Here is a 72,089-nt window from a genome sequence, read left to right on the forward strand (position 1 = left end):
AATGGGGGGGGGATTCCAACTTAAAAAACTTTCAAAATCAGAGAAAATATAAATTTCTATTCTGTTTTAATATTTTTCAAGTATAGACAACAAGAAAGCCACCAAATCAGAATCAATCTAATTTTTTTTCCTGAGAGTGATTGAAAGGGAACATAAAAAGATGTCAGTCTGACAGACAGACTGATGGCTCCTTTTTCAGATTTGCAACCAGAAAACAAGGCAAGGCTGTGGCTCCTGGGGTGAAATTGCAAAGCTTCTATATATTCCGAGAGACCTTACTGGAACAACTTATTTTATTTCACAGTCATCCTCCACATCTCCCACATCCACAGTAACTACCACACCTGATGGGAGCCCGCCAAAAGCAGGGATGAAGTTATAAACCTACAAACTCTCCTTTTCCAAACATTTAAAAAAGGTAGAACCATTTTTTCAAACTCGAGAGATTTACTGCATTGTGGTTGCTTGAGGATGAGGAGGCAATTCGTAAGAGCAGAGTGCGTCGCGGATGGCAAACTACTGAATATTCTTCAGCCCTGCTTGGCTTCTCTCCCTCCGATCATCTTTCCTCTGCTGCGCTTACCTCCTACATCTCCACATTATTGTTAGTTATTGCTGCCTTGACTCTGTCCGCTGGCCTCAGGCATCCTTTCATTTTCTTGCTGTTTCTATGAGCCTCATCCCATTAAAATTTATCTTGTATATTTCCAGACACCAATAAAAAGAGAGATTTCATGTCCAAGTGCATACTGGGTTTAATATTTGAGAACCTGCTTTATGTATACCTATTTCGGAATTCTTTTCATTTAGTAGATGGCTTCAGAGACATATTGTCTTGATGTACTACAGTGCATGCAGAAGCAGGACTTGAGACAGTGCACTGAGACTACATGACTTTATCTCAAGCTACATCTCGAGAAGACTGTTAACCCTATGCATGATGAGACTAAGCTTTGATCTTCAAAAGTGGGAGCCACTGTTGTACTTCAGCTGAATCTTTAATTATTCAAAGGTCATCACTTGATATGATTTTTGTTGGACAGCCTGTTTTATCATTGGTGTCAACATTCAGATAATTCAAAAAATTAAATATCTTTACTTATAGTACAAGTTTTTTATATGGAACATTTCCAGTGTTTCTTCACAAAGCAATATATACATTTAATAGAAAATCCCCACATTCTGGTAATAAAACAGCTCCCAGCTTTTACAAAGCAATATCCTCTTCCTTTATTTTCCAAAGCTGATTAGTTTAGAAGCTACCAACAGTGGTATGAGATCTTAATGTTGGAGGCAATGAAGTGAGACTGTGACTTCATCCCTACACGGTCACCAACCAGTACCATGCTGTGGAAAGTGACAGCACTTCTCTTGGTTTCCAGACATGTTGAGTTCAAGCTAGGATTTCTGAAGCTTCTTATGCCATGCATTCTTCCAAGAATGATATGAACAGATTTATATAAAGTTATATAGCATCATTGGAGTGTCATTGTTAACAGAGCCAGTTTCGGCTTATGTTTGGCCTCTGTCTTTCACCATTTCATACTTCCACAGCCTTGAGAGAGTTACTAAGCTTCTCTAAGCTTCAACTCTTTACCTATTAAGAGGTAGATGGATGACCTACTTTCTAGAGCCATTGCCAATTCTAATCTATATAAAAAGATATAATTTAGTCTCCAGCACTTACCAGCTCTTAATAAACAACTGACTGAAAATTAATGAAACTACAAAGACACTGTATTTAACACAACAATCTATAATAGTGTTTCACTTCATGTCTGTGTTTATCAAGCAAACATTTAATAGGTTGTTTAAAATTTTTCTTTTGGGGAAGAGAATGAGGGTTCAGATGTAGGACATATTCTGTTAAATAAGTCGCGGAATTTCTAACTGCTGGATGCCCAGCTTGATAAAAGTTCAAATGAGTCCCAAAAGAAGATTCTATGCTGACCTAGTTTATCTCAGTGTTTCTCAGGCTTTGTGTCTTTGTTAATGTTCTGTTGCTTTAAAGAGATGCCATGACCATGGAAACTCTTCTAAAAGAAAACATTTAATTGCAGGTCTAGTCCATTATCATCATAGCAGGAAGCACGGAGGCACGCAGGCAGAAGTGGTGTTGGACAGGTAGCTGAGAGTTCTATATCCAGATCGGCAGGCCGCGGGGAGAGAGAGACCCAAAGCCCAGCCCCAGTGGCACACTTTCTTCAACAAGGCCACACCTACTCCCAAGGGTACACCTCCGAATACTGACACTCCTGGTGACCAAGCACTTACATCTATGAGCCTATGGGGGAGAGGGTATTCTTATGCGAAACACCATATCTGTCACTGTGACTTCTGTCACTGTGATTTCTGTCACTGTGATTTTTTCCTGCCCCCCCCCATTTTCTCCTTCTGTAGTCTACCTTCAAATCTCTTTAATTTATCTAATACTTGGTGTCCCTGGATACACTTTGAGACGTGATCATGTGGTTTATATTCCTTTTTCTTCTTTTAGGACTTGTTTCCTTAACTTATCAGTCATTGACTGTAGTGGACATCAATCAGTATTACTTGAATTTCCAAATATACATAAAAATAGCCTTGCAAGATGAGTGAACTTGGTCATATACTTTGCCTAAGCTGACAGAGTCTAAAACACAACCAATCAAATGAAGTATGCTCTGAGCACCAACAACTATCATTCTGCTTAGAGGAAGTGCCAAGACCACGTGACAGAAGCAGTGTCCACACTCTCACCGCAAGAATCCAACAGTATGTCTGTCACAAAGCCTTGCTTTCTTTGAGACAGGGGTGACTGAAACCCTTTAATCGTTTCATTAAAGGATTTAACATAGAGCTATGGAAAGCATTGGGAAACTTAAAAAGCCACAGAAGTGATGCATCAGAGACCATCACTCCTGTCAGAGAATGTTGGGCATAGGAATTTGTCTACCACAGGCCTGGGTTGGACACCTCCTGACACGATATCCTCATTGTGGGACTGACATCCCTGTAACACTCAGACAAAAGCTGAGCCTTTCTCTTCTGGGCAATCCAGAAGAAAATCAGATTGCTCAATTATTTCCTTTTTGTGTCCTTTTCTTGACAAACATAGAAATTTGGCCCCACTGACACTAATTATTACCAGAAACATAGACTACAGAGGCAGGAAATAAAATACAATCAAGAGAGAAATAAAGTGTTATAAAAAACTTGTGGAAAACTAAAACATAAGAACCAAACACAACTCAGATAGGGGAATGTTGGCTCTTGGCTAAAAATGCTGAGTTTCTTCCCAAAACATTAATGTTTCAATGTTTGTAGAAAAAATATACACATTTTATGGGAAAAACCCCTTGACTCAGAAAAAAACATCAGAAGTTTTCTCAAATACAAACAATATGCCTAAAGACAATGCACGTTTTAACTTAGGAAAATAATTGGGTGAAAGTTCCTGACTTGAAAAATTCTGAATGAACCACAAGGATAGTTTGCTTCCATAGATGGTTATATGTTATGGGTAATTTGGGGGATATTTTTCCAATCAATGATTTCTGCAGCTAGTATTTTCACATTTAAAATGCACTTTAAGGCAGAAACATCACTTTTATTTCCCTCTCCCCCACCAGTTGCTTAATGGGATTTTGTTTCACCAAAAAAGGCACACAAATAAAGACCAGTATTTGAAGCGACTCATACTGCTTCGTAGCCGGGAACAACAAAACACCGAAAAGGTCTTTTGTATAACATATTGCGAGCTACCAGCTGTTTTTCTGATCCATAGAGCAAAGCTCATGCTGAGAGATGGCTGCCCAGGAGGCAGGCTCTCATTCTGATTTCATCCAACAGTTCTTTCCCGGTGGATCAGATGGTATCTCAGCTCTGAAATCAGTATTGCTATCACATGCTCATCTGTCGCCTCACGGGACAAGAGCTGCAAGAAATACGGAGGGAAATTGTTCCCGTTAGGGGACAGCTAGATTTATTTCTGTTCTGAAAAAAAAAAAAAGCCACATGTACAATGGGAATGTTAAAATGATACCTAAAAAGAAAAAGTATCTATCCTGTTCTGCCCAAATAGTAACAAATTCACAGGGTAACACAGTGTTTCTTCTTTCCTGCCTTATTCATAGATAGCCTGTCTTGGGATGAGCTCGTTCTGTGTTTCAAGGGATGTGGAGGAGACACATTTTCTCAAAAACTCTCACCTAGAGATAGCTCAGAGAGGCCACCATTGTTGTCTCTGTGTCTAGGAACTGTGAGTTCACAAGAATCCTTTTCAATGTGGGGAATCAGATTCATGGACTTCTCCATGTTTTTATTTATTCTCCAATTACTTTAAATTGAAAGACCGCAACCATTTTGGGGAAAGCAATTTCAATTTTGAACTCATTTTCCAAGCCCTGAATAAAGTGCTTTCACTTACCAGAAAGCTACATCCTCCTCCTGAGAGGTCATTAGCCCTCTGCCCTTTGGCTTCTTCACGTGAACAGCAGGACACTGACTTCCAGAAAGTGTTTGTGAAGCTCACTGATGCAAAACGGCCTTTCTGAAGCCTGGGCTCATGGTAAAAGCCGGGACTCTAATCTCAATTCACACACTCTATCTATTCATTCATCCATCCGTCCATCCATCTATCCATCAATCCATCTATCCATTCCACTATCCATCTATCTTTATCCATCCAAATATTTATTGCATACCTATTAAGTATAGCCAGGAAAAAATGGACAAGCCCCACGATTCCATCACTTACCATGCAGAATAGAGGTTAGATTATTTGTATGCTATATTATCCCAACAACACTGTGAGTGGTTGCTGATCACTGGTTGTTATTAGTTTTAAAGGTTTAATAATGTTGAGCTTTGCTCAGAGTCTAGTCTGTGTCATGAAAATATTTCAGAGGCAGCTTTTCAGTTTAAGTACATAAACTATATTTCCAAAAGCAAACACGACACTTGGCTTCTAAGACACAGCCAGCCAGAGGCTCCTAAAGAGCAGAGTATCTCAACATGGGCAAAACCATAAATATATTTGATATATCATAGCACCAAATATAGGGATGGAAGTACAGAAAAAGATGTTGGTGAGATAAATCACTAACCAAGGATTGCATTCAGTATAAAAGTAAAACCAATCCTGGGGCTTAGAGCATAATGAGAGGTAATACTAGATGCAAAACCCAATTGGTGAAAAATAAATTCCAGAGACTCCGTGGCTTGAGCCACTTGGGAATAACAGGGCATTAGAAGATTTTAAGAGTCTCATAACAGATGATATTTTGGGGTTCCTTTCAATCCTCACTTGACCCTCATCATTCTCTTTCTTGGGCTGCCTTTTCAGGTGAGTAGGTTGCAGTATAATATATCTTGATATCATTACCTGAAATACCAGCTCAGTTCAATTGTTATGCAAGCAATGTGACTTTGCAAATGGCTGTGCTGTGCGTAGGGATGCTACTGAGCAAGGAGGAAAATTCGAGCCACGTCCACTGCCTGCTGCCAGCAGCTTAATCTGAAATAACATCTGTGTGGAAACATGTGACGCTCTGATCCAACAATGCATTTGATGGGCAAAGCATCTATAATGAAAATTTTAGTACAAGGGAATCAGGAGCTGGAGGAGCTAGCTCTGCCCAGCGACGCACCCAGCACCACACCTCTGTGTCCACACCCTCACCACCCAGCCTCTACCAACACTTTTTGAAAGGGGACATGGGGAGCCTGCATTTCACACTGTTTTTCCAAATCCGGAATCTAATCCCAGGGCTGTTTTGCTCCCGTGCGTGCACGATTACTTAAAGCCATTTGTAGCCTCCAGAAAGCTCACAAAATGTTCACCTCTGTGTAACCTTGACTCAGACAGCACTTAATTCAAAAAGGTGTTTTGTAATCAGTGCCGTGAATACACATGAGGAATAATCTCCTGTGTCTTTTCTTTCCCAAGTACAAACTGTATTTAAGGGGATTGCAGCTCATAAGAAATGCCGGTGTCGAGAGAGAACACTGATGAAAAGATGGCAGAGAGACAACCTCGGGAAGCATCTGATACACAAATGCGTAACATGCCTGTGTCTGCTTTCATGGACTTTCTTAGGATAAAAACAGAAAGAAATGTGCATGTGCACGCACACTCGCATTTGCGTGTGTGTGCATGTGTGTGTCCCTACTGTGCACATTCGGGCATCTATATTCATTTGAATGCAAAGATTCGGAGGAAATCCTTGGGAGTTTTGTGTTTCCTCCATTCCTTAGCAGGTGCGGCCACGCTGCCTTCAGGCTGATAATATACAGCCACTCCCTGCGTGTTGAGGAGATCCAGGCTGCCTCACTGTTGAGCCTGTATTAGTGACAGCATCATGCAAGCTCCCATCTTCATACTTATCACAGGAAAAGGTTTCAGAGCACCCGGTGCAAAGTGGGCTCTCGGTACAAATGACGATCATTTTGGAGGAGAAAGGGATAGCAAATGGATCCTAATGCACAGTGCTTTCTGTAGCAGCCAGCACAGGATCTACACCTAAAACACTGTAGGAGCACCAACTCTGTAGTGCCTCAAGGGGGTGTTGTAACAGTCATCAGCTCAATTAAAGGGGGACCTGTTTAACTCTCTGAGGAGTATCCTCAGATCTTGTTTCAGAACTGAAGTGCAAGACATTGAGTGAGTGAGTGAGTGAGTGAGTGAGTGAGTGAGTGAGTGAGTGAGTGATAATAAATAGCGTGTGGGTGGCTGGATCAGTCCTCATTTAACAGGTAAACGGTAGAGGAGTGTGACGGGGGATTTACATGCTATCATGCACCTTTGGTTCACATCCTCTGTGTCAGAATCAGGAATATGAAGATCATAAACCATGTGTCCAGGAGGAAATAAAGATAGGTCCGATTAACAGCTGGGCTGTCAGTCTCGGCCAGTGGAACGTCAGTCGCCCTAATGTCTGTCCGCACTATGGCTCTCCTTCATTTCTGGACCAGATCCCGTTGCCGCCTTCACCCACAACCATAGCATGTGTACCCAGTCCTGTCTCTGAAGGAGAGCGTATGAGCGACCCAGCAGCACTCGGGTGCATCACCCCAGCTGGTACTCACCCACCTAACCCATTTCCTCTCAAGGCCAACGAAGCCTTGCTTGGATTGATTTCCTGCTTCTAGAGCCTCACTATAATTTCCATTTCCTGGTCATGTGTAAATCCAGACATAACTTCCTGTCCAGTACCCTGAGGTAAAGTCTGGTCAGGAAGGGGCTCATTAAGAAACATAAAGCATATTCGAAGTGAGTAATGTAAGTTCATCACACAGACTATGGATGAAGGTCTGGAGAAAGTATAAGAAACAGTGGAAGGACCAGGGAAAAAGAAACCCTGAGAATCCGGTTTATGGTTTACAGAAGAGTGAGGGCCGCATCTAGCTCCTAGTACTCTCATACTTCACGCATCTTCCTCTTCAGACTTCTTACAGGTGCTTCTGGGTTTCAAAAACCAACAGCAGGTCAGAGGGAGAGGAGGTTAAAGAAGCCTGAAGAACATGTCTGAAGGAACAAATAGTCAGAGCCTCAAGTTGTAACCCTGTCCCCAAGTTGATTTTGCCACTCGTCAACCTCCAGATTTTGGGACAGACTGCTGTAAGCTACTGAGGACCTTCAGTAGGTGCTTCTGAATGCCCTTCCCTAAGACGACCTCACCTGGGACTCCTATTTCCTGGTGAGAAGAAGATTGCTGCAAGAACTTAAATGAAGCACAATATGTTGCAAAGTTCCGGGCTCTGGGCTAAGAAGACCTGGTTCCAAGTTCACTTTATACTTTGTGCTGTTTGAGATTGGTCAGGTGACTCTCAGAACCTATAAAGCAGGGTACTGTGGTTTGAGTAGGTTTGCCCCCATAGACTCACGTGTTTGAATGCTTGGCTCACATGGGGTGGCACTGTTAGGAGGTGTGGCCTTGCTGGAGGAGGTATGTCACAGTGTAGGTGGGCTTTGAGGTCTCCTCCTATGCTCAGGCTCCACCCAGTGTGGGTGTTAATCTCCTCCTGGCCACCTGCAGAAGACAGTTCCCTTCTGCTGCCCGAAGATCAAGATGTAGAACTCTTACCTCCTCCAGTACCAAGTCTGCCTGCCATGCTGCCATGCTTTCCACCATGATCAAAATGGACTGAACCTCTGAAACCGTAAGCCAGCCCCAGGAGATGTCCTCTGAAGGACTCTATCCAGCAGGGGATCGAGGCAGATACTCATAGTCAAACTTTGGGCAGAGTGTAGGAGTCTTTTGGAAGAGTGGGGGATGGGATAGAAGAACTGGGAGGGGACAGTAGCTCCACAAGGAGATTAACAAAGCCAACAAATCTGGACCCAGGGGTCCTGCAGAGACTGATGCACCAAAGAACAAGGACCATGTATGGAGAGGACCTAGACCCTCTGCTCAAATGTAGCCCATAGGCTGCTCAGTTTCCATGTGGGTTCCCGAGTAAGGGGAGCAGAGGCTCTCTCTGACATGGACTCTGTTACCCACTCTTTGATCACTTCCTGCTGGTGGGGCTGCCTTGCCAGAGCACAGAGGAAGAGGATCTGGGCAGTCATGATGAGACTTTATAAACTAAGATCAGATGGTAGGGAAGGAGGGCTCCTCTTTTCTGTGGTCTAGGGGAGGGAGATTGGGAAAAGTGGTAGGGAAGGTGGAACTGCGAGAAGATGAAGGAGAGGGCTACAGTTGGGATATAAATTGAACAAATTATAAAAAATTAAAAAGTGTAAATAGTGTTTTCCTTTATAAGAGTTGTATTGGTCATGGCACCCCTCACAGCAATAAAACCCTAAGGGCTAGTAATACTCCTATTGCTAACTGGACAGGGCACTGTGAGACTCAGATGAGGATATCCAGGTGAAGGCAAGGTAAAAATCCAGCCACATTATATGCAATTAGAGAGGCAACATCTAAGGTTTAAGGATGCAGCAACTGCTATTTCAATTGAACCTGGCATAGATGCAACCAGTTCTTTAAAGATACAAGTATTTTTTTCCTTGACTTTATAAAGAGAAGTTACAGATTTCTTTTCACTACCATACTACCATTCCTACTTATATAAACCATGGTGCATTTCCCAGCATTCATTCCTTCGCCTGTCATAAAGTTTCCTGTCTAAACCGCTACACCAAGTAGCAGAAGTGAAGTGCTATGGAAACAGGTATTTTATGGAAGTATCCTAATCTATAAGGGTGTGTCATAACTACCCATGGAGACTCTATACTCAAAGATGCTGTGCGACTTTTTCTAAGCCCATGTGATACCCATGGGTTAAATACTACTGAGCCCGATGTTTTACTATGTCATAGTATTTCCCTTTAGGAGGAAAAAGTTCCATTTAATCTTTCTGAGCTTCATCTCATGCATCGGACAGCAGGGGAAGAAATAGGTGGTGATGGCTTCCTCAAGTTAGAAGGCCACCCAGAGAGTTACTGCTGAGCTGGGAGATTTGAATGACACCAAAACAAGGAGATTGGAAGTCTCTGCCACAGGACCATTCCTTATGTGCTCAAAGATGACACGAGTACCAGGACTTCCAAGTTAAAGCCTGTTTGGAACCAAAGAACATGGTGACAAAGTCGTCTTTTACAAAAGCTAAGTACCTTCAAACCATCCTCTCACTATGTTGCAAAGCACCCAGCATCTCCACATCCAGGAACCAGCCAAGAGAGGACTTAGCTCATGACTGTGTCCATCCCTTGCCAACCCGTGACTGACAGACCACTATATTCATTCTCAGTCTAGCCTTACTGAGGTGGCTGACGCTGCCAGTAATCTTTAAAAGCACGGGTGACTTGATTAGAAACACTTTCCTCCAGACTGTCAGTGGTCATTCTCCGAGAGGATTATTTTTCCTTATTGTCAACTTGAGGAGATTAGGAAGAGGAAAAACCCTCTAAGCACTTCTCTTTGAGATTCTAGATTAGGTTAGTCGAGAGGGAGGCTGTCTAAATGTGGGCAGGAGCACTCCATGGGCAGGAGGTCCCAGGGTGAATAAGGAGAAAGCAAGCTGAGCAGCAGCAGCATCCATCTTTGCTCCTTGACTGTGGACACCACATCACAACTATCTCAGACTTCTGCCACCAAGGCTTCCATGACATAAATGACCAGAAAAAGTGCACATGCTTTCTCCTCAGAGGTTAATAAGAGTAGTGGCATTTAGAGGAAGTAAGAAAGAGATAAGGAGGACTGAAGTAAGAAAAAAAAAAGGAGAACAGAAAAGAATGAAGGAAAGAAAGAAGGAACCGGTTGAGTCAGAGAATGAGAAATTGAGGGAGGGATGAGGGAGAGTATGCAGCATGACTTTACTCAGGACGAAGAGTCTGGTCTAAAGGTGCAGACCTGTGTTCTAACAAATACCAAGCATGTTGTAGCAAACTGAGAGAGGTGAGTCGTAGGTGGATGATCCATGATGAAGTGCCATTTGACAGTTGATTTGTTCAGGAGCTGACAGAGGTGTACAAATGTGGAAAAATGACTGTAGGTCTGTGGTCTACCCCCTGGTGCCCTCACAACATGTTTATGGGCCCTTGATGGATGAGAGCCAAATCCTGATATCATTACCTGGACAACACGGCAAAGGTTGAAGTGTTACACCTAGCAGCTGTGCTGTTTTATAGGGTGGAGATGTTGGGGCACACTGCTTAACAATCACTCTTTGATTTAAAGATCCACACAGTTTGCTCAGGGCTGTGGATGGGTTTCCAGCAGCATGAGCTGCTTCAGTAAAATATAGCAGTGACAGATTTTTATTAGCACAAGGAAACCTCCTAAAGGGCCCAGCAAAACTCTGAAGATCCAAATGGACCCAGAATTCCAGAAGTTCAGAGGACAATCACTGGAGGGCAATGGGAAGTAATGAAAAGCCATCTGGGAACAAAGATCAAAAAGCTGTAGGCTGCTCATTCTGCAATTATTACACAGTTTCTAATTAGGAATCAGTGTGGGATTACACACACAGGCATGGTCAAGTCAATACCTTATATGGGAATTCTGAATAAAGAAGAGAAGAAAGGAGGAAAAGAGAGGAGAGGAGAGGAGAAGAAGGGAGAAGAGGGAAGGGGAGAGGAAAGGGAAAGATAAAGGAAGAGAAGGGGACAGAAAAGAAAGAAGAAAGGGAATGAAAGAGGGGTAGAGTAATGTAGGGATGAAGGAAGGAAGGAATTAAGGGAGAGGAAAAGGGACATAGAAGGGAAAGCAGGAGGAAGGAGAGGAGAAGGGAGAGAAGGAAGAGGAGTGGGAGAAAAGAAAAGAAGCCCTCGTTCTGCTCCAGTTGAGGCCGCAGCCTCTTTGGGGTAAAGCACCAGTGCACATGCATGTGTTTGGCTTGCATGTTGCTGTCAAGGCAGGTTCTAGTTTTTCTGAAATGAAACATTTTCTTAGTTGCTAGTTTCTTGGACATTTTCTATGCAAATAATGTTGACAACTTTTAATTTTAAAAATGAACTCTAATTAATAACTTCTAAAATGGCTTTGAGGGGGTTCCTAAGTGGTCCCCTGTTGCTTATTATCCTAAAGCAAGAGAGAGAACAGCAGGGAACACATTATCACCCCAAAATGCTTTTAAATGTGTATGTTTGTATAACATATAGCATTTCCTCTAATCTCAATTTAAGAATTAATCCTAAGGAAAAACTATAGGAGTAATTAGAAATGGGCATAAATCATTCTTGACATAAAATGCTAACCCGTGAGTGAGATAAACATTAATTTACTTTTCTGCCACAGCAAGTCAAGCAGCATCCTTTATTACTGTGGTGAGTAAGTAGAAAAACCCTCAGAGAAATGTACAGAAGACTGTCTGGTTACATTATACCTGCAAAACCATCAAGGAGATGGGACAACACGTTCATACATGACTCCTGGACTTGGGTAGTTGTACAGAGAGGCAAAACCCTTTACCCATAGTCAGGCCAATGGAGGTGTCCCAGCACGTAGCTAACAAGCCACTGGGAAAAAGGCTTGTTGTCATCATTCCCTTTGTTTTTCGGGGACTAGAAGGGAGATTGGGTTATAGCTTCAATTATTATTATTAATTGTTGCTTGAGACAGGGTTTCTCAGTGTAACAGATGTGTGTCCTGGAACTCACTCTGTAGAGCAGGCTGGCCTTGAACTCACAGAGATCTGCCTGCCTCTGCCTCCTGAGTGCTGGGATTAAAGATGTGCACCAGCTGTAGCCTAAAATCTTAAACAATAATAGAAATACCAGTGAAGTGGGGAAAGCATGCAAGAATGTATAATGGACACTGTTATTGGAAAATTCAGGCCAAGGGCAGACAGACAATAAATACAATGCAACTGCTTTTAGGAACAATATTATTACCTATGGGTTGAATACACATGGACTTGTTGCTCCAGGCATTCCCTTTAAAAATAAAATTGTTGAAGCAAAGTTTCCAGAGGAAACTCCATAACTTAAAATGTTTTCTAAATTCTACTAATTTTACTTAATTAAGAATGCTGGTAGTTTGGCCATCAGCCAGATGTCCTTGAATTGAGACTTCTGTGCAAGGAAGAGACTCACACATCTCTGGAGACCTCTAAGGCAGTCTTGTGAAAGCAAATGTACACAGTGCTCTGCCTGCTAGGTATCTGCAGGCCATGCCTGGCTCAGACCACATTGCCTCAGGTTTTACTAAGGTGCTTGGAAGGGCAGTCCTGAGAGACTGAGGTTCCCAGGGCAGTCATCAACAACAGCACATCTTCCACCAGATGGGAGGAGCCCACTTTCTAGCACAGCTATAAGGGCATTTCAGAGCGCGACAGGGAAGGTTGACTGGCCAGTACTGGAAAGAAACTCTCTGCAGATTCAAATAAAGGTATAAAAGCATCATGACACTAATTGTCTCTGTTGTATTTTGTCCCTTAAAACCAGTCCAAAGAGCAGTAACTATACCTATACTCAGGTCAGAATCCGATAGAGGCTATAGACTTGCAATCACAATTCCTTGAACTTGAAAGCGAAGCTGCCCTTTGAAAGAAAAATGTAAGTATATACTTCTGAAATCCATGCGAAGCTCATTTTAACACAATGGGATATAAAGAGAATGGTAGAGATGTGTTGAATCCCAGCTCTAGAGTTAAATTATGATATATTAAATGCACTGGCAGTCATTAAAAAGATTCCTATTTGGGGACATGTCCATGTCAGTTCCATACCCCCTGTATCATAGAACTGTCTGCAAAATGTCCTAAGCAAACTATGACAGCAACGTAGAGGAACACACTTGTGCTTTTCCACGATGTCAGTGTTTATTGAACAACAATACTGTTACAAGGCAGTTGCAACGGATCGCAGCATGGGAAAGCTCTGGCCCAGGCAACGGACGTTGCAGACTCTCAGGGGACAGAGTGACTGCCCTCTCTGAAAGGAAGGTTTGCTTCTGAGCCATCCACAACATTTTGCTTGTAGTGTAGATGAACAGGGCATCCAAAAGAAGGGCCCTAAGGTTACAGACAGTCATTTGGGAGATAACTACTGCCGAGAAAATGGACACTGCAGGGCACGGTCTCCCCCCCACACCAGCCTTACAGTCCTTCCAGGGGCTGGTTAAGAAATACAATCAAAACTCCACTCGCCTTCTCAGCTTAACTGAATTACATACTTTATTGCCCAGTGGCCTAGGCAATAAATGTTACTGAAAGGACTAATTTAAGATCTGAATTTATTTTAATTAGTCTTTGTAATACTGCAGCAGATGTGAGTCTGATTACAGGCAACCTGCACTTGCTGAGAATCTCAATGAAGCCTCAAATTGTTTAGATTGCTAGACAAGACAAACCCTTAAATAAGGAAGAAAGAGGAGGTAAAGGCGAGGAGGAAAAAGGGGGGTGGGGCTGCGGCCTGTGGTCACGTTCTCGATGCGCACAGGTGCAGCGTGTGGGCGGGGACACTGTGGGATTGATAATAGCTGTGGTTTACTCTGGTAGCAGAGTCAATAACCTGCTCTGGTACCCACACCCTTATCCTGGGCGGGAGAGTAATGAGTCCCCCTGGAATGAAATCTCTGGCCTTCTTTGTTGTAGCTATTGATCTCCTATAGGGTCCTGATGTGATTTAGATGAGGGAGGAAGAGATAATGGCATTGATTATTCTATTTAGGAAGCCGACTAAGACAGAACTCAGGTCCAATACAGGAATAGAAAACAAACAAAACCCGACTACTCAATCATTTCTTGTCTTTTCTTTGCAGTCCAACGTGACACAAAGCAACCATGATGACAGAGGAATAAACGTGTTGATAAGTTTGGAGCTTTGGATTTCAGGGACACATTGGTACAACAAAACCCTAGGCTTGCTTTTGTTGTTTTGGCTTTTTTAACGACCATGTATCACAACTGGAAACAAAGCCCTGACCTGTCTTCCAGGGAAGTGAGCCACAGGAAACACATCATTCTTCCCAACCTACCCAGCTGCAGATTTCCTTAAAGCAAATTTGGATTCTATAACGTAATCACCTTCCTCTGTTTTAGGGATGGTGTAACAAAGTAGGCTGAATGGTTTACACAGCACAATCTTTTCTCATTCCTTCCCTGGCTTCGGAAGCCAGAAAGTCCCAGATCAAGATTCCCAGGTCAGCATAGTAGTTGTTTTTTTCTTTGCTATGGCAAAACACCTGATGAAGATGACTGAAGGAAAAGGTTTATTTTTGGCTTATGGTCTGAGAGTACAGTCCACCATGGTCGGGGGTGTGGTCGTAGGGGTGTGGTCGTAGGGGTGTGGTCGGGGGGTGTGGTCGTAGGGGTGTGGTCCGGTCATGTGCTCAGGCAGGAAACAGGAAAATGACTGCTAGCACTTAGCTCACTTTCTCCGTTTTTCCAATCCGGGGTCTCAGCCCGTGGAATGCTGCTGCTGACCTTTACGGCAGGTCTTCTCTCATCATTTGACCCAATGTAGGAAATCTATCACAGGCGCCCAGAGGCTTGTATCCTAGGTGATTTTAGATGTTGTCAAGTTGCTGATCAATATTAACCACTGACAATCAGCCTGCTCCCTGGTTTCTGCACAGATGGTTTTCTCTTCATATGTGGAGAGGAGAGAATGGATACCTTTTATAAAAGCATGAATCTTTTTCATCCCTAATAGTTCCATATTGTGGTCAGAATTTCAGTGTGTGATATATATTTTCTCTCTCTCTCTCTCTCACACACACACACACTACACATACACAAATTGGTAATGAGAGACACAGAAACAGGTTAACACAATCATGACTTTTAGCAGCACATTTGGTACCATTCAGTCTCATTCAGTGTTTCTCAAAAAGGCTTGGGTATGTTGCAGAAGAGGGGGCTGAAGGTTAGAAATTTTCCTCTTGAGGAGCAATGTTTGGAAACAAGTTGGATTATAAAGGTTGAGGGTGTCAATGCTACTTGTATGGACCTAGGAAGGAAGAGAACACATAGGCTATTAATTGTCTTACAGGATACAAGGTAGTCTGCTCCCAGGAAAAGTTACACAGTCCGAAATGTCCCAGGGTGGAGACACAGAACTGCCTAGAACTCACTGAAAATTGTCCATTGGAGACTGCACAATGTCCAGTGGAGATGCAAGAAAGGGAAGCAGGGTGCTGCTGTTTTTTATATGGGTCTTATCAAGCGCCCACAAGGCAGCTTCAAGTGCAGTCACTTGGCACTGAGCACCTGAGAAACTGTCTTTTGTGGAGAAATGTTACCAGGTGGACTAATGGGCTGGACCTCCATCTATTTTCCTTGGCTTGAATACTACTGAGAAATGGAGTACTGCAGAATTTGGGCATCTTTCCTATGATCAACAGAGAACAAGAGGTAGAGAAGAGGAATGGCATCATGAGAGTCTAGAATGTAGAGCCAGGGTGAAAGAGCTCTCACCTTCTCATACGGTCCCGTGTAGTAGATAGAGAAGCTGTGAACCAGGCTCTTCAGATGAATAAGCCTGACACAAGCAAGCTGAGACATTCTGAATGCCAAGGGACACAGGATACAGTCCAAGGCCCTGGTGAGTATCTAGAACCATAGGCAGCAATGAGCCTTATATAGATTTGTTTCTTCCCACTGTGTGTAAATATCTTTGAAAAAGTCACTTTTATAAATTGGGTACTTTAAGAGATTAATGATAACAACTAGCAAAAGAAAAGGGCAATTATAACAGTACACTATACGAAGTTATTTAAAATCTGAATTGTTTATTGCTAGAATTTTCCATTTCCTATTTCAGATTGTGGTTAGCCGTGGGTAACTGAAAACATTGGAAAGTGAAGCTGATAGGAGGGGGCTGCTGTATCTTCCTTTCAAAGTTACAAGGACTCTGGAAGGCACTGAATTATTTCCGTCTTCCATTAGCTATTTTTCAGATAAAAACTCACAAGCTGAACAAGACACATTAAAAGTCATACGCCTCAGGCTGGAGAGTGCCTCAGTATGTAAAGCACGTGCTGTGTTAATTGTGAGGACTTCAATTTGCATCCTCAGCACTGACATAAATGTTGGGAATCTCTGGCCTCTGCTGCAATCACAGCGCCTGGGCACAGACATGAAACCCCCAGAACAAGATGGCTAGATGGGCCAGCAGAATTAGCAGCTCTGGGTTCGAGTGATCCTGCCACACATAGAAGGTGAGAATTATTGAGGGAGATACCTGAGGTCCACCTCTGACCTTCACATACATACACATGTATGTATGCACACCTTACCTTACACCATGCATACAAACATATCTATGTATTTACACACGAATACATACACACCACACAAACTTATAACTCAAGAACCAAAACAAAATCATACTTCCCAAGTCAAATTGCATATCTGGAAAAAGCAGATCCAAACTAGAATCCGGTTCAATGTCACTGCTCCATCCAGACAGGCTTGCTGGACATTTCTTTCCTTTGAGTCTTCTTACGATCTCCTTGGCATTAACATCAGATGTATATTAGCACCTGTCAAGTGCTGGGTTTTCTTCTCAGTACCAGAGATACAAACAAGAGTAAAGTAAAGCTGTCCTAGAGTGGTGTACATAAAGGGGAAAGAGATATAGGCTGGGGCATACCTCAACGGGTCAGGCAAAGTCAAACCTGATATGGCCTTTGACCTGAGATTTGAATGATGACATTCCTTATTACTCCACTAATGTTCCTTGATGAAACTCACAGTTGCTGAGCTCTTACTATATACCAAGAGCTGTGCCAAGCACTGTGCATGAAGCAGCTCATGCATTTAACAAGCACATATGAAATAATCAGTATGTGCTGATTATAAAGAACCAGGTTGGGAGATAAAGAACTATCAGTGATAGTTTATATAATACCAGAACCTGCAATATATATATATATATATATATATATATATATATATATATATATATATTCAGTGGCAAAGTTCTTGCAAAAACAAAGGTCATCCGACTCTGTGCAAATGAACACTCTCATAAATAACAGTCCTGTGTGGGTCTTACATAACCCCCCTGTCTCTTTATAGCTACCTCACCCCTTTAGGTGATAAATTTTCTGTGGTCTAGATCACCTGCCATTCTCATCTCCTGCAGTTTGGTGGTGGCAGAGGGGCAAGCTACATAGGTGAGCACCAAGTACAGAGTGGAGACAAGAGAAACCCTGGTGCCATTGAATAAAGACAGTCTTCACTTTGGACTTTGCTTCAGTGGTATTGTTTTCTTTAAAATGTATTGATAGGAGTAAAACAATAGTGGGCACCAAAGAGCCATAAGCCATAATATAAAAATGAATGATAGGTACAGTTTGTTATCTGGGAGAGTTAATCTGGGAGAACTCTGGAAGGGCCAGAGCTTTCTCCCATGTGCACTGAGACAGTTTTCCCAAGTTCAGTCCATAAGTACAAACTCTAAGCACCCCAGGCAGGAGCCCTGTAAGCAGAACCTCTAGAAAATGCTGAGCCTTGCTTGCTTGGGAGTGGGAGACATTATTTCAGTGTTGCTCCCTGCTCTTCAAGCTTCCAGACTGGCGCCTGTTGAGAGCCACAGCCTTTGGACGGGTCTTTGTATCTTACTGCTGGTTCTTATAGAATGGGCTTCACATGAGCTTTCGAACTTTCAGGAAAGAAACACGGAACACACACAAATGGGTAGCATTAGTGTGGTCAGCATTTCCATTTCAAAGACTTGCATCAGGTCAGAAAATTTCTTCAGTATGGATTGAATTCTGTAGGGATGATGTGGGAAAGTCTGACTGTGTTGAGGAAGCTTCTCTACTGTCCCCTTGTCACAGTTTTCTTGCATTTAGTCATCATGATCTGTCTTTCAGATCTTAGAACAGAATAGTAAGTAGATTCATTAAGTGTCAACCTTCCCTCTCCATTTCAGCTGATATTTAAATATAAGCAACATAATCTAGGTCTTGGTACACTAGACTGAGAAAGAGCAAATGATGAATTTCAATGTGAGTTCTACCAACAAATTCATAAATGGGTAGAGATAACACCCTAGAATTATTATAGCTAGGTTTTCTGTATGTCATGATGGAAAGATTAGGTTTTCTACCACAGATGAAATAAGAATTTTCATCAGACATGATTTTTTTTTAATGTTATACAGTTGCCTCTCAGTGAGAGGTAGGGGTCTGTTCCTGTCCCTTGAATCTGGACAGACTGTTAACTACACACCAAGACATGCGTAGCAATGCCAACTCCAAGTATGGGCTATAAGAGGTGATGTCTCCCAGGACAGTCTTGTGGTCCTTGGTCTTTAAATCCTGCTGCTAAGCTGTAACAAGCAAGCCCAGGGCACATGAGTGTTCCTGGCAGAGCTTGTCAGAGGATTGGAGAGATAGCCAGCATTCTGTGTGAGACATTCAGGTAAGAAAGAGCCCAGGGGAAATGGCTGAAAGAAGAACCTGACTTCTTGCAGCCTGGGATGAGATGGAAAAGAAAGCCACAGACTGGACAAAGAACTATTGTTTAAAGGAGCTAGGATTTGCTGTGTTTCAAGTTCTCTTCTTTCTTGTTGCCTTCTTTACACAGCAAATGATTCTGGATCTAAGAAATGACTTTTAAGAGATGAAATCTGTGGTAAAGAGCAGTAAAAGTTTCAACAACAATAGCCCAAGACTGAAGCTTACAGTGTGGCTATAAAAATGCTTTGATAATATCGAAAAAAGAGAAAAAACAATCAAAGGTGGTGACTTTCAAACAGACAACAGCCCACTCCATCCAACACAATAATAGTATTGTCTCATTAGAGTCTTGCCATTTCCCTGGATCAAGAAAAGGTTATCCCCAAGATATCTGAGAGGTACGGCCTCTTAGAGCAAAAAATAACTGAATATACCGCATACAAGCATAATGTATGCACATGCTTGCACACACACACACACACACACACACACACACACACACACACGTGCGTGCGTGCGGACCACCCCCACCCCCTCCCCAAAACTCAAGGAAAATTACATGGTGGAAATACTCCCGACTTCCGCCAAAAGAATAGACTTTCATAAGACAAGATGCAGGATGAGAAGCCAGTTACTTGGTTGAAAAGCTGGAACAGCGTAGAGAGCAGAACAGACCAAAGAGTAGAGCCAAGAGCCACAGTGCAGAAGGAGGCAGGGTGGCTGAGCCCCAATCCAAGAGTCAGCGGTGAGTTCAGTTGGATTTAAAAGTTGCTTTGAGATCCTCCAGTTGGCACATTTGGGAATGAGTATGGCTTCTATGTGAGAAAGACATGAGTTCATTTGGCCAGAGGAAGGACTGATCATACCTTCCAAGATGGCCAACAAGGTCTTCCATCTGGTAGGTTGTTGCATATTTTCTTTGAATTTGGCCAGTCATGTGACCACAGAGGACGATATAACTTAAGGTCCCACTAGAAGATTGAGTTTCATCCTATCTTTTTTGAGATGCTAGAATAGGAGGGAGCTGAGGCCAACAACAGCACTCTATTGAGAGTGTCAGATGGTAAACAGCCATCCCGTCCTACAGACGCACATGCAAGAAATCTTTCAAAGGGATGCTACACCCAGGCACTCTGTGATGGTGGCAATCAGGGGAAAAACCAATTACCTGTCTGAATCCAATGGACACGAGAATGACAAGAGGTAATGTAAACTTCAGTCTCTTGGCCTGAGATGATTAATTATATAGAAGAAAGTTTAAATAGCTAGTTTACTCAATCTGGTGCTGTGTTCATTGTTATTGCTTTGATATAATTTGTAGTTTTCTTTAACATGTGATGATATATGTATAATATCTAAAAGAACATTGATGCATAAATCCCCGAAAAGTTGCTAAATGCTTAAAGATGTTCCCTCTCCAATAAAAGGTTTAAGTACCTATGAGCACACACACACATGTATGTGTGTATATGTATGTATTTGTGTGTGTGTGTGTGTGTGTGTGTGTGTGTGTGTGTAGTCTACACACAGAAATTGGGTCCAATTGATTAAATATCCTCAGGGGTTGCTAAAACCTGCCTATGCTCAAATTTCTTATATAGTAGTGGCATAATTTAACATATAGCCTATGCACATCCTCTTGCATTTTAAATTCTCTCTAGATCACATGTAATACCGAGTGTAATGTAAGTGCTGTGTAAGCAGTTGTGGTGCTGCAATCTTAAGAAGTAATGACAAGAAAAGTTATCTGTGAATGTTCTGTGCAGATGCAACATTACAGGTTCAGTTACACAGCAGCAGCAGCAGCAGCATCCGAAGAAACAGTTCTGTGCTGTGCTTTGTTGACTCAACAGATGTAGAATCCATGGTTATGATGGGATGATTTGAGAGAGAGAGAGAGAGAGCGAGAGAGAGAGAGAGAGAGAGACTTTCAGTGTGCACTTCAGATAGTTCCAAATCCTGCGTAATAGCTTCTCAGATATAATTTAGAACTTCTGCATTTCTGCTGACATTTTCGTTTCTTACATTTTTTTTCTTTTCCTTTTCCCCCAGCCTCAAACTTGGGTCTTAATGATAATCTCACTGCTTGTGGGCATTTACACTATGAATTTTTAGAGTAGGCTAGGAAGTTGGGGTACAGGGAGCTCATCACATTCAGTGGCTGAACAGTCAAGCAAATCACTCAAGAATTGCCACCCTTCCTGCTGATAAATACAATTTAATTTTGTTCAAATATATTCTACTTCAAGGGCTATTTATAATAAGGTTTGTCTCTGTCATCATTTCTATTCAAGCAGGTCACCAAAGCTCCCCCCAATCATTCCCCTCCTTTTAATAAATTATCAGAACATAATTAGTAGTATATCAAAGATGTGCTTGACCCAGGTCCTAATGCCTTTTCCCTAGAAGCAAGTTTTTGGAACTACTTCCAATTTCTTTGATACAAAGATACAGTCAATGTCATCTATAAGTTTAATACTAGTCCTGGGAATTGGATCCCAGGCACAAACTTATGTCTTGTAAACTGGGCTAACTGGCTGAACAAGAGAAAGAGAGCAGGACCCAGGGATGTCGGCATATAGCTGAGGCTACTCAATTGAGTTTGGGCCCATGCTCGTAGGTCCAAGTTGTAAAGAACACACAGCATAGGTAGTTGGATTCCTGAGTTTTCCAGAGTCTTAGGATCACTTACAGTGTAAACTAACTTCTCAGGTATTTTCACCATCTCTCTAGTTGTTCTGCAGCTAAACTATAATACTATAGTCAAATAATAGCAATTATATATATAAATTTCATATGTATATGAAAATGTCACCATGAAACCCATTTCTTTGCTAACAAAATAAATAAACAATGACAACTGAAAAACCAAAAGTATAGGCACTCACGATACACATGGAATGTGACTCATATGTGATGAGAGCATAGCTGGCCATTGAAAATGCACAGCAAGTTCAGTGTGACTCTCAGGAAGCCCACAAAGAGACTTGGCATAGTCCCACGGTTTTCTCAGAACATACGCAGGCCAGCAGCTGGGCACCAGGAGTTTATCGCCATATGCTCTGGAGAGCGGGAGCCTCGTATTGGATGTTAGCAGGACTGAGGCCTGAGGGCTTCAGCAGAAGGACCCATTTCACAGCTCTCTTCTAGGTTTGTCTGTGTCTATCTTCCTGCCTTTGTGGCATTATTCTTGTTTATGCATACTCATGTCCTAATGTCTTCTTCTGCTAAGAACAGCAGTAACGCTGGTGAATGGTGTGTCCACACTTGAACTAGATTGGCTTTGTGGACTAATCATTTATGCATTAAAGTACTGGGGATTTGAGCATCAACATGCAGTTTTGGAAAGGAAGAGACGGGTGCTCTTCTGCCCATGTTAAGTCTGGTTAGAAAGTTAAAAAGGGAAATGCAGCAGTCCACACCACAGTGGTTCATGACCTTACAGTATTCCTGGAAGGTGAAGGGTCACACAGTTCAATACCAACTCAGCTGCAACTGACACTGAGCCAGAGAACCCTGGAACGCCACAGCCTCCATTAGCAGGGGTCAAAAGGGAACTTCAGAAACAGATTCACTTCTAACCAGACAATGTGATGATCTGTTTGATGTCCTTCTTACTGTGCTCCGGAACTGATGTCACCCTGGCAGCCTCTTCTGATTATGCCAGATACCAAAGGAAGCCCTGGTCTTTCTTATTTTCCTGCACATAGATTCCCAGAAGTCTGTGGGAAGCGCTCCACTGTGCCTTCTGGAAATCAGCCAGGGCTGCTGTTGCTGTTTCAAATGCTCCCTTTACATCTTGCCTTGATTGAAACTTTGTTCTCTCTACAAAATGTTTTCACTGTCAAATAGTAGCCACATTTTCCTCTAGAATCTTCCTCTCACTTGCTTCAGTTTTCAACACCAGAAGTGATTCAAGGCATGTTACTGTTCATACTGCAAAAATTGCTGCCATCTCTATCCAATGACAAGTTTCATCAGTTAAGCCCATCCCTCTCCTTATCGCTGCTATTATATCTGGAACTTTCTGTTCATTTAGGTGAGCAGTGAGGTACAAACCCTGCCAAGGCTCAGACATCATCATGGAAGAAAGATTACAAAGAGTGTAAGAGCCAGAGGTTGGGGAGGACTGGAACCAAACTATTTCTCCTGGCTATGGCAGGACCACTGAATTAATGAGCTCACAGAAGCTGTGGTTGCTTGTACAACATAAGGATAATAAACATTCTAGCACAGAGTTGTATGAGATTCATGAACCCCAAACAGAGGGACTACAGACCAGGTGCTTCTCAACATGTGGGCTGTGACCCATCTAGGGGTTGAATGACCCTTTCCCAAGGGTTGCATAGGACCATTGGAAATTACAATTATGAAGTAGGAATGAAATAATTTTATGGTGGGGGGGTCACCACAATAAGAGGAACTGCATTAAAGAGTTGCAGCATTAGGATGGTTGAGAATTACTGCTCTAGACAGTGAATGCTTCTTAAGCAGGGACAGTTGATTTTCTTTAAGGATTTGGCTCCTGACAAGTAGCCCATGCTCCAACAGATGGCCCCATACCCACATGGACAGCTCAGGTTAAAGCTGATGGGTTATTAAAAGAAAAATAAAAATAGGATATGAAGTTGGTGGGAAGGAAGATGGAAGTGGATCTAGGAAGAGTTAAGGGTGTGTGTGGGGGGTACATATGATGAAAATACATTGCATGAAACTTTCAAAAATTAGTAAAAATATTAAAATATCCTTTCATGTGATAACTTCAAACTATGTGTGTGTTTGTATGTTTGTGAGTGTGTGAGTGTGTGTGCATAAGAGATTGTGTGTGAGTTTCAGAGTATGTTTGTGTGTACATGTGTGTGACAGTGAGTGTGAGTGAATTTGTGTGCTTGTATGTGTATGTGCGAGTGAGTGTTCTTTTTTGCTTTGTGAGTCGACAATGTGCTCAGAGAATATGGCCTTCATGGTCTATGACCTTTCCTTTCCAGTTCTGTATTATAATTCAATATGTGGCCAAAGCCTCACAATGACTTTGAGTGTTGAAAACGAGTACATATTCATACATTTTGGAGAAAATATTTTATCATTGTTAATCAGATAAAATATTATGTTCAAGTCTACAGTCTTTCTGTTTGATCTGTTGTGTATGAATAAAGTCTGTCCACTGAGTCTTCTATTCTGTAGTGAACTTTTAAATTTTTGCCTTAAACTCTGAATTAATCTTATATTGATATACCCACACAGACTCTTCCGGTTAGTATGTTTCTACTTTATTTTTTTTCCACCCATAGATCTGTAACTCTTATAATTGGCTAAGAGTTTAACCCACTCACAGATTTCACAGATTCCATATTTATCAAGAAGGGCTCTCATGTGGATGAGGCTGAGTTCACGCCCAGTGGCCAAGAATGCCACTGAGCTCCTGCTTCTCAGCAAGTTCTGGACTGCAGGTGTGTGTGTCACTACGCATGCGCACTGACTTGCTGTCGGCGCTCACCTGCAGTTCATCCTCTGAATTTCTGCCAGAACTTTCGCTCTTTTGCTGCAACTGCCCTGTGCTCTCTTCACCTTTGGCATTTTCAGAATTGTCCCTTTTACCACTGTCTTCTCCAGTGCTGATTTCACTGCATTTATTCATTCCAAACGCTCTCTGCAGAGCTTCCTGCTTCTGGGGCTGTCCTTCTTTCCGTCTGCGCATCCTCTCTGCACTCTGATTACAACCGGGGTTCGTTCTCCTTCCACACTCTGCGCGCCTCCCAACCTTCCCTGATGTTTTGCACAGTCTTGCCTTTCTAACTGACGCAGCTGGTGTAAGCTGCCATGTGGCGCTAGGACGCAAAGCCTGCTCACGGAGCTGCCTCTCCAGCCTCCAGGTTGTCGCGGTTTTTAGTAAGAAAGACTTCAGGATTTAATTTCTTATAGTACCATAAGCCAACTCCAGTTTTAAACACAGTGCTTAGGTTTTAGCCTGGAACTGTAGACATTAGAAAATAATTAGTGAAGAAAATGCTAGGCATTTTAAGAACAGTTTATACATATTTTCCTGTATTTATTTATTTATTTAGTATAGTGTGTGTATGTGTGTGCAAGTGCGTGTGAATGAGTGTGTATATGTGAGTGTATCTGTGTGTGTCCGTGTGTGTGTGTGTGAGTGTGTGTGTCCGTGCGTGTGTGAGTGTGTGTATGTTAGTGAGTGTGTATATGTGGGTATGTGTATGTGTGTATGAGTGTGTTTATATGAGTGAGTGTGTGTGTGTGTGTATGTGTGTGTGTGTAGGTTAGAGAATAAACTGTGTATTGGTTCTCCTTCTGTATTCCTACAGCTTGAGTCTAGGATCAAACTCAGGTCCTCCTGCTTGGCAACAATATCTTTATACACTGAACTGTCATATGATTTTCTTCTTCAATCTGTTTTCAGTTTTCTAGTCCTTTTTAAAGCTCCATCTAATTTATTGGTTTTAGCTTTATTAATTATTTTTGCAAACACCCATGGTCCTTAGAAGACAATCGCTGATATGCTGACACACAGCAGCGTGTTTTCAAGCCCACATTAGACTTTCCTCAGTGTTCCAAGCATTCCACACAGTTACATCTCCCTCACAATGTCATTGTTCCTAGACTCTATTGGTTACAGTGCTGTGATTCCTGTATTGAAAGTGAGTTTCTACAAAGCTTTGCAATCTCCACTCTGAGGTTATTTCTGGGGTCTTTAATTCAAGAATACTCATAAAGACACTCTCAGCCTGCAGTTCGGGGTTATTGGAGATGTAGACTTAGTTTGGAGACCAATCTGTGGCTGATATTGGCCCTGACTTTCAGAAGAAATGTTATCCTCCCAGTGTCAATTTTCCTGCTGTCAGTCAAATTTCCTTGCCTCTCACAGGATACAGAGGCACACCAAACAGCTGGGCTATTTCTAATTTGTCTTTACATTTCACCCAAGAAGGAATTCCTTCTGGACAACCACCCAGGTAGAGGGTCCAATCATCGCCCCTCCAGTTTCACCCGAAGACCATAAAGTTCCAGGCTAACTTGAGCAAATGCCCTCAGATTAAATGTTGGTCTCACTGATCAGTTTACACTTCTGGCTCCTTCTTCTACTAGGTTTCAGCCTTGTTAAGTTTTTAACATTCTTTCCATCTCATCTAAGGATTTACACCTTTTTTTTTAAAAATCCTATATTTTCAGTTCTTTTTAGAGAGAATGTCTATTTGAATTGTTTAGTTTGTCACTGCAATATTGACAAAACAAAAACTAAGCACCCTTCCTTTTCATATTTTTTTTCTATAGCATCCTTTAAAACCCATAAAATAATTTTTGGAGTTGATGCCTATTTAGCTGAGTCATCATTCTAAAATAATCACAGCCTTCTGAAATAGAAAACTATGGGTTTGTTCTTGAACTTATTCTGTGGACTTAGATTTTAGCTATATGTGAATATAAATTCTAATTTTATAAAAGTTGGAGATAAATATTTTATTCTCTTGGTTCTATAATTTGAAAAGATTTATTTTATGTGTGTGGGTATTTTGCCCGTGTGTATGTTTGTGCATCGTGTATGAGCTTGTGGAACCTGGAGGCGAACACAGGATTTTTGAAGTGGGAGTTAGATGGTTGTGAGCTGCCTTATGTGGGTTCTGGGAATTGAACCTTGTCCTCTAGAAGAGCAGCCAGTGTTTAGTCATTGAGCCATCTACGTGTCCCTAGACCTCTGGATTTTTAAAGGCTTCATCATATAACTTGATTTTAGTAGTGTAGCCTGAGGTACTACTTAGATTCTAACCAGGGAACTGCAGGCATTAAGAATACCAGTGAAGAAAGTGTTATGAGTTATAATAGGTTCTACATGTTATTTTATTTAATTATTTACGTGTGTGTGTGTGTGTGTGTGTGTGTGTGTGTGTGTGTAAATCAGAGGATAAAGTGTGGGAGTCTGCACTCTCCTTCTGCAACACGAGTCCCTAAGATCAAAATCAGGCCATTAGGCCTGGCAACTGCTCAGCCATCTCACCTGCTCTAGTTAATATGCTCTAGTTAATTTTTGAATAAATTCCTTTCTCTTTCTTAGTACAGGAAAGGAAAATCGAAAGTTTTGTGCTTGAAGTTTATAAACTGTCATGAACATTCCTCCCCTACATGTTAACACATGAATAAAGTAGCTGAGGAGCAAACTAATCGCCCCGTGGGATCCTCATGCTGACATGAAAATGAGGACTAAAAGTCTCAGCTCAACCTCTGAAAGGCTCAGGTTCCATGTAAATGACCTGAGACTGTGGAGAGCTTTGCGTGGAGACAATGCCAGTCTCAGGTGGGGGCTTTGGTGGGAGAGATCACAAGACATCACTTCTTCAGTTTAATAATCCATTTAACACCATCTTTCAATCCCATTTCATGCTTAGTAAAGCGAGAATAAGTGAACCTTTTGCTGACACTGGTTTTTGGGAGAGCTTTTTGTTTGTAAAGCGGTGGCGACATGATCTTATCGTGGCCGTCACCCAGAGCTCGCTCTGTCTCTCATTCAAGCCGTGTTTTCCTGCGATCGGCACATTCTTCTCAGGGGCAGGACACCTCTGCTAAAGTGGTCTGATAACCCTCACTGGCTTTCAAAACAAAGACACATTTCCGCCTTCTGCCTCAAAAATCTTCTATTCAATCTCCTCTGTTCAACCGCCTCTGAGTTTTGCTAGGAAAAGTATATTCAATGACTTGCACGAGAACAAGCACGAAGGAAGCCCTCAGCCCTCGCGCTCGCTGAAGGGCTCACAGTGGGCTTCGTGCAGACGCTTCCTCCTTGTGTGAGCTCTGATTAGTGCAGTCACTAGGGAAGGAATCACGTCCTCCCTAGGACCTGTGAGTGTTACATGTGATGCCACACGCCTATATTTTCCTGTTTGAGAATGATGACAGCAATCAAGAGGACTAATGTAAGGCTGCATGAAGAAAGGTCTTCAGGGTGGGTTCTTGTGTGTTTGTTTTTGCGGCAGATGTGGTATTTACAGATTTGGGGACATTTTACACCCTGACAACTTTATCTTTTACGTCTGTGGCACCTCACAGGCTGCGTTCCACATGGCGCCCCTAGAACCTATTTCCCTGATGTCCCTCTGTCTCTCTCTACATCCCCACCCCCATTCACCTTCTCCTTAGACTTCTGTTCATGAGTAGCTGTTGGTCAGTTTTGGCAAGCTCCCACTTTTGTGGGCTCAGAAGTAAATGTCAGGTGGATGAGGTGGAGGACGGAGGTGTCGGCCATCAAACCCAAGTTCAGTCCCCAGGGCTCACATATCGGAAGAGAACCCAGACTTTCCCATGCTGCTCTCTGACCTCCACACACAACATAGGAAAACATCCAGAGCGAGGTCTGGATACAGGCCACGACCCATGTACCTGGACTTCCGGCTAGAGGCTACACGTGGCGCCAGGAGGAAGGTTTTACTTCACCTTGCAAATCGAACCTCTGCTTTGGCACTTTTCCTCACCCTACCATAGATAAGGATTTACTTTTCACAAGTCACATTATTACTTTATTTTATTATGTGTGGGGCTGTCAGGGGCAATGCACAAGTCACAGGGTCTATGTGGGGAGTTAAGGCTCTCCTTAATACGTGGGTCCTGGGAGTTAAATTTAAGGTTGGTGGCAGGTGCCTTTATTGATTGAGTCATCTCATCAGCCTGACATTACCTTTTTTTTTTGTCCTCAAAAGTGGGAGTTTGCTAAAATTGGCCAAAAGATAAATACATGAGTAAATTTTGAAAGAAAAGAATCTGTGCAATAGGGTAACAGCACCTCAAAAGACTTCCTATTGTCGTCATGAAAAATTGATCAAATGCCTACTATGTATCAGATGCTTTGGGAAAGTTCTCAGCCAGAGTGCCGAGCTGAGGTGCGAAGCCTATGTGCACGTGTAAGGAATGATCAGATCCCAGCTCTCGGTGTCTGCAAAGGAGAGCATCCTCACAGTAGCTTCATGTATTTCACGGTCTTCCAAAATATTCGGAGGATGCGCGGAGGAAACTTTCCATGCATGCATTTCAGGGGTGAGAGAGCTGTAAACGTCAGTGGTAGCCACGGTGGCTGACCACCATTGGCACCATCATCCCGCACCCCCCAACCCCCGCCAAGAACTGTAAAAGCTGCTTTCAGGCCTGGGGAGCCTCTGGGTTGTCAGTAAAGGTGGACCGATGGCTAACAACATGGAGCAGGTGAAAGGAGAGAGGTTACCTGAGTGGCAAAGTGCTCTGTGGGCTGTAAAGCAAGCTCAGGAGGCAAGGCTGCGTAAGGGATGGGCTGAACTGGAGAAGCCCTGAGACTCTGGGAGGGTTTTGTCCTGGTGGTATGAACTAATCCAGCAGTAAAACATTGGTCTTAAAATCCTCTGGATTCCCAGCTTGAAGCCCTGGTTCAGGAAGCTGTGCAGCTGGTGTTGGCTTCTGCCTCCTTAGAGCACCCTGCTCCTCTCCTCTGTTGGGGTGGTCCAGCGGGAACCTGCAGATAAACAGCTGTGGGCTGTGAGGACTGCAGTCCATGCCTCATGAGCTAGGCTTCCATTTCCAAAATCACAGCATGCTTCCTGGTTTGACTAAAAAGTTAAAGGCTGCATATAATTATTTCTTTTGCTCCTTTGGTTCTTTCTTTTTAAAATCAAACTCCTGGGAGTAGCCATCACATTGCAGGACGCTACCATCTGACCCATGGCTGACTTAAAATTTTCTTGATACGTTTGCCTAGATTATATGCAAGATGATGATAAAGAATGGACTCCCACAGGACTCACTTCCTCCCGTCTCCATTAGGAATTCTGTAGCACAGTGAAGTTTGGTTTTAAAGTTATCTGTGGGTCAATCAGAGACCAAAGCACATTAACAAAAAAGCCAGTTTGAATCTGACAATGGAATCAGCAGGAAAATAATGAGGGATTTGTTCTATCTAGGAATTCAGGATTGCATGGCTGATATCATTCAGACTCTCACACAATTAATACAGTGTTTGTGTTTTGGCAGAAGATTAGTTTTAACCCCTGTGAAGCATTACATTTTATAAAGTCAAACATAAAACATACATGTAAGAAGGAGAGACAGGCTACATGGAGGCTCTATGGGGTTTTTTAAAACTGCAAAAGATTGGGGATACAACCTCTTTTTGAATGGATAGAGAACTAAAGAAAAAGAAGGAAGCTGGTTGGTTGTGCAGATGAGAGGAAGCTGGGCAGATGAACTAGCTGGGATAATGGACTAGTGTGGCGATTAAAACGTAAAAGAATTTGGCACTTGAAACACCAGACTGAAATCAAGCTGGTACCTCACAGGCAACAGCCCTGGCATGGAGGGGTGTGCGCATGCTGTGGTCGACCGGAAGCTGGGCCAGGTTCATGGCATGAATGAAGAACTGCCAGTTTCTAGTTCATCAAAGGTGATCCGGTGACTTCAGCACCAAAAGATATTGAAATTCATTCATAGGAATGGGAGGATGTGTCGAGAGCTCTTGTTCTCGTGTAGTAGAGGGAGAAGTCATTCTTCAAAGGTTGCGCGTCTGACCAGCAGGCAAGGTGAAGATAAGCTAGACGTGGCAGACTGTCCACAGCCTCTCCAACTGCCCCTGCCTGACCCAGCGTAGGATGTGACAGACACAAGTTTCTTCTTGTTCGTTCTTCCCTCCAGGATGTGCCCGAATTTCTATTAAGAAATGAACTTCCATTTTGCAGAAGTCCCTCAGTTCTGTCAGTAAGCCCAGAAGAGTGTGGGCAGGCACCATGGCTTAGCGTCCCTCTTGCTAATTTCTCAAGTATGAAAACCCAAGTTCAAATCTCTAAGACCTGAGAACAAAAGCCATGATCCTTGAGGCCTCATTTCCCAGTGCTGAGAGGAGGAAGAGACCGGAGGATCAGTGTTTGGTGCTTCCTGACCATTTTGCCTAGATGAAAAAGAGAGAGCTCCAGGCTCATGGAGAGACTCTCTCTCAGGAGAATAAACTGACAGAATGGTGCACCAACATCTTCTATGCACATATGCACACAGCACACAGCACACGTTGCCGACACAGTGAGGTGCGCAGGCTTGGCTTTAGCTAGCGTGGCACCACCGCAAAGCACAGGGCTTTCTTGCCATATTTTCTCATAACTGCCTCTTCCAACACTTTCTCTCATATTTCATGATTTGGTTGAAAACCCAATACAGTTGAGAAAAAGATGTGCATAAGCGAAACATAATTATATTGATTCATGTACAGCTGATAAAAATTTATTTGTCCTGAAGGCATCATAATGGCCAAGTTTTGCCACGATCGATGACTCTTGGGCCAATAAATCTTGGTATTGGCAACAAAAGCCAATATCTACTTACACTTTTTTCCAAGTGTTGTTATGACATGCTGATGGCATGAAACATGGCAACACCATGGAATGCCATCTCTGGAGCTGTATGTTGACACTGGGTTTGTAAGTCCTCGAGTTAATATTCTACATTCCTCGGACACAGGCACAACCAGCTGTTCCAGGGAAAGGTAACAATGAGACCGGATAGCCAGGCAAACAAGAGGACTGGAGCTGGTAAGGCAGTGTCAAAATGAAGCTGGCATAGGATGTTAAAGCATAACTGTGTGTCTATAGGTTGAAGCTTTGCACAATGAGACTTGCAAAACAAAAGCCAACAACATTTGTAGAAAGGGTAGGACCAAAACCAACCAGGATAAGAGGTGAAACAAGACACATACAAAACAAAGTATGTGGGGAAAACCATCAAGGAAAAGAAGGCTGACAACAGTCCTAGGCTTTCATCTTGTGTCAGGACCAGAGAAAATTATATACTACACATATTTGCTAGTTGATTGTTAGTGTGATTAAACACCTGACTTAATAGCTTGCAGAATATGGTGTTTAGTTTGGCTCATGGTATCAGAAGTTTTAGCTCACAATCATCTGAATACTTCATTGTAGATCTGAAGTGAGCTACAAACATCCCAGTGGGAGGGATGTTGGAGTAAAAGTCCTCATCCCACGAAAGCAGAGAGCACAGAGGGGTCATGGACAGAGGTTGGGGGCAAAATAAGTCTGTCAATGGCACATTCCCAGTGACCGGCTGCCTCCAATTAAGCCACGTCTTCAGATTTTCTACTGCCTCCTAACAGTCACTTCAATTATGAATCCACCAATCACTCAATCCATTGGCAGTCTCAGAATCTGATCACTTCCCAAAGCCTGTCCCCAGGCCCATGAGCCATTGGGGGATACTTTGTAGCCAACTACAATGGTGGTTGATGTTACCTTGATTCACAGAGCATTTCTGTCAAGTCCAAGCTAAACAAAGCACAACTATTCTTGCAGAATGAGGTTGCACCAAGGAACCACAGTTTTGCATGGCCAAGAGAAAACTTGAATCAGGTCTGTATAATTCAAAAGATAGTGTTCTGTCTATGATGCTATAGACAGGAAGCCCAACTGTTTACTTTAGAGAATTATTTGGCATTTGTGAACATGGCAAACAGTTTTCTTAGATTTATTAATGACTTGTAATGCTAATTTCTTACCCCAGAGTAATTTTCTTTGCCTCACTAATATGCCTCATGCACCTCTATGCAAAGACACTAAATATTGGTTGTTGCTCATAATACAAAGCAAATCGTGCACTTTGTTCCTCTGTAGAGTGAAGAAGATTTTGTGGTATAAAAAGCTGCTGGGAAGTCTTTGACTTTGAGAAAGACCAACGGGGACCTTGGGACTATATACAAAGATGTTTCTATGGGTTTATGTGCAGCTCTGTCACCTATGAATTAGCAACAATTCTCTATAAACTCTCTGGAACCTCTGAAGCCTCAGTATTATCATGTGACTGACAGAAAGGAAATCAGTATGGTTGTCTGTGGATGTTGTGAAGGTGGGGGCAGGATTCATCTTCACAATGTGTGGGGAGTCCAATATTTTTTACAGCATGAAATTTACCTGAGAAAAAACAATTAAGAGACTAATATTATAAAGACACTTAGTGGCATGAGGGACTTTTATTTTCTTACATATAAAAATATTCTCAAATCCTTAATCAAATATCATGTTTTAGATGGAAACTTTTTCAGGATATTTTAGCACCTTAATATATTCTCTTTTAATTATTTATTATTATTTTTCAATTTACCATGTAATATATAAAAACATAAGAATATATATGCTCTGGTAACATAAAAATAAATGCTTCAATTTTTTTTGTTTCTTATTGGGTACATACTTATCTCGTTTAATGGTGACAATTATCCTGTTGGACCGAAGACTGGCCGCTGTCAGCATATGTCAGTATCTCCCCATCCAGACTGTAGACTTAAAACACTGTGTTTTGCTGCATCAAACCAATCATTTCCTCCAATTTTCTACTAATTTTTATAAAACAAAGAAGAAAAGCCTGCAATTATTTTGATATCTCAATCCAAACAAACACTTTGGCACAGACAAAGTGGGACACGGGGCTGAATGGGACCGGCCAGCCACCAGGCTGTCCCACTCTGCGGTGGTCGACGGTGTCGCTTCAGCGTCCGACTCTAAAGGAGCAGAGGTCGCCTCAGGGGATGTGGGTATCGCCGCAAAGTTCAAGCTTTGTAAAATTCAACCCTTTTAAAGGTGGGTTCCATGTATGAAAACAATTTCTGAAACCACAGTTAATGTTTGGCAAGGGAAGAAAAGACTTATTCTGATAAAAGGCTTTTTTCTCCCCCAAAGCAGATGAGTTTCTCAGAGAGAGAGAGAGAGAGAGAGAGAGAGAGAGGTCATGTCATTATTCTGAAAATTTTTGTCTCTCATGCATTAAATAAACATGCCTGATATTACAATTAATTACAGTTCCTCTTTCTCCAGGCACTTCATATTCTTCTAGTCTTCCTCATGCATTCACTCTCAGAAAAGATAATAGGTTTAATAGAATTCTTATAAAAGTCATCAACATCACACTGAAGACATTTCAAACCCAGCTAACAATCGAATTCTGTCCCACTCATCCTGAGTCACACCATCCAACGAAAGGCGATGTCTTGATGGATCATTCATGGAAAACTAAAGTAATTACCATCATTCTAATATTCCTATTTAAATGCATGAAAAACTGATTAGCTGAAGGCAGCCCTATATATAGCAGAAATGGCATCTTCTTAATATTTATGCTAATGTGAAAGACATTTTACACAAAGGTTAGAGGTGACTTATGGGTAAGAAATGGTCTTAACATACACACTTATTTACTTACAATAATGCGTGACATGACTATGACTCCCTGAGAGAGGCACAGAAGACAAGATATGGAGGAATGATTCAATATGAAAATAATACACACGCCTGGGTGAGGATATATGCATTCACAAGAGGTTCTTGTAGCATCACCCAAGCTCATGCAGAAGTGGAGCATGCGTCCTTCCGAGCTTTAGCTTCACAGGCAGATTACCTTCTATTAGCCCGAGATAGTCACATTTTCCCCTCTTTGGGTAAAGAGAGTTTTGGTGGAAATTTGAAAAGGTTTAATGATGTAGTGACTCTGAGTGTTGCTTTCCTCGTGTATAAAGAAACCAAGAAGTGTTAAAATGATGCCATTTCAGACTGAAGTAGCTGTCTGCAGTGAGGAATGAAGGATGCGGCCTCTAAATGCCATGTGATTTGTGCTGTTTCCACGTGGCTGCGTCCTCTTTCCACCTGCTTTCTAAGCACGCGCCAAGGTGAGACGCCACAGAAACAGTGGGTAACAATGAACACATCTTTGGTCGTGTGTGAAGAGCAAATAAATCATAAAATTATCACAAACTGCAGACTCGCACAAGCAGGCTAAGAATGGGTTACTGTGGAGAACGGATTTCAAACAAGCCTCTGAATTAATGACAATCTAAGCCAGAGCCTGATTGAGGGCAATCAAATGCCTCTCTTTTTTTCTGCTTCTAACTCTCTTTTTATACCAAGAGAAAAACTGCTGTTACAACATCAGCCGCGTAAGGCTGCAGCAAACTCTGGAAATAAATAGAAGAGCTGTTTCCACAAGCAATTACCACACAATACATATTCGTGCTAAAAGTATGGTCAAGTGAACAGGTAACCAATAGCAACGTCTTACTCAGCAGGTCGGGGCAAACTCACCGGAAAGATGGTATTTGCTTTCCATGGGTGCTTTCTAATTGTGCCTGCCCTCACCAGGGGAACTGGAGCCCACGAGAAATATGACTTTTAGATTTCAAAACTGAATCAACAGCCAGACTACTCACCCGCTGGGAAAGGGGCGGTACAGAAAGGACCCTCAGTTAGGCCCCCAAGACTGGCATCTTTTTACAGTTTTTGATTTATAGCAAGAGCCTGCCATTCACCCTCATTTATCACTTTCTAATCACACCCACGAATGCCAGCTCCAGCCCTCACTGAATCATATTCCCCCCCCCCACCATCGGAGTGTATTCCTTGTAGCATTTCATTATCCTTTATTCAATGCTTTTTCACTGTTACCTGATCGTTTCCGTGGCGCTTGTCGCCTTTTCAGAGAGTCTCTGACATGATGGATTCTTTTTGAATCAATATTGTTTTAAAAACGGGAAGCACACTCATTCAATAGAGTCAGAGGACTCTAGTTTCTTTTTAAAATTAATTCTTATTTTATGTGCATGGGTGTTTTACCTGCATGTCTGTCTCTGTAGCATTTGCTTGTCTGGAGCCAGCAGAGGCCGGAAGAGGGTGCTGGATACCCTAGAACTGGAGTTACAGACGGTTGTGAGCTGCCATGTGGGTTCTGGAAATTGAACTCCGGTCCTTTGGAAGAGCAGCCAGTGCTCTTCACCACTGAGCCACCTCTCCAGCCCCACGGTTAGTTTTTAGAAAGACTAACTAATTTTTTTTTAATTGTGATTGCCCAGCAAGAAGCAAGTTTTTCCTGTTTGAGAACACAGCTTTTTATAACTGAGAGCCACCCTGGAAGAAGCATAAAAGAGGAGGCACAGTAGATGGTAGTGGAGGAAATGTGGTGGAGGACTTCTGCAGGAGTGATAGAGGGGGTTAGCATTCGTGGTAGAGTGGTGAAGGAGGCATGATGGTGAGATACTGCAGAGTGATGGAGGAGGCGCGGCGAAGGAAGCCTGGTGAAGGAGGCATGGTGGAAGAGGCATGGAAGGAGGCTCTGTCTGTGACAGCAGGAACTTGTGGTGCTGCTTGTCCACACTTCAGTGGACCGGGAAGCAGAGAGCCTGGGATGGACACTAGCTACGTCATAGCCAACCAGGTCCATCCTCCCGGAATTCACTTTCTCCAGGGCATCTGCCTCTGAAGCTTCCATAACCTCCCAAACAGCCCCACCTGCTGGGGACCAAGTGTCCACGCACACGAGCCCACGCAGGAAGAGGTCACATTTTAGCCATCAAGGATCAAGGCTATTCCATTCTTTCACACAGAAGGAGACGTTTGAATTGTATGTTCTCTAGACCACGCTGAAGAGACTACATGGTTGGATAGGGTGGGATGGGCGTGGAGAAAGCAGGGCTGTGGCTATGTACTGCCTACTGATGAGACATTCTAAAAGCTGAACTTATAGATGATTCTGCCATTGTGGGAACATCATTGAGTGCATTTACAAAGACCCCAAAGGTGCAGCTCAGACACTCAGGGAGAGCTCTTGTTGCAGTCAAGAGACAAGGTGAGCATGAGGTGAATCCTGTTTCAGCTGGCACACTACAGCAAAATGTGCAAGAGTGGAATTTATTTTCTAGGCAGAAATAATAGTGATGGGGCAGGAGACATGGCTCAGCCATTCAGGGCATCTAGTAGAAGATGTGAACGTGGTTGCCAACACCCATAATAGGCAGCCCACAACCACCTATAACTCTAGATCGGATGCCCTCTTCTAGACTCCATAGAGATCTACATCCACACAAATAAATACCACACACACATATAAACAGAAGTAAGTCTTTAAAAACAAAACACATAAAACATTGCATATATATATATATATATATATATATATAATCATAGTTACTACACAACCTGATTATTGCCATTTATTATCCACTATCATGTGCTACACAGAATCATGTGTGCTCTGCTATTCACAATCGAGATTCCATTAGGTTTGTTTACAATAATGTCAGCACAAATATGGGAAAACAAGCATTCACTACATTACAGCATCATTAGGTGAGAGAAAATTGTCACCTTTGTTATAGCCTATGGAGACACTGTTGTCAATGAGATCCATAGCCAACTGAAATGCTGCTTTGCACAGTGTATGTGCATGGCTTATGTCTGTGGAAGCTAAGGTAGGCTATAAAGAGCATGGGCATGCCTCAGATACTTGCCTCTTGTCTGTAAAGATGAGTTTACTCTTGTTCATTTCCTAACTGGGAGTGAGGGACAGAAGAGAGACTACAGTAATAATTACTGCATCCCATTCTCCCATCATAAGGAATGAGGTGACCTTCTCCTTCACCATTAAAATCTCCCCCAATCCACACTCCAGCTGCTGGATGGACTCCCAAGCTTTTGCCTTTTGATCCTGTCTTTTGCTGATAGCTTCCCGGGCCTCCCTCAAATCCCAGCCCTCCATCCCACATAGGATGTCTGCTTCAAGGTAAAGAACATTTTCAAGCGAAGCATCAAAAACTTGGTTTCCTTGGTAACTTGGGCAGGGAAAGAGAATCTATACTGCTCAGAACAGTGACTGGGAGCGGGAATATTCGTTCTCCCCCCTCAGTCCTGAGGCTTTTTCCGCAGCACAAGGCAGTGTCCCAAGCTACCCCGTGTAGCCGCACATTCAAAGCTCAATGGGAAGTGAAGTCTGCCACTAAGTTTAGCTCTCCTGCTGAAAGCCTTGGGAGGTTATTAGTTCCTTCTGGCGATATCAGGCCCTTTCTTTTCCCACACCTCTCAAATGGCCTTGAAGTTTTACTTCATTTGAAATATTGTACAATAAATACACACGGTGTGCTAATGGGCCACGTAGATTAATGGGGCAAACAGTTACTTAGATTTAATTTAAAAGTAATTCGGATAGACTCAGAGAATTAGTACTGGGGTTAAGGATGGAACCTGCTGAGCTATGTCTGACGAGATGGAGAGGGTAGGGAGGAGGGGTCCCTGCCTTTCAACTTCTACGCAGGAACAGATTCTGTTTGGTGCCTTTGGGTAGCCAAAGGGAATTCTAGCATAAGAACAACGCACATGTGTGGGCTGCCATGTCTCCCTCTGATCGAAGTTTTGTCCTGTGTGCAGGTATTGGCCACTCTAAACTAATATCCTTTCATTACGAAAGAAGAAAGCTATCCTTAAAGCTATACTATCAGTCTAGAAAGCAGCATCAAATTGAACCTTTACTTAGCCAGTGTGTGGGTTTCAGTGTCCCAGCTGTGCTTCCCCACTGACTCCTTTTTATGATACTCCATAGAGAATTCTCAATTATAATCAGTCATTGTATCATTGTATCCAATTCCAGGTCACAAAAATCACGTACATGAACAGTATCTATCTATCTATCTATCTATCTATCTATCTATCTATCTATCTATCTATCTATCTATCTATCTATCTATTCAGTTTACATCCAGATCTTAGCCTCCTCCCTCCTCTCCTCCTGGCCCACTCTCCCTCTCTCTTATATGCCCCTTCCCCTAGTCTTCAGAAAAGAGGACCCACTAACCCACTCCAACACATCCTGGCGAGACAGCCCTGCCAGGGAGAAGTGATCAAAAAGTAGGCAACAGAGTCCATATCAGAGACAGCCCCTACTCTGCTTACTAAGGAATCCACATGGAGCCTGAGCTGCCCATTTGCTACATGTGTGTAGGTGGCTGATAAATACCTGGATACAAAATTGACTCAAAAAAGTCAGTAATCCTCCTGCATATAAATGAAAAATGGGTTGAGAAAGAAATTAGGGAAACTACACTCTTCACAGTAGCTATAAATAATATAAAAATATAATATACCAATCAAGCCAAAGACCTGTATGACAAGAACTTCAAAGTCTCTGAAGAAAGAAACTGGAGGAGACACTAGAAGATGAAAAGATGTCCCATGTTCATGGGTTGGTAGGATTAACATAGTAAAAATGGCCATCTTACCAAAAGCAATCTACAGAGTCAATGCCCATCAAAATTCCCATCAAAATACCAACAACAGTTCTTTATAGACCTTGAAAGAACAATTGTAAACTTCATATGGAAAAACAAAAACAAAAACCCAGAATAGCTAAAATAATCTTATATAATAAAAGAACTTCTGGGGGTATCTCCATCTCTAATTTCAAGCTATACTATGGAGCAGTCTTAATGGAGTTAGAATTTGTTGGATCTAGTAAGAATTGACATTCAGTAAAATACTCCTGAAGGGAGTTAGTCAGTCAGACATCCCATCCCATCATTCCATCCTACGCTGCCACAGTTAGATGCTTCCCTGAGTATTCTCCTCAGTTCTTTTTCTGCTGTGTTTCTCATAGACTCTCTTGATACACATGTTGAAGCCAGATCACCTCATAACAGAAACATACAATTCTATTACAGTACTTCACCACGGTAATCAATAATAATTGATTAATAATAATCAATAATCTCTAACCAATCAATAGAGAATCTCTTTGTAGAGAATGTAAAATCTGAATTAACTCAGATTTAGAATGTAGATTTTAGATTCTAGTAAAGAAACGTGACTTGGGTTTTGGGTTCGGGCTGCAGAGAGAGATAACAGCCAGAGGTGCCGTACGTGGCTGTGTGACAGTGGCTCAGGAACCGGCCGATGTCTGTGGCTGCCATGACCTCCCAAACAGACCCACTGCAGGGTGGAAGCCCTGGGATGCCACCAGAACGAGACAGTTCAAATCTGGAGGATTCTAAACTAGAGAAGCCAACGATGAGGCCAAAATCCTGAGAACTGGGTAGGTGCCAGGATTCAAAGGCTGGAGAACCCAAGTTCTGATGCCCCAGGGAGGAGACAGCAGACATCTGCCATCAGCTCTGAAGTACAAGATGCTAACTTCCTTTAGCATTTGTTCTCCTGAGAATCCTGGTATATTGGATGCTGCTTATCACACCAAGGGTGGAATTTCTCCAGCCAGTTTGCCAGACTCACATGTTTCCTCTTCTAAAAATACAACTTGAGGCACACCCCAAAACTCCCTTTCCAGTGTTGTAGATAATAATTTAGACTGTCATCTAAGGTCAACTATGCTTGAACCGTGATACACAGCAATGGTCAAAGCCATCAGGAAGTCTGATCCATATATGAGGAAAGACAAGAGACCAGCCTTAATTTTTTTTTTTAAACACAGAGAAACAGTAAAGCAGTCTCATCCTTCTCTTTCTATAGAACCCATCACTGCTTTGCCTCCCTTCACAGCACGATGGTGGCAATTGCAGGAGCTTGTAGAAGGAGCAGGGCTACGAACAGATAAGAACCAGTGGGGGTGGGGAGGAGCCCACTTGTTCCAGGTAGGAACAGGAGGTTGTTCAGTTCTGAAAATGTGTATCTGAAGCAGTGCCTGGCATACAGAATATGCTCACTAAATGTTTGCCAAATGCAGAAATGAGTGAAGGATGTAAAAGATAGCTAAATACATAGCTTGCACTTGAGTGCTATAAAAGAGACAAGCATTTTGATTAGTCAAGTTTCAATGAAGTCTTAGGTGATTCCTGTGGTGGCAAGAACTACAGACAACTGCTACTTTTGATAAAGATTTGGAATAAAAAGAAAACTAATTAAAACTCTTTTTATGTATTTATTCTTGTATCTGGTTCTTTAATACCTGGTAACCACTGTGAAACAAAGTCCTGCACTTTGTTTGAGATATTAGCAAATCTCATAGCTACCTTACCAATCTTGCTCTCTTCCCCACTCTTTCTGCCTAGCTTTGTCTGTGTCACCTCTCTCTTGTGTTTTGTGAGATAGGATATCTTATTATGTGGCCCAGGCTGGCCTGGAACTCAAGACCTGTACAGGCGTGTGGCACCACAACTGACTCACCAATTTCATCTTAGAGGAGGCAGTGACAATTTCCTATCTTGACAATGTTTCTAGAGGGCATTTCTCAAGGTTGAAAAGCTAAATGATAACTTCAAGAAGAGCTGATAGTGTTTTTTAGTGCAGTTAGTGGACTTTTAAAATTAAAGTTTTGTTGGGTGTGGCAGCGCAGGCCTGTATCCCAGTATTGGGAGGTGTTGACAACAGATTGATTGATTTATTATTGTTCATTCATTTATTTATGCATGTTTATGCGCAGGTGGGGGGTGCTTTTGAATATACTCACTGAGATGGGAGTTTGCTGCTGAATATCTTCCTTAAGTGCTCCTCACTGGTTTGGTTCTGTTTTAGCCAGGGTCTTTCACTGAATCTAGAGATACCTGTTTTAGCTATACTGGTTGGCTAGCTGGGCTCTGAGATTGACCTTTCTCTATTTCTTGTTCCCTAGCCCTGGGGTTATAAGCTTTTACTTGGGTGTGCTTTGAAATTCATGTCCTCATGCCTGTCAGCAAGCATGTTACCTGCTGAACCATCTATTTTCTCTTCACCACAGACTGACTTTTCTTCTCAAGCAGGTATTTTGTTTTATAAAACATTTTTTTATTTAAAAGATAATTCCAATTTATTATTTTTATTTTATACATTGCACTCTTCGTGTTAAGTGGAAGTGCTCTGTGCATGGCCCTAGACGTCGAAGGTTTTCTTTTCAATTTAGTGTTACATTTTCTGTTTAAGTTCATGACCTATTTTTGTGTTACTATTTTATAGCATGCGAGACTTAAGTTGGGATTCATTGCATGTTGGCATCCAATGGCTTCAGCACCGTTTACTGGTAAAGGTGTCTTTCCTCCACTGAACGGCTTATACCTTTGTCAAAAGTCAACTGCATGTGCTTGTGTGAGTCTATTTTGGTCTCTCTGTTCTGATCCATTGATCCATATGTCTGGGAATGGACATCTTGTCTTCTCGTTGATCTTAGCAGGAAAGTATTCATTGTCTCACAGTCAGGTATAGCGTTAGCTGAATGCTTTGGTGGGTGATCTTTATCATGCTGAAGAAATTCCTCTCCATTTCTAGACATCTTCAGAGACTCTTTTTAAAAGTCAAGAACTGCTCCTTGCTTCGGTCAATGCCTTTCACTATCAATTGTAGTTTTTCTTTTCATGTAAGTTTTTTCTTCTTTGGCCCAAAAATATAGTTGGTAATATTGAGCCTTTTCTCTCTTGCATAAACTAACTCATGATGTATAACTATTTTTAGATTATTGAGATCATATGTTAATATTTTCTTATGGAATTTTATATGACTATCTATGATGAAAATTGGTTTATAGGGCTTAAAAATCATCTGGTTTTAATATAGTGTTAGGTTCATAAAAATGTCTTGGGAGGTGTTTCTTCCCCATATTTTCTAGAAAATACTTTCAGTTTAACTCGTGCTGATTCTTTAAAACCTTTTGGTAAAGTCAGCATCTGAGTGTTGATTTAATCTTGGTGACTGGGTGTTTATTCCTACTTCTCTCCAGTTCTAGTGAGAAGCAACATCAGAGACTTGCTTACATCTCTTCCCATTCTTCCAGTTTTACTTTTACATATTTTGTGGCCTGCAGATCCTTCCGCTGGAATCCACTGCTGCTACGCTGGTGTCCTGTTGGTATGGCAAAGGAGAGGAGAAGCCTTTGGTGATAAACTAAATCATAGGTAATGATAGCATATCATTTAGCTGGGCTTTTGCATGTATTTTCCAGCTTCCTTTGCTTTGTTGACACAGAAAGACTAGCGGGATAGGTTCTCTAATGGGTGTAAGAATAAAGCTTAGCAGCTATCAAAAGCCTCCTGCCCCTTCCTTGGGCCCTTGGATGGGAAGACTTTAGTTGGGACTGTTCTGTTTTTTGTTTGTTTGTTTGTTCGTTTGTTTTTTAAAATTTTATTGTACCCGTTGGCATTTCCAGACTGCTAGTTTCTCCAACAATAAATATGAATAGAGAAGAAAGAAAGGATATTCACCAAACTCACCCCTGTGTTTTTCTGTGGGTTCCCAGGCCACCCCTCCCCACGTTCTTCAGTTTCTTCTTAAGATTGATTTATATGCAACATATGAGATATTTAGCTTTGCCTAACAGAAGTAATGTGTTCTGTATCTCCATCTCATAGTTCCCAAAGTAGACATTTTCTTGTTGTTACACTTTGTAAAGATTCAAAATGGCCACTGTGGCTGAAAGTGAACATGAAATCTCCTTTGGCCCTGTATTATTATTGAGTCTATTTAGAAAACTGAAACACTCCACATTGTTCTATCACTTATGGCCACCACCTTCCTTTTTTAACTAAAATTTTATTTTTTATATATTAATCACAGTTTATTCATTTCACCACCTTCCTCTTAACTGTTGTTTGTCAAAATAGCCTTGTCTATAGATAGAGCGATTCTCTATGCCTCAAGATGATATCCAAGTTAAGTCAAAGTTGACTATTTGCCCTCTGGAAGTTAATGATATTATACATAATTTCTATCAAATTGTTTTTCACAATTCATTTGTAAGTAAATTTTGACAAGGATTTTTGTACAATGAGAGTCTCTGGGACACCCAGGAATGAGGAAACACACGAACTATGGAGAAGGTAGTTCCATAACATGTTGTCTAGGCAGTATTAGGCCAGTCCTAGCATATGCTATACTCTCAGCAAATGCCTGGGAGTGTGTGAGTAAGAAAAAAGACACCATTGGGTCTTTTCTTCTGAAATAATAAAGTTGTAGCTAAGACACATAAATGAAATTTGCAGGACTCTTACAGGAATTGATAGTTTATGAACTCACACCTGAAAGTGGTTTTGGCTTATAAATTTCATCTTTGTCTACAACTACACACACTGAGAGACTCCAGGGAGAATATATATATCACTTCCTCGTGGGAAGTGATCAAAGAACAGGCAACCAAGTTCATGTCAGAGACATCCCCTGTTCCCTTGACTAGGAAACCCACATGGAGATTGAGCTGTCTATGGGCTACATCTGAGCAGGGGTTCTAGGTCTTTTCCATGCATGGTCCTTGGTTGGTACATGAGTCTCTGCAGAGGACCCAGGGCTCAGAGTTTTTGGCTTTGTTGGTCTCCTGGTAGAGCTCCTCTGGGTCCTTCTACCCACCTTCCCTGTGCTCAGCCCAAAGTTTGGCTGTGAGTCTGTGCATCTGCTTTGATACCCTGCTGAGTGGAGTCTTTCAGAGGACATCCATGGTAGGCTCCCATCCTGTTCCCTTTCTTCCACTTCCTCTGCTGTCTATCCTGTTTGCCCTTCAGAATGAGAATTAACCTCCTTAGGGTCCTCCTTGTTGTTTAGCTTCTTTAAGTCTGTAGACTTTAGTATGGTTATCCTATATTATATGGCTAATATCCGTTTATAAGTGAGTATATACCATGAGAGTCTTTCTGGTTCTGGGTTACTTCTTTTCTAGTTTCAGCTAAAGAGTCTTTTTATTTTAAGATGATGCAGAGCATAAGAATATCAATCAGGAGGTCATTGACCTTCAGCTCGCTGAACAAACTAGCTAATGTTTAAGGCTCTTACACGCATAGGGCATTCATTGTTTCAAAAGCCATTCTAGGCCAGTGCCATCTTCTATTTTTAAATACACAATACTCCTCTCTTTCTTACAGCTTTCCTGGCCTAAGGACAAAGTATTTTTCAATGGCAGAGGCGTTTTAAGCTATAGGTCACATGAGATCTGTAAATGAAGCCCAACTAACAAGCAGAGAGGAAGAGAAGCAGGATATGCCTTAGCTCAGGCAGTCCGCCTCTTTTTCTAGCTACTGCAGGCCAGCTGAACCACTTCCCTTCTCCAGAAGCAATTGCAACTGCTTTAATCAATTACCTATATACATGCCACATCACATAAAATCGACCAGATGGTAAAAGTGTACGCCTTTAATTCCATCACTTGAGAAGCAGAGGCAGGCAGAACTCTGTGAGTTCAAGGTCAATCTGCTCTACAGAGTGAGCTTCAATTCATACAGGACTACACAGACAAATCTAGAAAAACAAACCAAAACAACAACAAAAAGAAACTTCAGATCACTGAAGATTCTTAGGATAAGAAAAGAGGAGAGCCTATATTAGAGCAGAAGATACAGAAGATAAAAGAGAGGAAAACTCTGCCTTTGTAGAAAGCTAAGATTTCCTACAATCAGGAAAGAAAAGGATGGTTTATCTCTTGATCTTCCTATATATTTCCTCAAATCTTCTCACTATTGTTCAGAATTTCGCTTGTCCTTTCCAGCCTTCCTTCATAACAAACATTTCAATGTGTTCCCTATCCTCTGCTTGATGGCTTCAAAGTGTTTGTTCCCACACATCTGTAATCCATCTTGTCTCACAGAGTGTATTCTCTGTTCACTGCTGTGTCTTAGTGCCTGATGCTGCAAGGCCTCAGACAATACTGGTAGAGCAATGTTTGGTTGGATGACAGCTTTAGGAAAGAGACAATGGCCACAAACAGCCACCTAGATGGCGACTACCTCCGACATCTACAGTACTTTCAAGCAAAGGGAAACTAAAAGAAGAGAATGGGTATAAGGTAAGCCTGAGGTCCTCGTTCTGAAGACATTGAATGGATGGATAGCTTTGGTCTCTCCAGCTTTAATTTCTGGTCATGGGAGCAGAACAGACCTTTAAAGCCCTTCCCAACCCAAACATTAGCCATCCATTTCTTTGTTAGTTGCTGATCTACAAGGGATTTGATACCAAAATCCTTGGAGAAGATAAGTGCTCTATGATCCTATTTTGTCCCTAAGATACACATTCTAATACTGGTAAGAAAAAATTAGATTACAAATATTTACGGTCATTCGAGTTAGAACCAAATAGAATCAAATAATGGAACAAAAGAAAGAAAGATTAAGTAAAAGTATGGGAATTCTTACTTATATTAGAGGAGCCACACAGAAAGGACAAAGTTTTTAAGAGGGCTAACTCCTTCATCATAGTTTTACACAAAATCACAATTTATGACATGGCTTTCATGAATACACTTAGTGCATTTAATTATTCTAGCAGGTCATGTTTTTAAATGACTTCTGAATCTCCAAAATTAACAACAAAAACAATAAATAATAATAATAAAATAATAAACTCAACATATGGGCTTTGAGATCATTGTCTTGCCATAAAACAAATGATTCCACTTCCTTAGAATAAATTATTCTCTAGCCACTCCTGGAAAGCACACAAAACACTCTCTTCATTGATTCTGTGTTCCCACTTCTTTCTCTTTTTATACACCCTTGCTCTTCTCCAGCTGCAAGTCACTGCACCAATGGAATTTTCTCTTGCATATAAAGTGGCTGGTGACATGGACGTATTTACTGTCCGTTTTTACAACAAGTCGATGTATTTCTCTCCATGACAAGAGAGCAGCTGGCTAATTTAGAATGCCTGCTGAACATTGAGGGAAAGTAATCATTTTATTTTTCACGGGCATATTTAGAAGGCGCATGCTGAATATGAATGACTATAAATATTGGAATTGTACAAATATATGAGATGATGTCTAAATGTTTTTCTAGAAAATACACAGGAATTTTCCTCAAGCTTTGAGGTGGCTTTGACTCAAGCAATTTATTCCTTAAGCGACAAATTAAGGCTGGCCAACACCGAGAACATGGTGTTTAAAAAATTTAGAAGACACTTCACTGTTAATAATTTATTAGATCATTACAAAATAAATTTTTATATATTGTTATGACATATGGCTTCTCAATAACATGCTTTATTAGTAAACACCAACTCTCTGTGATAATTCAGTAACCCAACGTGTGAAATTTCATTATGATAGAATTAGTGCTTAATTTCAGAATGTAAATTAAAATTTAGAACCATATATTCCACCACTGAGGACAGAATCATGATACAAGTCACTGAATACAATATGAAAATATTATGAGCTTTATTCAAATTGACTTTATTTGAGTCCTTTCAGGTCTACTGTTCATATTATAAGTGATAATGATGCTTTTGTACCATATGTGCATCATCTATAAATGTGTAGATAAGATTCAGAAAGTATACAAAAAGAGGGAGGGCAGTGAGATGGATCAGTTGGTAGAGGCATTTGCCACCAAGGACAATGACCTGAGCTTGATCTCCAGAGCCCACCTGGTGGGTGGAAGGAGAGAGCCAACTCCTACCAGTTGTCCTCTGATCTCCACACATGTATTGTGGCATGCATATATCTACATACACAGAGAGAGAGAGAGAGAGAGAGAGAGAGAGAACAAGAGTGAGAACAACCCTCCCAAAAAAACTAGTCTGAAAAAGAATCTTTTTTTTTTTGCCATCAATTAAGTGTGTTCTAACACTTATCCAGAATCTTTATCACATAGCTGACATTAAACTAGAATTAATAGCACTAAACTGGCATTAAACTTGTATGTAGAATTATTAATAGTAAAACAAATGGCCTCTGTTTTAACAAACTTAAAATTACTCACATAAAGTAATAAGGAATAAAGCTAATATATAACTTTTCCAGAAGTGCTATGATGAGGCCAGTTCAAATACACGGGCCTTTGAGCACCAACAGAACCAGGGCTCCGCGCTGTGCTGCCTTCAGCTGCACGCATGCAAAACTAGCGTTCTCCAGGTTCTGGCTCATAGTTTCTTTCAATAGCTTTGGCCTGTTTTCTAGACTACTAGAAATATCAAGTAAGAGAGGTTAGATATTGCTAATATAGGGTGGGAGGCAATAGTGATCGAAAGTCCTAGCAGCTGTAAAGCAAAGGAGAATTTAAAAATAATCAACTGCTTCCCTACACCAGACTAAGTTATCTAGAAATGAATGAGTCATAGATGTAAAGGTGAAGTTAGAAGCAAACATTTTCAGAAGAAAACAAGAAAAAGTTTTTGTAATGTTGGCCGATATTGTTTAGACATGACACACAAAAGCATGAACTGAAAGAAAAATTCCCTTTTTTTCTAGCGTCGTGTGTGTTTATCTCTTTGTGTGTGCACGTCCATGATATGCATGTGTATATGCATATATTAACATATATGTGGGCACACGTGTGAGGTGCACATGCATGTGTATGCAAATACCTATGGAAGCTGTGCTAGAATCATCTTTGATTGCTCTTCCACCGTGTTCTTTGAGTAAGGCCCTCTCAATCGATCCCAGAGCTCACTGACACGGCTAGTCTAGCTTGATGGCCAGTATGCTCTGGGGAGTCTTTGAGCTGGCCTTCTAGGGTTGGAATGGTAGGCCAATCCAGTGAGCCTGTTAGTTCTGGGAGTCAGACCCAGTCCTCATTCTTGCTCAGCAAGCATTTCAAACACTAAGCCATCTTCTCAGTCCTCATAAAAGAAAACTTAGAAGGATTTAATTAAAATGTATAAGTTTGCCCTTTGCAAGACATTATTAAGAAAATGAGAAAGCAAGCCACAGCACGGAGACAGTATATACAGTAAATAAATTGAACAAAGAACTTCTCTATGGAAGTTGTGTGGGTAGCTTAGTACTCAAACAGACAAAACAAAATTGGCAAGAAGTTTGAATAGATTCATCACAATGAAAGAAATAAAAATGTTCAATAAACATACAAAATATGCTCATGATCATTAATTATCAAGGGAGTACAGATTAAAATAGAAACGACATATTAATGTATATTTGTAGAATAGCCTTAAAAAAAGGTCATTCACACCAAGTGCTGATCAAGGTATAAAACAAACAGAACAGAAGAAAATGTAAAACAGTATAGCTGTTTTCACCACCATATAGTTGTCAACTAACCTAACAACTCTACTCCCACACATTTGCTCCAGGAACTGAAAATACAGCATGGCCATATAAAGGCACAATTCATTCATAAAAATCAACAGCTAGAAACAGCCCAACAAAACATCAAGATGAATAAATGAGGATTTACCATGGAATGCTATTTGGTAAAACTATCTGTTTATCTCACTGATCACAACATGGCTGAGAGAGGGAAGCCAGGCACATGGCACAAGAGAGATTATGCTGCCGGACTCCCGCCGCCCTCTGCAGCCATGACCAGGCTTTGGGAAGATGGCCTGGGCCAGGAAGGCCCACAGAGAAATCTCTGGGAGTGTCAGAAGTCCAGCCCGGAGTCTGTCTGGGAGTGTCAGGGTGTAACTTAGCATAAAGATGTTCAAGCTGATTGGTTTAAGGGAACACAGTTGATGATATGTAAATTACTACTCAACAGGAGTGATTAAAAAAAAAACTAAAGGAAGAAGCAGGAAAACTTTTTAAAAACATGCATAAGCTTTAATTACAAAATATGAGGGGTCTGTGCATTGTTAGTGGCCGTAAAACAGTTCCTAGAATAAAAGCAAGTGTGGCGGCCTGCCGTGCGACTTTGGTCCTGCAGGCTTTCCTTCCTGCCTCTCAGTCGGTATCTATTATAAAGGAAAGTGATAACAGTACTTACTTCATAGAGTTGTTGGGAGAATTAATGAGAAAATGTGTGTGAAGTATTTCTCAGTAATTAAGTCCTATTATTTTCAGTAACTGCTGAGAAAGTCATATCACATATTTAATGCTGAGGAAAATTTGGAGTTATAAAGAGTTCAAATTAAATTAGGCTCATGTTGGTTAGGAAAGTATAGTATCATAAAACATACATTTTTTTCTTTTTTTCCTGTTTTAAAAAAACATGGATTTGTTGAGTATTTATGGTTGTCTCAGCTTGTTAGATCAGACTGGCCTCTAACCTAACATCAGACACATAGAAATGTACCTAATTAACTGAATGGGTGACGGGTAGCTGACTCATGGGATGCTTTGGGATTAAAGATGGGCATTAGTGGTGACTCCCATTTCAAACCTCATTTTCCCATGTATTGAGTGTGTGCACATGTCCATGGTGCACACGTGGAGGTCAGAGGGTGACTTGTAGGAGTCAGTTACCTCTTTCTACCATGTGGGTCCTGGGACCACACCTGGGTTTCCAAGCGTGGCGACAGCACCTTTCCCTGCTGAGGCAGCTCATGGGATGTTACATTTCATTTTTAAGCTCTGAATGCCCTTTATCATTAAAAACCTTATAAGGAATATCCCAGTGGGTAAAAAAGACAAAGCTTCATCTTCCATGCAGCATCCTCCAAGGAAACCTTGGTCTCAAGGTTATAGTATTGACACAGAGCAATATGGAACTGAGAGGTCCTCCACGGAGTCATGATGGACTGGCCAGAGCCCCACAAGGGAAGTGGAAGACTGTCTGGAGTGGGGTTACCTACAACACAGCAGAGCAAAACCTGGATAGAAGAGATGGGCTCCATTCAGAATGCTCTTTAAACACTCTCCATCCCCTCCTGCCTCATCCTTGTGCTTTGTTCTACCTCCCAACATCTAGAAAGTTCTTATACCATCTACTCTCTGTGATCTTTTCTGACTGTCCCTCGGAGAGGAAATTTCTTCATTGTCATGGCATCTGCTGCAGTTCATCCACACAAAACATGTCCAAGGTCACAAGACGCATCATTACTTTATTTACCGATAAGAAAATCTGCTGTCAGTTAAAGTCTGATGTGGTATTTCCACCATTCAGAATTCTTCTTTTAACTCACTGAATGAGCTGTGCAGCCATGGAAGATATGAAGCAGGTGACCAGGAATCTGAGCTCTGAAATACTTGCAGCACTGACAGTACATTTTAAGAATACCAGGATTTACTTAGCATGAGGAAGTAGTTTCTTTTTTTCTCACTCCTAGTCACAACTTTTCTGGAAGTAAGCTGGCTTCTGAGTGGTCAGCAGGATGAAGTGTAAGGCTTCTTTTACTGTTAAGGCCTCTGCACTGAATGAATGACTAATACCAGTTCATCACTTTGACATTGCTTTCATCTTGTATTCTCCAAATACAGATTCAACCTCCACTCCCAGATGATACATTCTTCTAGAAAGCTGCTGCTCCTTAAAGCTGAAGGTGGTGTCTCTTCCCTTGACTCTGACATAATGGTAATCAATAGAGCACAGCAGAAGTGCTGTACATGGGTCATGAAGGTGATAGTTTCCATCTTACATTTTAGACATCTACAAATCACACTTTCAATTGGTATGTACGCAATATGATTGATATAGGTCTGTCAAGATGTTTGGGAACCCCCAAGAGCCCAAGAAGAAAGACAACAGGGACAGAGTTGGATTCTGCATGAAGGAAGAAAAATGCCTAACCAGCTTCCAGCTCCCAGATGTTTTATCTCCTTTCCTGTCTATTGCAATTACATGAGAAACCTACTGTCAGAGCTATCCACATGTCTTGGAGTTCTTATCCCATAAAGAAATAATAAAAGGATTACTTCTCAGTGGAATGATTTACTATATAGCGAGAGAAAGCAAACCAGGGAATTTCTCCTACCTGTAGTTGCCTTGTTTGGTTTAAGCGAGGCAACACTCAGTTATCTCATGAGCAAGCATAACTAGCCTCCCATATGAGTAGTTGCTTGTCATGCAAAGTTCTTGGTTTGTTGCTTCAGATAAAGGAAACAAACAAGGAGGATCCAAAATGGCGGTGCCATGAGAACACTGTGTCTGACGAGCAGGACAGCACTGACTGTATGCGACCAACAGACCAAACTCTGGGCCCTAAAACACCAGTGATTGTGTTTCCCAGGTGAGAGGAAAGCCCATGGTGTGGCAAGCAACAGGTTCAGGTCATCCAGCTAAACCCTGGAAGAGATCTCAGGTCCTAGCAGGTGCTTGGTCACCAGCCCAGAGCCACACACCTGTGTGCTCGGATCACCATCTCAGACTGAACCGTGGGCACCACAACACCAGAGGCTGGGTCTGACCTCAGGACACTAAGCAGATCACCCCCTTTTCCCCCCCAAAAAATGTTCTTGGGAAAAGTTCCCAGGTTTCTGCCAGTGCTCAGTCACCAACACAGAGCCACTCACCTGTGCCTGCATGCTCTACTCACCATCCCAGACAGAACTGCGGACCTCAAAACACCACAGACTGGGTCTCCCTGATAGGAGGAAACTCCGTGGTGGGGGAAATATCCATTTGACCTCAGGACACTCAACTCCACAAAAGTTTTTGGGTTCCCTCAGGCTCCAGGCTCTAGCCTCCTGCCACACACATGAGTGAGGCACTCACCTGCCACTGACATCTGCTTGGGTACTGGGGCACAGAGCTCCAACCTCAGACCTACAGAAGCCTGATCCACTACATCAGCCCCTAGATACTGCTCTAAGGTGCAACCAGTTATCCCTAGTTCAACTGACCAACTGCGGGGCTCCCTGGTTCTTCAGGAGGACTGTGTTCAGAAAACAGTGTAAAAGCGGCAGCAGGAGTTCATTAAATTCAGAGCAAGAAACTCAGTGGCAGGGCAGCTTTCTCCAGGACTTCTCCTTGTGAGAGGACAGACCCCCTGACTACCAATAACCACAGTTACCACACAGGTCCATAAACCTAAGGTGAGCTGTGGCAATTCCTGAGAAGCACTGCCATTCAGTGACCATACCCAAAAAGCTGAGGTGGCCTACTTCAGGAACAACCATCTTCCTGCCAAGGGTATTCTCCCCACCCCAGGATTCCAGCAGGCACCAGAAACTTACAGCCAACACCTGAGACAGCCATATGGGTAGAGGCCAGCGTAAAAGCACAACAGCAAAAGGCAAAGCAAGATGGCATATCCAGATCCCAGTTATCCAGGGGCAAGTAGCTCTGGATACCTAATATAAGTGAAATTCAAGAAGATGACCTTACATCTATGTGTATAAAGAGGATAATGGAGGAAACAAATAAAATGTGTAAGGAATTAGAGGAAGATAAAGTCAAACAGATTGTGGCCATCTGTAAAGAAATACAGGAAGATGCAGCCAAAATGTTTGTGGCCTTCAGAGTGGAAATGATTAAATCACTGAAAGAAATAAAAGAAACAGAGGAATGTTCAAGCAAACAGGTGACGGAATTGTAGGAAAATACAGTCAGACAGGTGAAGGAAATCAAGAAAATGTTTCAAGATATGAAGATAGAATAGGAAAAATTAAAGAATACACAAACATAGAAAATCAAGGAGAGGAAGAACTTAGGTAAGAAAACAGGAACTACACAGATAAGCATAACCAACAGACTACAAGAAATGGAAGAAAGAATCTTAGGTGTGGAAGATAAATGGAAGAAATCAATGATAAATCAAAAAAATTGTGCTGACATAAACCATCTAAGAAATTGAAGACAACATGAAAAGACAAAACCTAAGAATAATAGGAATAGAGGAAAAAGAAGATTCCTGTCTCCAAGGCCCAGAAAATATTTTCAACAAATACACTGCAGAAAATTTCTCCAATGTAAAGGAAAGGCCTATAAGCATACAAGAGGCCTACAGAACACCTAATAAATTACACCAGAAAAGAAAACCCATCCACCACATAAAAAATCAAAACAGTAAGTATACAAAACAAAGAAAAAAAAACCACTAAAAGCTGCAAGGGAAAAAGGACAAATAACACATAATGGCAAACCCATCAGAATCACACCTGACTTCTCAACAGAGACTATAAGAGCCAAAAGGGCCTGCACAGATATCATGCAGACTCTAAGAGAACACAGATGTCAGCCCAGGCTAGTATACCCAGCAAAACTCTCAATCATCATAGATGGAGTAAACAAGGTATTCAACAACAAAAACAAATTTAACAATACCTACCCACAAATCTAACATTACAGAAGATGCTAGAAGGAAAAATACAACCCAAGAGAACTAATTACTTTCAGAAAAACACAGGAAATAAATAACCTCACTACAGCAAAACTAAAAGTCTCCAAGCAAACAAACACACTACCACAATCAACATCAAAAGCAAAGGATCTAACAACCACTGGTCATTAATCTCTCTCAACATCAATGGACTCAATCTTCCAATAAAAAGACACAGACGAATAGAATGAATGTGTGAACAAGAACCAACAATCTGTTGCATACAAGAAACACATCTAAATCACAAAGATAGTCATTACCTGAGAGTAAAGGGCTGGAAGACGGTTTTCCAAGCAAATGGACCCAGGAACAAAGCAGGAGTAGCCATTCTAATATCTAATAAAATAGACATTCAACCAAAATTAATCAAAAGAGATGGGGAATGACACTTCATACTCATCAAAGGAAAATTCCACCAAGACATCACAATCCTGAACATCTATGCCCCAAATACAAGGGCACCCACATTTATAAAAGAAACATTAATAAAACTTAAACCACACATAGATGCCCAGACATTAATAGTGGGAGACTTCAACACTCCACTCTCAACAAAGGTCAGGTCAACGAAACAGAAATTAAACAAAGAAACAATGACTCTAACCAAGATCATGAATCAAATGGATCTAACAGATATCGATAGAACCTTTCACCCAAACACAAAAGAATTTGCCTTCTTCTCAGCACCTCACCAAACCTCCAAAATAGAGCATATAGTTGGTCACAAAGCAAACCTCAAACAATACAAGAAGATTGAAATAATCCCTTTTATCCTATCTGACCACCATAGACTAAAGCTGGACCTTAACAACAACAGAAATAGCAATAACTCTACATAAACATGGAAACTAAACAACTCACTACTGAATGACAGCTGGGTCAGGGAAGAAATAAAGAAATTAAAGTCTTCCTAGAATTCAATGAAAATGAAGGCACAACATATCCAAACTTATGGGACACAATGAAAGCAGTGCTAAGAGGAAGTTCAAGAAAAAATTCAAAACATCTCACTCAAGCAACTTCATGGCTCACCTGGAAGCCCTGGGGGGCGGGGGGCGGAGAGAAGAAGCAGCCATACCCAAGAGGAGTAGATGGCTGAAATAAAAAAAAAATTAGAAACAAATAAAACAATTCAAAGAATCAATGAAACCAAGAGCTGGTTCTTTGAGAAAATTAATAGAATTGACAAACCCTTAACCACACTAACTAAAAGGCAGAAAGATACTATTCAAATCAACAAAATCTGAAATGAAAAGAGGGACATAACAACACAGTGAGGAAATCCAAACAATCATTAGGTCTTACTTCAAAAGCCTACACACCACAAATTTTGAAAATCTAAAAGGAATGTACAATTTTCTTGATAGATTCCACTTACCAAAGCTTAATCAAGACCAGGTAAATCAATTGAACAGTCCTATATCCCCTAAGGAAATAGAAGCTGTCATCAAAAGTCTCCTATCTGAAAAAAGCCCAGGGCCAGATGGTTTCAGTGCTGAATTCTACCAGACCTTCAAAGAAGAGCTAACTCCACTTCTCTTCAAAATATTCCACAAAATAGAAACAGAAAGAACATTACCAAACTCATTCTATGAAGCCACAGTCACCTTGATACCTAAACCTCACAAAGACCCAACAAAGAAAGAGAATTTCAGGCCAATATATCTTATGAACACTGATGCAAAAATACTCAACAAAATACTTGCAAACCAAATCCAAGAACACATCAAAGATATCATCCACTATGACCAAGTAGGCTTCATCCCAGGTATGCAGGAGTGGTTCAATACACGGAAATCTATCAATGTAATACGTCATATAAATCAAAAGAAAAAAACCACATGATAATCTCCCTAGATGCTGAGAAAGCATTTGACAAAATCCAATGCCCATTCACATTTAAAGTCTGGGAGAGATCAGGGATAAAAGGCACATACCTAAACACAGTAAAGGCAATATACAACAAGCCTATAGCCAACATCAAACTAAATGGAGAGAAACTTAAATCGATCCCACTGAAATCGGGGACATGGCAAGGCTGCTCACTCCATATCTCTTCAACATAGTTCTTGAAGTCTTGGCTAGAGCAATAAGACAATTAAGGAAGATCAAGGGGATACAAATCAGAAAGAAAGAAGTTAAAGTATCACTGTTTTCAGATGATATGATAGTATAACTGAGTGACCCCAAAAATTCTACCAGGGAATTCCTACAGCTGATAAAAACATTCAGCAAAGTGGCTGGATACAATATCAACTCAACAAAACAAAAACAAACAAACAAAAAACAGTAGCACTCCTGTATACAAAAGACAAATGGGCTGAGAAAGAAATTAGGGAAACAACACCCTTCACAATAGCCACAAAGGACATAAAATACCTTACTGTAACTCTAACCAAACAAGTCAAAGACTTGTATGAAAGAAACTTTCAGTCTCTGAAGAAAGAAATAGAAGAAGATATCAGAAGGTGGAAAGATCTCCCATGCTCATGGCTTGGCAGGATTAACATAGTAAAAAGAGCCACCTTACCAAAAACAATCTACAGATTCAATGCAATTCCCATCAAATTACCAACACAATTCTTTAGAGACCTTGAAAGAAAAATTCTTAACTTCATATGGAATAACAAGAAACCCAGAATAGTCAAAACAATCCTCTACAATAAAAGATCTTCTGGAGGTATCTCCATCCCTGATCTCAATCTGTATTATAGAGTAACAGTAATAAAAACTGCATGGTACTGGCATAGAAACAGAGTGGTGGATCAATGGAATAGAAGACCCAAAAATAAACCCACACACTTTTGGACACCTGATTTTTGACAAAGATGTCAAAACCAAAAAAGATGCCAAAAGATAGCATCTTCAACAAATGGTGCTGGTCCAACTGGATGTCTACATGTAGAAAAATGTAAATAGATCCATACTTATCACCCTGTACAAAACTAAAGTCCAAGTGGATCAAAGACCTCAACATAAAACCAGACACACTAAATCGGTTAGAAAAAAAAATGGGGAATACCCTAGAACTCATTGGCACAGGAGACAACTTCTTGAACAGAACACTATCAGCACAGGCTCTAAGAGCAACAATCAATAAATGGGCCCTCAAGAAACTAGCTTCTGTAAAGCAAAGGACACTATCAACAGAACAAAAAAGACAGCCCACAGACTGGGAAAGTATCTTTACCCTGTATCTGACAGAGGGCTAATATCCAGAATATATAAAGAACTCAAGAAGTTAAACAGCAACAGTCAAGTAATTCAATTAAAAATGGGGTACAGAGCTAAACAGAGAATTCTCTGTAGAGGAATATTGAATGGCAGAGAAACACTCAAAGAAATGTTCAACATCCTTAGCGATCAGGGAAATGCAAATCAAAGCAACCCTGAGATTTCACCTTACACCCATCAGAATGGCTAAGATCAAAAACTCAAGTGACAATGCATGCTGGAGAGGATGTGGAGGAAGGGGAACACTCCTGCATTGCTGGTAGGAATGTAAACTTGTACAACCACTTTGGAAATCAATCTGGTGCTTTCTCAGACAACTAGAAATAGCGCTTCCTCGAGATCTAGCTATACCACTCCTAGGCATATATCCAAAAGATGCTCAAGTATGCAACAAGGACATTTGTTCAACCATGTTTGTAGCAGCTTTATTTGTAATAGACAGAACCTGGAACAACCCAGATGTCTCTTGGTTGAGGAATGGATACAGAAATTGTGGTACATTTACACAATGGAATACTACTCAGCAATTAAAAACAAGGAAATCATGAAATTTGCAGGCAAATGGTGGGAACTAGAAAAGATCATCCTGAGTGAGGTATCCCAGAATCAGAAAGACACACATGGTATATACTCACTTATAAGTAGATATTAAATATATAATATAGGATACTCATACTAAAATCTGTACACCTAAAGAAGCTAAGCAAGAAGGAGGACCTTGAGTAAGATAACTAATCCTTACTCAGAAAGGCAAACAGGATGGCCATCAGAAGAGGGAGAAAATAGGGAACAGGACAGGAGCTTACCACAGAGGGCCTCTGAAAGACTCCACCCTGCAGGGTATCAAAGCAGATGCTGAGACTCATAGCCAAACTTTGGGCAGAGTACAGGGAATCTTATAAAAGAAAAAGGAGATAGAAAAACCTGGAGGGGACTGGAGCTTCACAAGGAGAGAAAAATAATCTGGGCATAGGGGTCTTTTCTGAGAGTGATGCTCCAATCAATTACCATTCATGGAGATAACCTAGAACCCCTGCCCAGATGTAGTAAATGGCAGCTCAGTGTTTGAAGGGGAACAGGGGCTATCTGTGACATGAATTCAGTGGCTGGCTCTTTGATCGCCTCCCCTTGAGGGGGTATGTAGCCTTACCAGGCCCCAGAGGAAGACAATGCAGCTACTCCTGTTGAGACCTGATAGACTAGGATCAGATTGAAGGGGAGGAAGACCTCCCCTATCAGTGGACTGGGGAAGGGGCATGGATGGAGAGGAGGAAGGGAGGGATTAGAAGGGAATGAGGGAGGGAGCTACAATTGGGATACAAAGTGAATAAAGTGTAATTTATAAAAAATAAATTAAAAAGAAAGAAACAAACATAAAACCCCCAACCCTGCAAAAAAAAGTGTATTGTTATATTACATCCCTGCTTCATTAACACATTATACATGCTGTCTTAACTGCTTATCTTGTTGCTCTGACCAAATATCCTGACAACATAAGAGAGACATGGTTTACCTTAGCTCATTCTTGTGGGGTACAGTGCATCATGGTGAGGAAGTCACAGAAAGGCTGCTGCTCACATTGCAGCCACAGCTGGGGATCAGAGGGAAGTGAAATTTATGCTCAGCTCGCTTTTATACATGTACATAATGTGTGTTGCTCCTCTGACCTTTTCAGTCTCTCCACTAGCCCTGTCTGTTATTTCCCATCCCTAAAAATGTTTTTTTTTTTTCTCTCACATTCATGGCTACTGGTTTTGTTTTGTGATCCACTGACTTTAGCTAGGACTGTCTATGCGGTCAGGGGCTTGGAGTTATCTGCTGGATCCTGGCGCTACACAACTAAAGACAACTGATTCCCCTCCCCAGAATCAGAATGATTGTTCTTCTTGTGTAAAATTGTCAATGGCAAAAATCAATAAGCAATGTTATTTTGAGATAATTTCTTTAAACAGAGCCCCTATCCTCATAAAATTGTGTGTGTCCTTATACTTTTTACTATATATTTCATCAATAATATTCTACTTTTGTCTGAAAGTATTACCTTAACATTATAGTGTCCAATTTCCTTGATAATGAAGGTACTTGCTTAGAGATTTTTTATTGATATTTAATGAACGAAAATATTTTTAAAGCTATGGCTATTGCCCAGCATATTATAAGTTAACAAGAGATCTCAACATCTTGAATTGCTGGTTCTTTATCTTTAGCAATCAGCGGGTCTGCCTTAGGAATAAACCCCAGGTACAGAATGAGAAGATTGATGACAAGCTAAGTTTGGCTGCATATTGCTAGAAAGGACTAGAAGTTCGTGGGAAAGAGCTGACAATGTTTTCTCTGTGATCAGAAAATGGCAGATATGCTTGCTGATTTATTAAACGTGTCACTCTTTATCCTATCTTCACAATTTAAAGACTAAGGAAAATTGCATTTTCGATAAACAAGTCAATAAATATATGTTGATTAGATGAATATAATCTTGTAACAAAAACTGATGGGAAACAGATTTTACATATAGAATTGCACTCCAGTCCACTTTCATGCTGATTACTCTTTCATTTACCTGCTCCATGAACACCAGAAGTTGGTCTGGGCTGCTTCAGGTCTTGCATCCTGAGATGTATATGTTAGTTTGGGAATAATCATTTGATGGTTAATCTTTCAGCCAACCATTAGGTGTTTCATGTCAAATGATTGTAAATTACTTAGATTCCAACATACACCTTTTTATTCTAAGGATGTAACCAAACCCAAGGGTTAGATTTCGTGGTAGTCCAAATTATAATCAACTTTATGCAGTGTTTGGTTGTTGTTTTTCCCATCAAAGTTTCATGTGCTTGAAGTTTGGCCTTGGAAACATTGGTAGGAATCACAGAACTTTGAAGATGGAGAGTGAGTGGTCCTTTGTTGGTTTTTTTGGTTATGTTCTCAGAAGGACCCATGTTTGGCTTTCTGACTCAATGTGAATTTTTATGTTCTTATATACATTTCCATCATGAGGTGCTACGAGAGCCATGTTGATGCTGGAAATATACCCTTGAACCTTTAGACCAGTGAGCTAAATAAGTCTTTAAAGAATTAAGTTAGCCTGCTTTAGTTACTGCGTTATAGTAACAAGAAATAGACAAATATATTTTAGAAACAAACTTATATTTTTCACCATTAGTGGAAATTTGCAGTTTATTTTCCTTATTGATTTTTTTTTCTGCTGTATCTTTATAGTCAACTCACATGCATTTCAACACACTGTGGTTATCTTGTGCCCATTATTTTAACTTACTATACAATTGTTTAGTTGAATGATAAGACAATATCTAAGAAGTAGCATTAAACATTAGGTGAGATAAGGTTGAACACAGATAAATGTGTACCTGTAATATAATAGGTGATTTATCAAAGCATAACTCTATGGCAAATTTTTCCAATTCCTCTTGGCATCATTTTTCTTTTAGTGTAGAGGCTGCACTGTCAGGAAGATTTTTAGAATGCTGTCATGTGGGCATTTTATCTCCTTGGTCTCTGGGTTTTAAAGCATTAAAAGCTTAAAATAGACATTTTTGGAGTTTCATTTAAAGTTCATATGGATTTAATCTTTAATACATCATATATGTGTATAAATATTTTTCTTTCTATCTTTTTAAAGCAGGATTTTCCCTGGGTTGTCCTGATTTAAAGTGATTTTTTCCTGGAAACATCTGAGAACCACAGCTGGCCTATATAAGTGAGGTTGACAAAGCCTTTCAGATCATTATGACGTCTTTGCTGAATTTGTATCCTAATCTCCTGAGGTGTTTAAGACATGGTTTATGTTTGTTTTAAATAAAATATTTTTCTGGATTTGTGAAGGAAAATTCAGTAAGTTTATTAACAAGGGTCAAGACTGGCATATACTTAGTGATTGTTCTCTTCAAATTTCTCTTCTGCTTTGGCCATCTCAGCATCTCTGTCACTGCGTCTCTTCAAAAACGCCAGCATGGGCTAGGTAACCTCCTTCTTAATTTCCTTTGAGACATTTATTGAAGACTTTTTATAGACTAACAAAAATAACATATAGATATACACAACACTAGAATAAATATCTGTTACTTTATGTGAGATAAACCATCCAGGAAGGAAGCAAGGATCTTCATGTTCCTGAGTTTATACCTCCAACTAAAAAGCAAAAACAATAACCAATTCCTTTCTCTTTATGACACAAAGCCTATTTTCTATGTTGCAATGAAATCCCAGGCATATCTACCAGAATTCCACTCTTGGTGCTGGAAATCCCTTTTTCACATATTGTGTGGACTTCACTATACTTAATTTACAAAAAAAAAAAAATTTTTTTTTTTACAACCTACCACATGCCCAAAACAAGTTAAGGATTCAGCCTTTCCCCTTGATTTTCTTGAAACTTCTTGTCAGGCTTTTTGCAGCTCAGGAATTAACTAAATCAGGCACTGGATGCTTAAAACTCTTGAATTACATTTGTCATATTCATGGAGATTAGAATTCAGCTATTGGACCATGCTTCTACATACATCCAAAACAATGACTTTATCTCTATGTAGGAAACTAGGCTTTGTGTAAGGTGTTTCAAATCTATAGTTAGGCACAGAAAGACAGAAGTTAGCTAAATACACAAAAACTGTCCTCTCCAGGTCATACTAACTCCCCCTTCTTTCATATGATTCCCTGCACTCTGCCGAAGGTTTGGTTATGAGTCTCAGCATCTGCTTTGATACCTAGCATTGCTAGGTAGAGTCTCTCCACAAGGACCAAATGTATCAGAGCACATGGGTCTTTCATGAGACTATTTTTACAACCAAGGACCATGTATGGATATAACCTAGAACTCCTGCTTGGATGTAGCCTATGGTAGCTCAGTATCCAAGTGGGTACCCTAGTAAGGGGAACAGGGACTACTTCTGACATGAACTCAATGGCTGGCTCTTTGACCCTCCTCTGAGGGAGGAACAACCTTGCTAGGCCACAGAGGAGGACATTGCAGCCAGTCCTGAAGATACTTGGTAAGCTAGGGTCAGATGGAAGGGGAGGAGGACCTCCCCTAGCAGTGGACTTGGAGAGGCGCATGGAAGGACATGAGGGAGGGAGGGTAGGATTGGAAGGGAATGAGGGAGGGAGCTACAGCTGGGATACAAAGTAAATAACCTGTGATTAATATAAAAAAATAAAAATTATTAAAAAAAGAAGCTAGAAGGCTTGAAATAAATTCTATGATCTCATAGCATATAATTTTTATATGTAACATAAAATTCCTTATGATCTCTCTGGAATCAACTCTGAAATTATGTTCCAGAATGTATCTTATTGCTGTGTAAGATTTGGATTTGGACCAAAATTGAAAAATAGAAGACATGTAACCAAATGTCTTAAAACTTAAACCAGTATTTTCAGAACGAGCTATCTGTTACAGAGCCAGACAATCACACCGCTCAATCCCAGGCATCGGGCTTTATACAGACACTTATACCAGGGGCACATGCATGGACTGGTACTGGTAGTGGCCAGCATGTTTGGGGATTTGTACCAAGTACTTAAGAAAGAGGCTGGAAAGGGAGTTGAACATTTCAGATCGAGAATAGAAGCAACCAAGCAAAAGAACAGAATTTAGAAGTGAGCTCTGTAGTAGTATGACTCAGCATTGCTAAAATCCAGGTGAAGAAGCGGGTTTTATATTCAGAGTAAGCAAACAGGACTATGAACTGTCATCAAAGGCCACGGGAAGCAAAAAGGACATAAAAAAATGAGAGGCAAAATGGGAGGAATAGAGTCTAGGAATCTCAGCAGGGCACTTAGGCTCTACTGCATAGCTGGCGGTGTTGTGTTTTGTTTTGTTTTGTTTAGTTTTTTTGGGGGGGAGAGAAACCCAATTTAACCACCTAACCACTAAAAGGAACCCAGTCAGAGGTGGGCCACATTTTGTGAATCTTGGATTCTAGCATCCTTTTTCTTCAGTTCTCCAGAGTTCAGGCTCCTCTGAAAACTGCCCCTCATCTCTATGGTCAAATACTCTTACATATTTGTCTTTCATGTTTTTCTTTTCTCTTCCCCAACAGTAAAGCCAGATATGTAGACATATTATAATTGAGGCAAACTAGGTCAAATGCCTTCTCTGTAACAGAGGGCATGTGCCCATGTCTTACTAACACCACAAAGCCAATCAAGAACTAGTTACTCAAATGGAGAGGTGATATGATTTGAAGAATACAAAAAATGTCACTACAATCTTTTGCTAACCAATACCTACATACTCCCCTGTCCCAAGCTTCTCTCCCAGGTATATTAAGTTCTCTTGATCCAAACCTCTCAAGGAAGTAGTGGTTCTTCAATAAGTGGCATTTTTGGATCATATCACCTGATGTCTAGATTCCATCCTCGACAGAACTTTAGTTAATCTGTACTGCAAGGTGGCCAGAGGAACTGATAAAATTTCCTGTGTTGTTTGGTTATATAACCCATATTATGAACCCCTATCTCAAGAGAGAAAACCAAGTTTTTCCATTTACTAACAGCCTGAGTTCAGAATTCTCAAGTAAAGTCTTATTATGTCAAAATCGGTACAATTTCTAATGATCCTTAATAAATCGATAACTGGTAAGTTATTTATCATGTATGTTTCTTAACATAGAAGGATGGAGATAAAGGCACCCTGAAGTATACACTTCCATTTTAAAAAGGAACGAGCCAAGTACAAGTTGCAGACTCACTGAATTACACAAGAAACAACTGCTTGTAGTCTGTGAGAAAAACACCTCCCTGGAAAACACACAAAGAGATCAAAAGTAAAACAATGAACCAGGAAAGCTGACAACAAATGGCTACACTCACAGCTGAGAGGGTTCAATTCAAGCCCAAAGTAGTCAGAATGTATGCTAATAAAGGGAATTCATCAAGTGGATGTAATGATTGTAGATATCTGTTCATTGGATGTTAGTGTGTCCAATTTCATAAAAGAAACACCATTTGCCATAAAATCGCAGATAAGGACAAGTATGATAAAAGCAAGTGACTTTTAATTCTGCACTCTCATCAACATATAGCCCATTTAAATTAAAAACAATCAATGAAGAAACTTCAGGATCAAAACATATGATGGGCTAAATGAGCTGAATGCAAATCTACAGAATATTGTCTTCCACAGTCCCTGAATGCACATTCTTCCCATAAGCTCATGGGGCTTTCTGTAAAAGAGGTCACATTTTAGGCCACAATACAAGTCTCAGCAAGTACCAAAAAGCCAAAAATAGCCTTTAATTTCAACACTAAGAGGCAGAGGCAGGTACTTATTTGAGAGTTGGAGTCCAGCCTGGTCTATATAGTCAGCTCTAGGCAAGCCAGGTCTACTTAGTGAAGCCTTGACCCTTATTCAGAAGAAGTAAAATAATTTTGTATATATTATTAGGTAATAATAAAAGAAAGCTAAAGTTCAAGAACAAAAGTAACCTACAGAAGCTATACATTTACACAATGATTGAACAAATAAAATACTCCTGAAAGATAAGAGTATCTTAAAGAAATGAAGGCAGAAATTTAAAAATTCCTAGAATCAGATGAAATGAAAACAGGTTACCATAACATTTTTCATACAGAAAAGGCAGTTCTAAGAGGAAAATTTATAGATGCATATGCTTATGTTAGAAAAATAACCAAAGCTCCATCAACAAATTAATGATATATCTGAAGATCTTAGAAATACAAGATATAGCCAAAATTAGTTTATTCTATAAAAAGAACTAATAAAGATCAGCATGAAAATAATAGAAATAGAAACCGAAAGAACACTAGAAAGAGTCAATAAAACAGAGCTAGGGAGATGACTCAGTCAGTAAAGTGCTTGCCATGACAAGAGAAACTGAGTTAAATCTCCAGGACCTACATGAAAATACTGGGTGTGAAGGAATGTGCTTGTCATCCTGTTGTTGGGGAAGTGGAAACAGCAGCTACTCTAGGCAGCTGAGTGAACTCCAGGTAAAAATGAGAGACCTTGTCTCTGAAAACAATGTGGAGAATAACTGAAAAAAGATGCCTTATACATGAATATGCACATAGGAATATGTGTATCTGCACACATAAAAATTACCCATACACACACAGATACACACACAGGGGTCTTTTATGAGACTGTTTCTTCAACCAAGGACAATGTATGGATATAACCTAGAACCCCTGCTCAGATGTAGCCCATGGTAGCTCAGTATCCAAGTGGGTTACCCTAGTAAGGAGAACAGGAATGATTTCTGACATGAACTCAATGGCTGGCTCCTTTACCGCCCCCCAACCCTGAGGGAGGAACAGCCTTGCTAGGCCACAGAGGAGGACATTGCAGCCAGTCCTGAAGATACCTGATGAGCTACAATCAGATGGAAGGGGAGGAGGACCTCCCCTAGCAGTGGACTTGGAAAGTGTCAAGGAGGAGATGAGGGAGGGAATAAGGGAAGGGGCTATAGCTGGGATACAAAGTAAATAACCTGTGATTAATATAAAAAAATAAAAATTAATTAAAAAAGGAATTATTGAAAATATTTTTTCTAAAATCATGATTTAGACAAGAGTATTTGTTATTTCCATTCTTTCTTAATATAGTGCTTGAATTTTTGTGCAGAGTAGTAAGAAAATGAATGAAAGAAGAGAATATAAAGAGGGAAAGATGAAGGTCAATTATCCCTGTTTTTGAACTAAAGTTAAAAAGCTACAAAGGGTTCAGCAGAAAACAGAAATTAAAGAAGCCTTAAAATATGGTGAGATTTCCCATGTTTGTGAGTTAGTAGAATTAATATTGTGCAAATGGATATGTTAACAAAAGAAACCTATGGATTCATCAACCCCTACTAAAATTCCAACGATATCTTCACAGATATTCTAAAATTTATATGGAAGCACAAAAGACCGTGGATGATTTAAAAAAAAAAACAACTCAAAAAAAGGTAAAAACTTGGAAGTATCACAATACTTGATCTTAAATTTCGCTGGACAGTTATAGAAATAGAACTCATCCCAGTGGGCTAGAATAGAGAGCAAGAAGTCACATGACTAGAGCTGTCTGATTATCACTAAAGATGACAAAAGATAAAGAAACTGGTTGAAAACAGAAGAGCCTTTTCAACACGTGATCCTGGGACAATAACCCATATTTAGAAGAATGAAGTTAGATTCTTACTTTTCACTATGTAAAATTTAAACTCAAAATGGATCAAAGACTTTAATGTGGGGCTCATAACTTTGAGACTGCCAAAGAAAAACAGGGAAAATATCTTGACTGTTGGAATAGCCAGGAACTTTACAAAAAAGGCTCAAATTGTTTAGAAACTAACAGCAAGGATGGGTAAAATTGTGTGAAATTCAAAAGGTTCTGTAGAGTAAAGGAAACAAGAGAATGAAGAAACAGTCTGCAGAATAGTAGAAAATCCTCATCACCATCTGTCAGATGATAAAGATCCAGGAGTCATGCAAAGTAAAACAATACAAGACACCCGTCAGTAATCTACTCAATAAATGGACAAATGAGCTAAACAAACAATTCTTAAGAGAAGTATAAAATACCAATAAATATATGCATGAAAGTTCAATATCCTTAGCCACCCAGTAAATACTGATAAAAATTACACTGAGATTCAGAATGGCTATCATCAAAGAACAAAGGACAGGAAATGCTGGTTTGGGTGGTGATGGTGAGAGAACAGGGTTGTCTAACTGTTTACTGGGAAGAGATGAGAAAACATGCATTCACTCCAGACAGGGAATGGACAATAGACCAAAGTATCACCAAAGTCCTACGTGTTGACCCAATGAGTTTTGCTGGTTTTATACGAATATGAGTAAGATGTTGCTCACTGGAGCAGAAATGACTCAAAGAAGCTGCATTAGCAAAGCTCCTGACCCCCAGCATGGGTGACAGCTCATTAAAACTAGAAAACAGGAGGACCCTGCACAGCCTGCAGGCAGATGAACATGCTGGAGACTCTTTTCTAGGGAGCTCAGGTGGTGTCAGCCTTTTCATGCCGCTCAGCTGGCCTCGGCTCTTTTCTGGCAGTGTGGTTGATCTCTGGTGCTACCGGGAAGCTTCCCTTGTCTGAACCTTTTCTAGGCAGCGCTGCTCATCTCAGTGTGTGTGGGCAGAGAGGGAGTTGCCCAGTGAATCTGGTTAGTTTCAGAGAGTTCCTGAGGCTTTTGAGTTCCTTACCAATTTATTAGGTTTTTTTTTTTTTGTTTTGTTTTTTTTTTTTTTGTAGCCCTGGATGTCCTGGAACTCCAGTCTGCTTTCTAACCCACAGAGATCCACCGGCCTCTGCCTCCCAAGGGCTGGGATTAAAGGTCTGTGTCACCACCACCCAGCTTACTTCATGATCTTAATGAGCTTCTCTGAAGTATGAAGTGTTTCAGCATCCTTTAAATACTCCATGTCTCAATGAATCTCCTTCCAAGGTAGAGGGTTTTCTTATAGCAGAAATTGCTACACAGCAAGCTGGTACACATTAATGGTGTAAATGTAAATTAATTACTACAGCCACAAGGGAAGCCAATATGAAGTTCCTCAAACAATAAAAACTGAAAAGTATAATTTAACTTTCAGATGATCCAGCAACGTCACTTCTAGGACTATGCCTAAAGGAATCAAAGTCAACTACCAAGATAATTGTATATCCATGCTTATTATACCATTTATCACAGCAAAGATATGGAATCAGCCTAGATATCCATTGATAGATGTAGGGATAAGGAAATTGTTGGAGATGCATACAACAGAATTTTATTCTGCTGCAAAGAAAATTAAACCCAAACCTTTTAAGGGAAATTTGATGGAACTGAAGATGTGAGATTCAGAAAGATAAATATCATGCCTTATCACATATGTGGAATGACACACAACATGGAAACAGTGAGAGAGAGAGGGAGAAAAAGAGAGAGAGTTATGAGAGAGGATTGTAATTGAGGGATAGCAAAGTGACCAGTGTCTGGGGGACTGGGGTCACAGGAGAAGTGAATGTGAGCAAAGTGCATTTTTGTACACAAATATCAGAATGTACTAATGAAGCACATCATTTTATAACATAATCTGTAGGTGTAAAAATTTAAAAACAGGAAGAACAAGAAGCAGCGTGGAGTGGTCACTGGATCACAGGACATTTCCTTCTCTGTTGGACAGGTGTATAGAGTGGTCCTCGGCAGTCATGACTGGAGAATGAGTTAGTGGGCCCGTCTTCAGGCCCTAGTCTCACCATTTGAAGGGATCTTCTCTATGCCGTCTTTGGTTTATACCAAATATAGACATTTCAGAGGATTCTCTGCCTGGAACTGCATTGCTTTAAGGATCTAAATGAGTGACTATCTGGTAACTATAGGGACTTGAAGATCAGCCTAAGGATGGACAATGGACACATTCTTGGTTTGAAAATCTTGGAGAATTTCAGTTACCAGAAAAGGTGAAGCACGATATTCCCTCAGCTGCAGCTTTGCTTACACTCTGCTTTTGCTCCACTTCCCATATCGCTGGGAAAAGTACTCACCTTTCTCAAATCTCAGTCACCATGTAACCAGTTTCCATCTAGGAAGGAAAGCCACTCCTAGGGAAAATTTCTCTTAGAAAAGTCAGTGTCATTTTTCTCTTTTTCCTGACTGGTTGGTTAGTTTCTAGCCAATCCTGTGTGTCTCTTGAAAGACTTCAGTGAAAGCTACAATTTTCCTACTCCGACACCAAGTGCTTAAATCTTGGCTGGCACTTGTACTCTTTGTAAGGCATAAAATAACATGCAGTCAAACGGCCAGTTATTTTGTGACTTTACCTTATAACCATGCATAAACATAGGAGGAAGTTTCTTCATCTCTCTGGATATGTAGATACAATTGATTAATATTTTAGAGTCTCTCATATGCAAGACTTCCACCAAGTACCAAAGTTTGTATCTGGTAGGGTGCTTTTGGTTACAAACAATGGAATGCCATGTCAGTCATGAAGAGAAATTGACGGGTCCTCACAGGTGGTGAGATGAATGACATTTTTCCCTTTAGCACTTAACAAAATTCCGGAGCCCTGCTTTAACCGGATCACAAAATCACCTGTGGGCAAGAGCTACATGACAAGGGAGATGGCGTCAGCTCACACTTAGGATAATGACTAGTCAATGACATGCGGCTGGAGTCAGTTGGCCCCAGCAGACACTTGCCACCATCTGGGGATGGTGAAACAGTAAGAAGTATGCTAAAGCAATTGGGGGAAAGGAGCTTTCTCACACTTTAGATATGGATGAAGAAACAAAGAATGTCAATGAAGAATTGAGCTGAAAAGATGTACAGGGGCTAAACCAATGGCTTTAAAAGCAGTTAATAGCATTCACTGCTCCTGTAGAAACTCTCGATTCCTCTCCAGTACCCAAATCAGGTAGTTCACAACCATCTGTAACTCCAGCTCAAGGAGATACAGTACCGTCTCTACCATCCACATGCATGTACACAATGTACTACACACACACACACACACACACACACACACACACTTACACACATAAATTCACACGCACACACACTAAAATAAATATTAAAGAGTTATATATGAAAACAATGAGAAAATCTTTGTGACACTTTTTTGGCTTTTTAAAATTTTTATTAATTATAGTTTATTCACTTTGTATCCCAGCTGTAGCCTCCTCCCCCATCCCCTCCCAATCTCACTCTCCTTTCCTCTTCTCCTATGTCCCTCCCCCAGTCCAATGACAGGGGAGGTCCTCCTCCCCTTCCATCTGACCCTAGTCTATCAGGTCTCATCAGGACTGGCTTCTCTGTCTTCCTTTGTGGACTGGTAAGGCTGCTCCCCCTCAGGTGGAGGTGATCGAAGAGCCAGCCCATGAGTTCATGTCAGAGACAGCCCCTGTTACTGGGGAACTATTTCTGTGCAGGGTTTCTAAGTTATCTCCATGCATGGTCCTTGTTTGGAGTATCAGTCTCAGAAAAGACCCCTGTGCCCAGATGTTTTGATTCTGTTGCTCTCCTTGTGGAGCTCCTGTTCCCTCCAGGTCTTTCTATCTCCGCCTTCTTTCATAAAATTCCCTGCACTCTGCCCAAAGTTTGGCTGTGAATTTCAGGATATGTTTTGATACCCAGCGGGGTAGAGTCTTTCAGAGGCCCTCTGTGATAGGCTCCTGTCCTGTTCCCGTGTTTTCTCCATCTTCCGATGTCCATCTTGTTTGCCTTCCTGAGTGAGGATTGATCATAGTATTAGAATTAAAAGCTTAAATCTGGTCTCTTGAGATCTCCTCAGTAGATAAATAAATGCTTTAAAATTACACATTGCGATTAAACAGGTTTTATATGGTTCCTCAATTTTTTAACACAGACATTCCCACAGACACAGACAGACGCACACACATGAACACACACACACACACACACACACAATATGAATTAGGGTGCATGTGCCACCATGCTTGTGTGTAGGTCACAGCACAGCTTGAAGGAGTCAGTTCTCCCTTCCTCATTGTGGGTCCTAGAGATTGAAATCAGGTAGTAAGTCTTGAAGGCAGACACACTTGCCAGCTGAGCCATCTCCCTGGCTCTTGCCTTTACACTTTTCATATTTCTAAAGTGATAAATGCACAACTGTTGAGCTCCCAAGCGCTAAGTTTGGTATATTCACATCGGCACTACCAGCACCTGAACCGTACGTAACAATGGCACACAGTGAAATCCGGGAACAAAATGGTGGACTCTGGCCGTCCAGATACCCTAACCCTCTTACGATGATGTTCTCCTGCCTTTCTTCCCATTTCTCATTGATATGGCCTCAGCTTGATAATCCGCATAAACTCCCTTACAATCACATTACAATTATGAAAAATATGTATGAGACATTTTATTTATGCTCAGTGACATGGAGTGGGAGAGCGAATAGGCAGAAGAATATTTTTGTGACAGTTTATATTCCAACAAATAATCCCATTTCATCCTCTTAATAGGTTTAAAGTGTACTCTGAACACATATTATACATTTTACACACATAATCATAATCCTACTTTATTCTTATCTGATGTGACTATCCTCCATTTACATATAAGTTTAATTGATGCCTATCCCTTAATAATTGATCCAGGCAAATTATAGCAGTTCTGTCCTATAAAACTATAGTTGTTAGAGGAATGCCAAGTAGGAAAATGTTTAAATCCTGACATAAAAACGTCTGCGGTAAAACCAGGAGCTTTGAATTTCATGGTCCTTTAATATTGCCTTTGAAGTAACGAGAAAGCCATTTCCCACCACTTGCTTCAAGGACTCCACTAACAGCATTGTCCACAAAGACCGACCTTTTTTAAAGCAGGGTATTGTGGCGTTATTCTAAAGCATTTAAAATCATATAACAAACTTTTCCTGGAATTTCTCAGATGACCCTTTCGATTCTCTCTAATGGAATGCTTGTTAAACAGGTTATCCTGTCTGAATCTCATGGAGAGGCTGGCAGTGGGGGAACATTGTTCAAAGCAGTCCTGAAGTAAAGGAAAACAGGTTGCAGGTAGGAGGACAAAGGGTGTCATAGATAATCTAAAGAGCCAGGAAAAAGCCTTTTCTTTGGTCCTGTCTTTAAGTTCACTTAAGACTGCAGGAAAACAGCCAGAGGACTGCTTTATATTAGGCTCTGGTAGACACTTGCCCTCCACATAAGCTTCTTCTAACTGGCAGTCCAGTTAGAAAGGACCCAGCTGGCCAGGAAATCAGTAGGTCTTCAATGGGTCAATGGAATCTGCAGAGATGTCTGCAGAAGTCTCTGTGCTCGCTGAGCTCTGCAGACATCTCTGCATACCCTGAAAACCACCAGACACTTCATGAAGTGGAATTTCAGAAACCTCCCTGAAATAGGCCGTCTAATTAAAAAAACAGTTTAAAGTAGAGTTCCCCAGGAGCAAAGAAATCCAAGGAGGAAACGAGTTTCCAGTTTCATTTCACACAGGGTCTCTCACTAGCACATTGCAAAGGGTAATTATGCAAAATGCTCTTGAGGATTCCTCAGACTGTCTGGATCAAAAGAAAGGTGACTTGGGGTAACCATTCCAGGCAAGGGCTTTGAGCATTGCAGCTTCTTTTTTCTGGAAAGGCTAGGCACTACAATCAGGAATGATTCTAGGAGGTAACAGTGAGAAATTGGAGGATTGTTCTACACAATCATCCCAGAAAGGAAATGGCATGCATGAATGAACGCCGTGAGAATCAGTCTACAGTGAAAAAAAAAAAAAAAAGCCCTCTGATGTGGAGGCAGAGCAGCGGGCAGAGTATGCACTTCTCTCCAGCATCACAAGAAACAAGACAAACCTTCCCGTCATAATGGCACACAGTGTGGTTGCTTTTCCTTCCAACGTACTTCTCCACTCA

The sequence above is a fragment of the Psammomys obesus genome, unplaced genomic scaffold (assembly GCF_907164565.1).
Source record: "Psammomys obesus unplaced genomic scaffold, mPsaObe1.curated_primary_1811, whole genome shotgun sequence".
NCBI classification, from domain to species: domain Eukaryota; kingdom Metazoa; phylum Chordata; class Mammalia; order Rodentia; family Muridae; genus Psammomys; species Psammomys obesus.